General features: G+C 46.2%; 1 protein-coding gene and 1 long non-coding RNA gene across 4 annotated transcripts; one reads left to right on the top strand and one right to left on the bottom strand.

Annotated features, from left to right (window-relative positions):
• Nucleotides 1-6,595: 6,595 nt before the first annotated feature.
• On the bottom strand, nucleotides 6,596-34,445 carry LOC149344796 (complement inhibitor S-I1-like). Its single transcript, XM_089547308.1, has 6 exons — nucleotides 34,401-34,445; nucleotides 31,901-31,975; nucleotides 30,990-31,102; nucleotides 23,835-24,094; nucleotides 17,392-17,534; nucleotides 6,596-6,793 (listed from the first exon to the last, which is right to left on the bottom strand). Exons 1-6 carry the CDS (start codon nucleotides 34,443-34,445, stop codon nucleotides 6,596-6,598), a joined length of 834 nt encoding a protein of 277 aa, XP_089403434.1.
• On the top strand, nucleotides 14,704-15,817 carry LOC149344797 (uncharacterized). 3 transcript variants are annotated; one of them, XR_016282795.1, is made up of 3 exons: nucleotides 14,704-14,744; nucleotides 14,983-15,207; nucleotides 15,359-15,817. It is a non-coding gene; the product is annotated as an uncharacterized LOC149344797 (long non-coding RNA). The 3 variants fall into 3 exon arrangements; XR_016282794.1 differs by lacking the exon at nucleotides 14,704-14,744 and having other exon boundaries at nucleotides 14,885-15,207; nucleotides 15,359-15,577; nucleotides 15,685-15,817; XR_016282793.1 differs by lacking the exon at nucleotides 14,704-14,744 and having other exon boundaries at nucleotides 14,885-15,207.
• Nucleotides 34,446-72,089: the final 37,644 nt, after the last annotated feature.

The following is a 72,089-nucleotide window of genomic DNA, read 5'->3' on the forward strand; positions in this document are numbered from 1 at the left end:
GTGACCTCGACTGACCTCTCGGATTGCACACCATTCGGAGGCAACCTGCGGGTTGTTATCCGATAAATTGTACGGGAAGAGCTGCGCCGCCTGCTACCTTCTTCCAACCAGCCTCAAGTAGCGACCCTTGAAGAATTCGCACGCGAAGTACAGCATGCGCTTGGCACCCCGTCATCTTGTACTCCAGCTGAAGCTCCAGCCTTAACCTACGCAGCTGCACTACGCAGTGCTCAGCCCAAACGCGAGAGCCGAAGTCCGCCTCTTCGACGTGAACCAGCTGTTCCCGAACGCCGTCCCCCTGCTCCCGCCCGCCCAGCCTACGAACGACTCCCAAGCCCCAGGAAGTGCGACGCCTGGAGGACTCCGAACAACCACCCGTTGTGCTTCCATTTCGGTGAAGCCGGTCATATACTTCGCCACCGCCCGTACAGACGCATCGGCCTGCGTGTTTTCGCCATCGAAACCAGCGCAGCTGAGGAAAGTAACGACCGCTTGGGACGGCCCACAAATTCGCACCGCAAGTGGCCACCTCATTCCGGCATCAGGACGGTGCACAGCGCAAGTGACTCTCAAGGGACATACCTATCACGCGACCTTCGTAGTGATACGGCAATGTTCCCGCGGAGTGATCTTAGGCATGTATTTCCTTAATGAGCATCAGGCCACGATCGACCTGCGATCCAAGAAGATCACTCTTTCCACGGACGAGGCCATCTCAACGATCAGAACTCCGGAACATCACGTTGCGCTTCGTGTCCTGGAGGAACAAGTGATTGTGCCACCCCGCTCTAGCGTCATCATCACCGTAGGCGCCACGCAAGCGAATAACACTGAAGCCATTATAGAGGGGAACATGCAGTTGCTTCTCGACCGAGGAATCGGCATCGCAAGAGGCATGGCACAATTCCGAATAGGACAGGCCGAAGTACTGCTGAGTAACTTCAGCGAAGAATACCGGCACGTTAACAGAGGAAAGACGATTGCATTCCTCGACGAAATATCTGACGTACGAGACTTCTTCGCGCTCTCCGATCCATCCGTAGAAGATTCGCCTGACCAACAGAACTCGCCCATTTTCGACATAAACCCAGCCCTGCTCCGGAACAGACAAGACCAGCATCGCATTATAAGCGACCAGCACACCCGACCTCTACAACCGACCAGCACGACCGAGTTTTTAGGTACGTAGACAATTTTCTTATTGTTTTGAAAAAACTAAACAACATTTCTTACACCGGCGCAGTTGGCAGCATCCTGGAGAGCTTTCAGCAGAACGGGAGGGGATTGAGTTTTACGCACGAACTCCCTTTACAAGGATCGTTGCAGTTTTTGGATCTCAATTTTACTCTTGGGGTTGATCATGTGTGTAGGGAATACGCTCCGCGGGCACTGAAAGAGCTTTTACCTTTTGATTCCGCTCACTCCAAAAGAACTGTCAAGTGGTCTATTGCTGGCCTATGCCTGGGGTCTGCTCTCTCGAAGTCGTGCCCGCATGCTGTGCAGTCTAGCTTTAATAAGCAAGCACACCGGCTACTTAGGCCGGGTTCCCCTGCGCGGTCATTGTTTCTGTGGCCGAGGCCCTATTTCGGAAAACCAAGCAGGTGATGTTCGCCAAATCGAAAGTACTGGAAAGGGACGCGTTTAAAGCAGTAGTTGTTCCGTATATTCACAAGGTTGCCCATCATGTGAATAAAGTGGCAAGCCGACACGGCGTTCCTGTGGTGTTCTCCACAGCGAAGAAACTCGCCCAACATTGCTCACGCATTTCGTGCGCGGGAAAGAATAGTGGCTGCAGGAAGAAGCACTCAAATAAGTATGTCGACTGCTGTTCCGGTGTCGTTTACGAGATACCTTTGACCTGCGGGAGGGCTTACATAGGCCAGACCGGGCGGAGTGTCAATGACCAGGCGGGGGAACATTTGCGGGCGTTTAGGGGTGGAGGGACACATTTGGCAGACCATTGTGCGAACTGCAGAGCGTGCGAGCCTTGGCTGAAGGGGATAAAGATACTTGGCAGAGGCGGTGATAAGATGGCACGTGAACTATTAGAAGCCTTTCACATCAGGAAGAGGGGGCATGACTTTGTGAGTGACACGTCGGTTAATCTTTTGCAGGCAGAGTACAGGTATCTTGAGCACGTATTGTTAATTGATGATGTGTTTCTTTACTGCGGATGTTTCGTTTTATGTAAATATTTTTGCTCTCTTACCTGCGAATAAATCAGATGAAGTTAGCGCCTGTCCTGTGTGTTTCCTCTTCTTGTGTGCTTGTTTTTGTGCGCTTAAATTCGTTTAAAAATAAGCTGTGCACCATCTAGCCCAAACAGAAGTTTTTGCAACCATTGCCTTCGTGTTCGCGAGCTTGGAAAAAAACATCTCAAATGGAAGAAGTGCGGTGCGCGAGGAAAACAGGCATCGTCGAAAGCGAAGCTGCGGACCATGGTTGTGGATCAACAGCAGCGATTTGAGAATTTTGAAAGTGTTGCTGGCCATGCTGGTCACGTGGTATGCACAGCCTGCCTGCCCAGTCGGCTCCATCTTTTGCGCCGCTACCACGTGGATGCAGCGTTATACAGCGGAGAGTGCAACTGATGCAATCCGTACCACGAGCGCTGCGCTACTTTCATCGCTGGATGAGCCCACGTACGACAGAAGAAGCTCGAAAACATGCGGGACCAGGCGTTTGCAGATCTCTGCCAACGCTTAGTTGTTCTGTAGCTGGCCAGATGTTTCCTCGGATAACTAGGTTCCTGCCACCGGCCGACCTCTCCACCTTTCCCTCATTAAAATTCCTTTCTCTCTCTCTCTAGGTTCCTGCAGACCACGAGATCGTAGAAGCGTGTGCTCTGACGAAGACGTTGAACACCAAGTACGAGCACTCCCGAGCACTCCCGTCGACCTGCCACCAGCTGCTGTGAACACTTCAACCAAGATTAGTTATACCCCGTCCCTAAATTTCCCAGCTGGCAGCAAGGATCGCGACGAGGATTAAAGGGATACAGAACCGAACTTCTGGAGCTACTCTTTTACATGTAAACAAGAGCTTGATTAATGCGTTAAGGTATTTAGAGAAAAAAGGCGGATAGCATGATTTTTCGCGATTTATTTCCGTATCGCTATACCTGGCAGCCGACTGTGGAAGCTGTGACTAGACGTCATAACACCCGTGCTCCCACTGTTCCCGCAGGAGCACGATTGCCATCCCTACTCGCGGGTTTTGCCAGTTCTGCGTCGGCAGGGTCGGAGGATGGGAGCCTTACCGCTTGGTCTACCCAAACTGCAGTGCGACAACGCGCTTCGAGTGACGCGACCGGTTGCCTGTCGGACGAGGGTGTCATGACGTCACGCTCTTTGCTTGGCGCGCGCTCATAAGCCATCGAAAATAAAACCATCCGCTGAAAAATATCCGCCAGATTTCAGTGTAATCACATTCCGAGAATAGCGTTTTTGTTTAATTTTATGATCTCGCTTCAGTTTACTTTTAAATGACCGCCCTAGATAGCCTGGAGAGAGCCGCTGCAGGGTCTGCTTTGCACAAGTAGGCGCGCATAACGCAGTTTTATAAGAAATAAACACTACTTTTAACGGCCTTAGTATTTTTGGCAGTTACACAGCGAGATCACTTACTACGAACATCAGATATAACGAACGGCATCCGTGTGTCCGTCAGGACCGTTATCAGTGGGATCGACTGCAATTTAAATCAGTCGCAAAAATCTTTTTCAGGCTTCAAACGTGGAGCTTACGCTTTAGGCCGTACCTTCGCTCCAAGAAGGCGTTTGTGCGGTGGTCAGTGAACTGCTACCTGTGCGAGCAACTAGAAATCATTGAGCAATAAAATGACTCTTTTTTGTCGTGATGCTGTGTTTTATGGGGCATACTTCAGCAGTCTCTTAAAAATACATTGCGGTCATGCACTTCACTATAACATTTCTGTCGGCGGTGAAAAACTACGGAATTCCAGGCGAGCTCTTTGTGTTCATAGGAACGCTTAGTGTGCGGAATACCTTACGAAAAAACGCCAAGAGCAAGCCTCTCGTCTCAGACACAAAGAACCGGAAGTATGGCAGCGAGAAGTAGATATAAGCTGTCATACAGAGAATTCAAGTTCCAGCAGTTCGAGAACACTGTGATGAAGCTGCCCGTTAGCAACTGCCACCAATTTTTTATGAGCAGAAGAATTCAGCGAATCGGCGTAACGGAATAATTTCATCGCAGTCGCATCGCATTGCAGTAGCATCTTTCTAGGCGTAATTACTATGACGTGCCAGCCAGCGCTGTGAAATCAGTATTTAATTTTTTCCTTATATCTCCACCGCTGCCAAGAGCCCGCGCTTCTCTTGCTTTGTTCCGTCGTGTGCAAAAAAAAAGAACGTTCGTGTTCTAAAAAGGAAGTTGCACCAATTTATTCATCTTTTACTTGGTAATAATAGTAGTAATACCTCGTGTTTAACGTGTCGAGTAGGCTCGGGGGCTATATGATGGGCAATGCAGTGGAGGACTCCAGATTAACGTAGAGCAGCTAGCGTTTTGGAGCGAGAGCTCCACTACGCCATGTTTCGGCATGTTTCGCCAAGGTTGTCGGGCGTTGCACTTCGACCTTCATCTGGAGGAGCGCCGGAGGTGTGGCTGTGAGGTAAGACCGCGTGGCTCGCTGCAGCTGCACCCGTGACTCGCAGCAGGTGCACAACGCTGTTTCGTCGTTGGGCTAATGTTTCGTATATTTGTGGTAAATGACACAAAGAAAGGGCAGGTATCCGGGAAAGGAGGGTGCCCACCAACACATTCCAGAATTAGCCAGCCGAGCGGTGGCTTAAAGTCAGGAACCAGAACCTTTCAAGTGAGCCACTCATATCATACCACGAACTCACTACACATTACAAAGAATTAAGAAGAACACTCCCACCACCCCATAAAACACTGAACAGACAACAACAGGTCATGCGGAGACTACTACAGAGGGGGACGCTCCCCAACCCAAACTACATATTTAAATTCATGGATAAGGATATCAATCCCACCTGCCCCTTTTGTGGTGAGAAAGATAAATTCGCCGACCTGATCTGGATGTGCCAATTTCGTAAGCCTCTCCCAGAACTCTTGCCTGATCCCTCCAAAGAGCATGGGATAAGCTAAGGTCTAGCGATGACCCGGACATTCAGTCCAAGGTCGTCGAATGTGCCGGCGTCACCAAAGGTCACCACGGTCTGCGGCATGCTAGCTAACTTACCTTAATCCCCTACGCTTATCTGAAACAAAGTTCTGTCACCCTCAGCCTACGGCCGCTGAATACTTTGGAAAAGAATTTATTTTTTCACGCCGTTCCAGTTTCGGTTTCACCAACCGAACGATTGCTGTGACTTGTGGTTAAACTTTAGGTCATGTGAGACTAGGGAAAACTGCGATTTATGCGCTGATACGTTGTTTTCACTCACTAATGCACTTACACCAGCCTGCTTCAAATTATGGAATTAGAAACGATGCATTAGTAGTTATATTGGCATTTTTTTCGTTCCTAGCGTAACCTAAATTCAACTACACGCCACAACCATCGTTCTGTTAAAGAAACCGCAATAGCGTGAAGGAGAAATTCAAATATAAATTATTCATTATTTGTAGGCGAATACCACTGTGTGCTCCATTTATGCAAATGTCGAAATCATCGTTTGAAAGAACTAAACACGCAAGCAAAAATTTGGTGTTTGTAGTCCTTACGCACCCTAGCTAATCCCCCGCCATGCGTATGCGGCATTAAGCCTGGGGACATCATCATCATCCTTAATTGAGTTAGACCAGTGCTAACAATTTGATTAAAGCGGTACGCAAACATGTAAAAGGGGAGGAGCAATAACTCAAGATTTCATAGCGTACACTGCTTTAGAATAGGCGGTAGTACATTGCAGAAGCGTCAGTTAGGTTTCTCCCCAGGCTCCAGACTTCATTCGATTTTATTGTCGCACATACTGGGTGCCATTTGCGCACTTTCCAGCTTAGACAGCTCCGGGTGGGTAAACCTACGCGCTAGACCATCTCATTTTGTCTGAAAAAAAAAAGAATGCCGGGCTGCAAAAATGCTGAGGCTGAACCGAGTCCCGAGCCGGTTCGGAATGGTTCCTTTGAATCGTTCCGGTTGGGGTTCTCTTCCAAGGTGGCGAAAAAAATATGGGTTTGGTTCGGTTCCGGGTGAAAAGTCGTGTTCGGTTCCGGTTTCCGGTTTGGTTCCGGTTCGACACCCTGACATATCGAGATCCGCCACCACCGATCCGGCGCTCTGATTGGCGCCGTACAGGGGTGGCTTCGGTGGAGGAGCGAAGAAAACAATTAAGTTATCGGGAGGTGGCGGGAGATGGCGCGAGGAGCGCGCGCAACTAGAGCAGCGCGCTGTCCCGGCTGCGGAGCATGTTACGAGGGACAAGGGCGACGGCTACGCCGCGAAGCGCAGGAACGGGCGCTAAAGAGCTGGGCTTTAAAAAAAGGCCGAGGAATGAATTTCAGACGCTCCCAGTCTGCGCCCTCATACCACGTGCAGAAGCCATGTGGAAAGCGATATTTTCTTAACTTCAAGGAAGACACGAGGCACAGAGTGTTTTATTCGCTTATCGCTGTGTTGCGTTCTGCTTCTCCTTCTCGTCTCCAGACGACTTCTCGATGACGCTCTTTATCCACTGTGCGTAGTAGGCAGTGCTTGCAAAGACAAACGGCGAGGTCGGAAAATCTCTCAGGCGGAACCAGGAGAAGACGCCCACCACGTACCAGTCATCCGTGGTCAGCAGAAGCGGCGCGCCAAAGTCATCCTGTGCGAAAGATATGACGGAAAAGGTTGAAACGCCCCAGCTCCGCTCCTCCACATAAGCTTTGTGACACATCAAATAAAATGAAGCCCGAAATCAGTTGGAATGCATGTATCGGTAGTAGGCGCCATTCGCTAAGGCGTTGTTTTGGGAGCCGCTTTCGCGCAGGCTCCAGTACAAATGCCCTGCCTGAAGAAGGCGCCTTCACCCTGATCTGCCGTTAGCCTCGCACAGCAAGATAAGGGTGCTGGAGGGCAGCGTGCACATGGTACGAGTAATGCACGAAGTCTGGACAAAGCGTTCTGTGCTCCGATGCATCATGTCCACGTTGGCAGATTTTTAAGTCAAGCAAATTAAACGAATAACCTGAATAAACAACGAAGCTGCAGCGGCACTCCAGCTGCAGCACTACTAGTTCTTTTTTTCTCTCCTGTCTTCTGGCAAAAGCCTGCTCGATGCTGCTAGAGCAAAAAAGCAGCCACGCCAGGCAGTTTCCACCTTCCAGGAACATCCCGAAGCCCATGAGCGCCCACAACAGCGCGGTCTATGGAACAGCTCGTGTGTAGTGCAGTTCTGCGTAGCCTGTAATACCAATCTGATACCTACATGCGGTGAATTCTGTGCTGTAATTGGCGTCGCAGTATGTCGGAAGAGAAATTTCCGTTGTTGGCTCCTGCTCAAGGATAGTAATAATTGTACTGTTTATTTTCGCCACTGTATATAAATGAGTGAAAGCAGGTGGCTGGAGAAAAAAACTGCTCTCTCAGCAGCTTGAGAACGCTACAGCCACTTTCACATCAGCAGCAACGACAATGGCAAGAAACATGTGTCGAAAAAAAGCTTTTTTTTTTACAACAGGAACTTTATCAAACCTGCATGTTGTTTAACACGGTGAGGGAAAGCGACAAAGGTATAAATGAAATACAATATACGGAAGGAATACTGCGAAAGACGAAAACCATTATTAAATGAAAGCCCTATAACTGTCGCGTAAAAAGGGTTGGAGATGTGTCAATGTGGCATTGAAACATCTATGTGCTGGAGGTCTAGTTTATTTGAAATGGATGATAATGAATGTTTAATCCTTTCTACCCTACAGCTAGTACGTGAAAAAGGAACAAACCACAGTGGATGGTAGCGAGAAGTGCAGGTTTTCGTATTGTTTTAAGATTTCTTAAATTTAAAATTGTTTCCGATCTTCTTTGCACTGTTTTCCTGTAAGCGCACAACAGTTTGTAAGCATAAATATTATCAGCTATTATGATCATGCCTTTTCGGAAAAGTCGTGTGTGTGTCCTAACCTGGAAGTATTCTCTATTTTACGGACGGTTTTCATTTGTAGTAATACAAGTCTTTTAAGGTTGCTCAGAGAAGTGTTCGATCACAATTGTGGCGAATTAAACAGAGCGTTGTATAAAAGTTTCTTCATATTAACCGGAAGTATACCGTGACTATGATTTAATATACCTACAACCCTAAGTTTTAATGACACTTTTTAAATATGCTCGTTCCCTGACAGTGTAGTCCAGGTGCTTTTATAGCAGGTGCTTTTTTGTAGTCCAGCGCACTTTTTGCGTTCAAGAACGCGCCATTCACGGTCATTGTCAAGTTGACCTGAGCCTGTTTGCAGTCATGGCGATAGCCGGGGATGATGACGTGCAGTGTGGACCACGCTCAAGCCAAAATTTAAAAGCTTGGTGGTGGGGCAATGTGAAACCTCTATAAAAACTTCGCCACCTGTTCTGGAAAGCCGTATCCTGTTTCAACATATTCCAAACAACCGCACAAAATTTTTCAATAACAGCTGGTCTGCAGGTGGCCGTTGGAGCCCAAATCTTTCTTGCTTTTGGTCATAGAGGATATAAAATGGTATATGTGCACTTATTACATAGTGCAACATCATATGCGGACGCACTGCGTTGAAGGCATGCAAAAGTTTTTTTCTCACTTTTCACATGTAGAAAAGAGTATGTTGTGCATGTTGCGTGCGTGTCGCATGCGGTGAAGTACAGCGATACCACACCGCTGGTAAAAGAGCACATATTTATAGCCGTCGCCTGTAACTCTGCTTTCTTGTGAGTCGAAGCGCATACGCAAGAGCTCTGTCACATCACGGAGGGGCTTCTTGATCAGCGCCGCGATCACATGCATATTTACATGGTTTGGGATGAAATTTTAGACGTCCATATTCAAAGACACAAGCGCGTTACTAAAATAGTACAAACTAGAATGTCTTTGACACTGTCTCAAGGTTTTCAATATAAGCATGCACGCAAACTGCAATGAAGAAGTTAACTGATGAATTTTAGCTGATTTTTCAGGCTACGATGACAAGTTTTCTCTGTGTGTCTGCCTGCGCGTAGAACCCATTTGCGAAAATTGCTTTTGTGTACTGCTCTTAGCATTTGTTTCTAGGTTCGTAAAGCCCAATTCTGGACACCCTGTAATTCTTCTAAATACGCATTCTGCGCTTATTCTCGGTAAGTACCGCTTCATGTCTCTTCGTCAGTACTGAATCACTCATCTGGAAGTGCTTGGGAACCTTCCGAAGAGAATAACGAACCTATACAGCTCGGGACGCTTGAGTTCATTGAAGATGCGGAGAATGTTAGCTTAGGCAGCTATTCCCTGAGCGCTTCTTCCACTCAGATTACTGGCCATGGTCTCTTTTCTAGGAAACGAAGTCGTTCCGGTGAGACATCAGTATACTATCTGGCTATGCGTAGTTCTAAGAAGCACGCAGATCTCACGGAATTTCAAGTTAGCCCCATATGAAGACGTAGATAATCAATATTTTAATTTTTTTGTGATCTAGCCTGAGCATCCTTCGACTTCAAGATGTCGAGTGGAGCAAAGCCTGTTACAGTGAATGTAAGTCGTATGAAATATCTATGGTAGGTTCGTGGCCTATTGAGCAGAACAGCCTTGGTGGAGAAGAGACCTCATAGGTAGGCGACTTGAGCAAATGGATGAGTGAAGTGACGGAAATAGAGCACAACCCATCGAACTCTCAAGTGACAGTCGTTGAGTTGGGCTGAGCGTGCTGTCGACGATAGGAAGGGAGGCTAACACCAAAACATATCCTGCTCTTGGAGTCTCTATAATTGCTTAAATGGCGAAATACTAAAATCGAAACACTTTTAGTCATACTTGGATCAAGTCCGCGCCCTATTCTTTTGTGATGCCTCATCAGCAACGCTGGGTGCGTTTGAAAAAGTTCACCCCCTTAAGACTGGCTCACACTGCATGCTCCCATAGGGCGTAACGACAGCGCACTCAATCCACAAAACGTATACCTTTAGTCGCGCCGAAACTTATATTCCTTTGCGTTTCAACAAGCGCTTAGGTTAAGAAGAAATTGCAGAAGCACCGGCATCGAAGAAGATCTAGTGTAGGCACACCATCAACTAGGGCACAAGCTTTGTGCTTTAGGAGGGGGAGGTATCTCGTTACAGGGCAGACATCGAAAGCCTTCACCACCATCGGTCGCGCTTACTATTCCGGCTTTAGTGTTAAGGAGCTGCTACATAATGATGGAGACCAAACCGTGTGGAGAGCACATAAAGAAGTCACGCTCCCATCTCTACCGGAGACCGGCTCTGAAATCTTTCGTGCCAGTGTTGGTTTGTTGGAGTGATTAGGATGCTCTGCTGGTACGGGCAGTTTGCTAAGCCGGCCACTCATTTAGACAATGGGAAAATTGCTACATTATTCTGCCTCTTGCTCAAACGGGCGCCGGTCGCTCGCAGTAACGAAGCCGTTGCTCATAGTTCGACCAAATGGTGTTGCCGCTCTGGATCGCCGGGCAGCTCTGCCCCGCGTAAAGTCTGCTGCGTTAACCCGAATAGGTCGTGGCTCATTAGCTCGCAAACGTGGCTGCGTCTGCTTCTGAGCCATGTGGTTTCGGATTGATGAATTTTAGTCATAATCGTAGTCAGCATTGTACCCAAAGACCTGTAAAGCCCACTCAGCTGACAAGCGGGACGACTGCAGTTAGATAACCTTTGCTCTGGGATACAAGTAACGGCGCAGTGTCCGAATCACCAGCAACTGCGGCACTGCAAATAACGGGGAGCATGAAGGAGGTATCATGAAGCATCCGGATGAGATGGGAAAAAAAATTCGTAAATGAAGCACTCACGAATTGATTCCATATGCAATGCGAATTTGCAAATCTGCTGGGAGCTAAAGCAACAGAAGCTTGGACAAATGGCCAAGCTCGTATTTAATTAATTTTTGCAGCGGTAGCATTTGGGGGACTGAACAAAACTGTTACAAATTTATCTTTTTTTCTTCACTTATTTGAGCGGTGCACTAAAGGCCATAAGTCATAACTCGGCCTGTACATTTCCGGATTTCTTTATTTGAGGGGGGGGGGGGGGAGATTTTGTGTATTCACTAAAACAGCTTGCGGTGTCTTCAGCTTTGTCGCTTGGAAACCTGTGTACTACAGACTCATTTTTGGGGTAGACGTAGTGTTTAGGCCAGTTTTAAATCGAGTGTTCGAGGTAGATTTTGGTTTGGTTTTTATGGTGTTTTATGAGAGACGCCGTAGTGAAGGGCTCCGGAAGTTTTGACCACCTGGAGTTCTTTAACGTTTACTGACATCGCACAGTACACGGGCCTCTAGAATTTCGCCCCCATGAAAATTGAACCACCGCGGCCGGGATCGAAACCGCGTCTTTCGTGTCAGCAGCCGAGCGCCTTAACCACTTCGCCACCGCGGCGGCAGTGTTCGAGATGGAAAAATCACGTTACACCGGCTTTACATGAAAAATCGGGGTCATAGTAAAGTAAAATGAAACTAACACAGATTTATTTCATGATTCAAAATAATGGACAATCATTATGTTGAACCTCCTGCAGTCTGCTGGCACAAATTGTATGGCTATCTGTATATGAAATTAGTTATTAGCAACGATAACACTGTAATTTTCAATAGTTTTTTTTTCTGATTCTTCAGGAGGCACTAACGACTTCGCGAGCGTGGAGTAAGCGATGGTGTTTTGTTGAACTGCGGTTCTTTTCTCATTGAATCTCATTTGCTCTATGCCACAGCACTTTTTGCGGCGTAGCGTAGTCGGACACACACGAGCAGCCATGTAGCAGGGCTGGGCAGGATGCTTGAAAAAGTATCTGCGATACCAATACCCGAAACCGCAAAAAATTGTATTTCCGATACCGATACGAGATATTGAACAAACACTGATTTTCTATGCAGATACTCTATCTTCTACCGCCAGTTCTTCCATACATCACTGAAATCGCCAGTATTAAACAGCTGGTAATACTATTCAGTAAGATTAAAATTTCTCCGCGCTTTGTGAAATTTTTGTGTATTTGATGTTGCACACTGTATCTAAAAGGTTTAAACAAATACGCCAGCACCGATTTCTTTAATTTCTAATTTCTTTCAGCTCTACTGTCAGCGTAGCAGGTTTCATAAAAACTTCGACATTGGGACGAAGTCGTGGTGACGTTCAGACGATTTCTTCCTGACGCAGCCTAGCGAAAATATTTTTTTATAGCTAATGTTCTTCATGTGAGCCAACCTTTGATCATTGACTTTATGTGCATAAGCTTGAATCTGTTTCTAATGCTTTTTATTTTTTACTGCATTATTTACCAGTTGCCTCTGCAGTTGCCCTGTGCTTGGAAAAGCTAAAGAGCGGTTTACCCAGCATTATGTGTAACAGACCCACTAAGTTGAAAAGTAATTGTTAAAGGTTATAAGGGAAAAAAACAAAGGAAGTGTACCGAACAACGACGGCCGCGCCTGATACCGCCTAGGCCGATCGCTGCCGGAGCGCCGACGACGACGAAGCGTCGCTGTAAGACGAAGTGCCGCCGCGCTGCACGAGATCGCTTGGGTTGGACTGGCCGTCTACTGCGCGGCCCGCCGTTCTGCTCGCCGTCTTGTGTCTGTCGCCCGCTGTAAACACCACGCCTTGACCATTTGTGCAGAAACCCCCTTTCAGAAGTAATTCCTCAAATTTTGTACTAGGCTAAACATATCTTCTTAATCTCTTTATATAGATGTTTTTTTTTTACTTAACTGCAGTAAGTGTTGGTATTTCCTCAAACAACCGGCCCAAAAAAGCCCCGTGATGCACCCGTGCGTTAAGCAATGCACAAAGAAAATACCTTTCGGTAGGAGCACATGAGCACGTTGTCATGTTGTATTATTTTAAGGTACTTTTATCGGTGTATAAGAGTGCATAGACACCCTATTGAAAAATCCGGTATCACGGCAAACCGGATTTTACCGGAACATATCGGTTTCATACCGGTCCGGTATCACTCTCATACTGGCGAGACCCGTCCGGTTTGATGGCTATACCGGTTCATACCGGTCCGGTATCGATCCCAAACCGGACAGACCGCTCCGGTACGGAGCTCATACCGGAAAGTCCATTCCCGGTTCGAAGCTCAAACTGGACAGACCAGTCCGGTACGGAGCTCAAACCGGACAGACTAGTCCGGTACGGAGCTCAAACCGGACATACCAGCCTGTATTCAGAGCGATATGTGCCGCGGTTTTGGTGCTTGGTCTGCAGATTGACTGTTGTACGCCAGCAGATATTTTTTAGGGGAAAGGTGGGGGCAGCGCGCGCATAAGTGCGATAATCAACACATACACGGCTTTGTTGAAAGGGCTAGGAAAAGAAAAGGGCTAAGCGTGAGCTTCGCAGTGGCAAAACATGCAGTTTGTGCATGATTTGGTGATTTGAGGGCAACCGCCATATTGGCTTCCCGTGCAGCACCCTGACAAAGTCAAGGCGGCTGTGTGCGGGCACACGGCTAGTATATATCCGCCAGCAGCCTTCGTAAGTCCTGCGCAGATTACTCTGGATTTCACAGTGCAGAACTTCACGACTGGCTGATAAACATGGCGAGCCTCCGGTGACTGCGCCAGAGGCTCCAAAAGGTTTGTTACTGTCGCGTTCATTGCAGCAGCTGTTCGCTAGCGGCAGTCTGTAGCGACGCATCGATGAAGAAAGAAAATTCTTGGTTTTCGTGCAGGAATTCTTTGCACTTCTTCTTCGTCAAGTGATTGCCCATTGATAACGCAACTTGTCCAAGTGCCATCCTGAGCGGCCCCACCCTTCACTTTATCAGGAAGGCATACTAATCACAAATCGCCCAGAACATTTCTATCGACGAACAAGATATCAACGGAGCCGGCAGCTTGCGGTGTTCCCTTAAGGGCGACGCTTCGTGCTAGCTAGAAGATACAGCGCTCGAGAGAACAAAATAAAAACAAAAACCACCTGTAGAAACCTTACACGAGTAACCCGTCTTTACGCAAATTTTTTAAAGCTTTTTTTTTTCTCTCATCACGGCCTTCTCTGCTTTTCCTGGGTCCGTCACAACAAAAAAACCTGCGCATTCCTGGTCTTTCTATCGGGCTTTGTTCCTTCCCCTTGGGCTCCTCTGTGTCTGTCAACCCACGACCGAACATTTTAAGCCGCCCTCCCGACCACGCTTCCCGCGACTTCCATGAAGTGGCGAGGAGGTTCCGATTCTACTTGTTCACTGTCCCCGGCCGCTTCGCGGTGACTTTTTGCAAAAGTGCCCCCCCCCCCCCTCCCCCCGCCTTTCCTGCGTTTGTTTGGAACAGGTTTTTACTTCTCTCCTGCGGCTGGGTTGAGTGTCAAGCGATGAAGGTAGCTGGGAAAACACGCTGGCACTCGCTCGTTGGCGTTGAATTTGTGTTATACAATTTTTTGCGACTTTCTTCGTGTTGCCTTGATCAATCCATGATCAAAGATGACATCGCCTTTCATGCGTACGTCCAGTGCAAATATGGTGGAACCCTATCATCCTTGTCTCAGTGATGAATGACTTCGCTCCGAAAGACGTGAGTGGTGAACATTTGACCGGTGGAGGCCGGTGGTGAACATTCGACCGGTGGAAGGCGGATTTTATGACGGCGACGTCGTGCTGCTAGGACGTAAGTACGCATTTTAAATCACTCTGTTCTTTAAGTACTGCCTCCGTCTCGGTTATCTGCTCGGCGTCAACAGAAACGTTCTAACTGTTCAGTGTCTTTTTAACTAAAACTTTGTAGACAGAACAGCGTAGAGGGACGAAATAGCGCAAAATTTTCTTTCAGTTACATACCGAAATTGCTTGTCCTTCATGATAGCACGACTAAAATTAGTTTTATAGTTTGTATTATTTCTTTACAGAGGCACATGGTGTATACGTGCGAGAGCAATCATTGATAAGCGTCCTGAGGGGGAGCGGCTCAAGACCTTGAACAAACATCACGCATCGCATCAATGCTGCGGTATGTGCCGTAAATAATGGAGGATGACCACGCAAGCATCGCAATCGTCTGAGCAACCTGTTTACACACCAACAATGTTACGACGCAGATTTGCAATACATTATTGATTCAAATATGGAAGGCGGTAGGTGCATTCACGATACTGAGCATTGCCAATGCTCAGGGCCTGGCGTCTTGAGACGCCTGGCTTGTCTGTGGCTTGTCTGGGCCCACGGGGGCCCGCAATTCAGAGCCCCGTTTGTGCTACTGGGGTATGGATTTGTTATTGCATACAGGTCCACCTCGGGAATGGAATTTTTATTCCTTCGGCAACGTGCGCAGCAGTTATGGTGGCACCCAAAGATTCGCGTTTCTGTAAAGACGCAGCCTTTGGACGACTCCACAACTCCTGGAAAGGGGCGTTACAGGGCAAGCTTGCCATCGGAACCTGAAGTCAGAAGCCTCCACAGTGGGCAGAAAGCCAATGACCCCTGAAAAGCTACAAGCCATTGGCCGTAAGTTGCATGTCACAGTGCTCAATGCATTATGTTGTGTGTCAGTGCGCAATTAAATGATAAGCTGGGGGCATTATGTACTACCAATCATATTTTCTTTTCTGCAGGTGCTTTTGACTACTTCATTGGCCAGCACCCTGTAGAGACCCCAGCGCCGGTAGATCGTCGCAAAGAGTTAAATTATTACCTTAGTGAGCTGGTTCAAGACATGCGGAAAAAATAAACATCTTTTGGAGTTTTTGATGCATTATAATACTCACCAAGCTACCAATACTTTGGTAAAAGGTGGGAGCAAATAACACAATGGCACATCGACTGCAATGCGAGTTGCTGATAATCGCAGATTACCAGTTTCTGAGGCTCTGTATATTTCAGCATTTGGCATGTACACTTATGGCCCCAGTTTTTGGGCAGATTTAGTCCAAGTGGGATATATTTGAAGCATTTTATTCTGCCTTTGTCCTGTGATACAGGGCCCTCCTGTATAATACGGGCCTAGCCTGTTTAATACAGGACTGTCCTGTATTCCGGTATGAATTTTAAACCGGAACCGCATACCGGGTTATTGTACAGGATTTGCGATACCGGAGTATCCTGTACAAAACAGGAGAGTCCTGTATTATACAGGACTGTCCTGTTTTATACAGGATATTCCAGTAATCCGGTATCGCAAATCCTGTACAATAACCCGGTATGCGGTTCCGGTTTAAAATTCATACCGGATTTTTCAGTAGGGCACGTCGACTTGAAGATCCTCGGTGTATATTTGAGAAACTGAAGTTTGACTTCCAGCTCTTGAGTGCTACGGCTTGCTCTAGCTTTGCTCCTCGAAACGGAAAGAATGAGTCAGCTGATGCATTTCACTCTGCTGGCGCTGTTAACACCCTTGACCTGCGTGTGGAATAGTAGGTAGCCTTTAAAGGGCCTACAGTGTAAAAACCAAATCTTCTGTAAGCTCCTGAGCATGGAGTTGAGCCTTTCATTCATGTTGCGCAATCCCCGCAACTCTAAACTTGTTTCTACTATAACGGCCAGCCTGCCTCCTCGTTCCTTCCGTTACCTAATGTGCAGAAGCGCAACAAATATATCATCGATCCGCCTAACAAAGAACGTTGAAAGAAACACGACTGTCTGGGCGAACGGCAGTGACATCTTCTATTTCTAGTCCTCCATTTTTTTAATATTACCTGTCTGAGCTAGCACCGCTAGCCAAAGTCTGACTCACAAGTGCCTCAGAATCTCTGCCACTCTTCTCTTTTGGAACATCGAGTGCGGTTAAAATACATCATACACTAAAAACTTTTTTCGACACCAATAGTCGAATACTTTCGTTTTTGCCAAGCGCTATCTAATACCGATGCTCAAAATGTATCGAAAGTTACTATCGAATGTGTTTTCGATACTACCTACGCCTTGCAAGTGGTTGGTGCCGCGAAGAAGCTCCCCCCTCCCCTTTTCCCCAACTTCATCCGCACCCCTTATGAGCTAACGTTAGCTTTCATGGCGCACGAGCAGATACGGCTACAATGCGTGATTACAAGTTTAAGATGCCTGTTTTTAACGTAAAGGGGTTAATGTTCTCAACATTTACCTACCACTTCGTTTAAAACATTCCTTTAACTTAAGACCCTAAACACACATGACAAATCAACCAGTCCATTTTCTCCTAAAGCAACCTTGAGAGAATAGGGATTTGTCCATTTTAAAATTGGATGCAACGTGTTGTTCTCATTAAATCAAGTTTTGTGCATGGTAATAGGGTGTGCGCTAAGCAAGGCTGCGTTCTCTGCCAGCAGTTACGTGCGGCGTCTCACCAGGTGCGGTTGGCCGTCCTTGGCGGTTGCGCAGATCTGTCCCTTCAGATCGGCGCTAGGATACGCTTCTTTACAGCGCTGCGCAGTCCGCAAACGGAGGGTGACCCGCTGAAGGTGGTCGCTGTGGTTCAGCCGAGCCTCCTCTGCATGCACAGAGAGAAAGGGAAATACATGTGCTGCAGTGCTTTGACCCAGATATGCATTATGCGCAACGCTTGAGTTTAACGAAGAAAACACCGCTGGAGGTCTCAGTCCTCTGATAGGTCTTAGTCCTCTGATACGACAATTTCAGAGCGACACTTCAGACGAGAAAGAACACTTTTCTTTAATTGCGAAAGCACTAATCCTGAACTTAAGAGCCTAGCCAAATCGTCTAGAATATGTTCGAGAAGGTAATCTAGCGTGGGCACTCCGTCTCGAGGCACTGCCCGGTCATCGTCATCTTCTGCGTAGTACAAACCGTGCATTCGCCCTGATTCGAATGTACTAAACATTTTCTGTAGGCTTTTGACTTCTTTTATTCTTTCTGTATGAGGAGATATAAATAAAGTTCTAACATATCCCAACCAGTCTAGCAATTCGTTTCACTGAATTCTGTTTGCAGTTTTTCGGGCTCTATCCGAATAGCTGGATAGTGTGTCGCGTTTACTTAAATATTCCGTACAAATAATATTTAACCTGCTGAGAGTGAAACATTCTGACGTAGCCTATCACTAAAACCATCAGTTATGCGAGGGAACAGAGGAGAAACACTTCCCACTAAGGCGAATTCACCACTTTGCTGCTGCATTCATAAGGAAGACTGCGAAAAGACGCGGAAAAAGAAGAGCCTGTCTTCAAGATTACAAGCGAATCCTCCGCCGTGGGTATGTGCCAATAAGCCTGAGGATGTCATCATCATCATCATTATGGCGGCTACAGACATGCCCAGGTCTGTTCTTCTGAGTCCTAAACTATTGTGGAAGTGCTGCGAGCCTAGCCTGAAGGCAGGTTTGAGGAAACCTGGCTGTTTTTTCTGTTTTATAATTCACGGCCAGGTCCTGGGACATGACTGCCATAAAAACACCAATGTGATTTGTTTTTCCAATAGAAATCAGAAACCTACACGCATCGCGAAGAGGGATCTGCTGATATATTGATTGATAACGTGCACTCTAACGACATACGAAAAAATTGCATTAAAAAAAACTTTCCATTGAATAAATGTGCTTGTCCAGAACTTCTGGGCATAAATCGGGGAGAAAATCCTGGGACCAGCTTATAGACAAGAGATTCAAGAGACTAAAATGATAGGGAGACCATGGCGCAATCTGAATGGTTTGTGACTGTGGTCGTCAAGGATTACGGTCTTGGTATGTTTTGCAGCAGATGTTATCAACCACGCAAATACCATTGACTGACACAGATGAAGGCGGTTAGCTGAAAGATATGGCCACGCGTGAACGCTTGCACGGCAGCTCACTGAGCTAACCATCTTAAACATACGTCTTCAAAGTTTGCTGATAACATTGCCGGAGGGCAAAGAGCACTGCCAGTGATAAATATCAAACTCTCGAAGTTTTTCGCCGAGCCTAATGCACGCTATTTGCAAAGGCGTAACTAAATTTCTCGTGGTATCGTTATCCGTCCGTCCAAGAAACCTCCAGTTGGAGGCAGAACACATCCTAGCGCCTACTTATATGAAAGTCGTCGTTTGCAGAGGCCTCTTACATGGGAAAACGCCGTCGCCGCCTTGCGCGCCTTAATCGAAAGCCTCCATGTCCGCCTGCCTCCGCAACGGGTGCTGCTCTTTGCTGCTTTAGTATTTATTTAGTATTCCTTTAGTAATTCTGTTCAAGTTCACTAACAAGGACACTTACGCAGCGGGCAGCATGACGTGCAGCCAACACATAGGACCTGCTCTAGGCAGCATGCAATTTATAAAATGATTCGTTCAGGCTGACTTTTTCTTTCACACCGATGTCTGCAGAAAGCGCACTGTCTTTCCACCTCAAGACACAATGTTTGTGACACATTAGTTGTGGTAAACACCGTTATTCTAAGCGCAAGAATAGCATGTGGGAACCGAAAGCGATTTACGAAGCGACAGGGTGTGCTTGGGCCGTAAGGACAATGTCAGCTGAGTAATGGGCGCGAATGAAAAGGCGTCATTTGGAGACAATAACCTAAGTGTACCTGGCAACGTTCGGCGTTGTGGAAATGACGAAGCCAGTGAGCGGTACCCCAACCTGTATAAAATATCTATGAGAAGGGGCGACATGCTTGAGAGTATTAAAGAATCAAGGACTATCTTTTGTATCTTCTGTGCTTCACTGAAGTCATTGGCGCTTTTCTGGGCGCTGCTGGTATATTTCAATTCGATACACTTAGTTCACTTTCGCTCTTGATTCGTGGAAACAAAGTAGTTCTCAGCGAATTTCGAACGTACCGCCAAGAATAGCGAGTTTCAAGGACCCCCTCGCTTATAAGTTTCGCCAATATGCCCACATATGGCGTTTTGGTTTGGTTTGGTTTGGTTTGGTTTATGGGTTTAACGTCCTAAAGCGACTAAGGCTATGAGAGACGCCGTAGCGGAGGGCTCTGGAAATTTCGACCACCTGGGGCTCTTTAACCTGCAGGCGACCGACTTCTAGCAGCCTGAACTCCAGTATACTAAAGTCAGATGATTAAAGTTTGAGTTCCAGAACGTACCGAAGAATACATGCAATGCACCGGATGGGCTCAAGATCAGTGGGTATTATGAACTATAATTCAATCCTTAATCGTGCAAATACATAAAGTTTCTCCTGTAATGAGAACATAATCGAGGTGCACCGGACCCATATAAGTCTGCAATGACTAAAAACACACAAAAAAAACGAAAGTCAAAATTGTTTCCACGTGGCTACTCTACCCAGCGGAAACGGGGTACAACGGATTGGGTGGTAGCAGCCAGATTAGTTGCCCCATCCTGCTCACTAAAAGTAAAAGCTGACGTGTCCGTTTCAGGCTCTACGTAAAGGAAACAATATTGCATTATAGAAGCCTAGTCAGAAACTCCATGTTCAGGGTGCTTGCACCAGTTTTAGTGCGAAAGCACTAATCTGGAGGGTCAGAGCCTAGCAAAACTATCTCTTGGCGATAGTATGTCTGAAAAGCGCGAGCGCTCCGTTCCGGGGTACTACGGGCTCATCGTCGTCTGCTAGGTAGCACAAATCCGTGCTACTTAGTAAACATTCTCTCTCATTTCTTCCAAATGCCAATTTCGTGTGCCGACTGAGCATATACTTCGGCTCAGTAAGATAATTTCAATTTCTTGCCTCAAATCAACCAATGTCTCACTTCCTTAATAGTGCCACAGGTTGCGGCGCACGAGTCCAAGCGACCGCTCCGCTTGAAGACGACAGCGGGGAGCGAAATCTCAGAGAATCGCCACCTTCTGGACTTGTTTTGTCGTGGTTCCTGCATCTCTGGGTGAGTTCTGCAGGGTGGGCCCGTGAGCCCGTAACATTCTTGACAGCAGCGGTGGGATGGCGCCGAGGACAGCGGCCCACCGCCGGCTGTTGTGGCACACGGTGCGGCGGACACCGCCGATTATCTCCGCCATTCCGACGGCCTGCCGATTCTCCGACTGCAGAGGCTGTTCTCCAGCGCTTCTCCCGGCGACTAAACCTGGTAGAGGCTTGGCTTGATGCGCTCCAGCGTGGGGAACATCGTCCACTGCCGGCCTACTCGAACCGCGGTGGTCTGGGGGCTTGAATGAACCCCGTGGACTCCACACCCGCACTCGTTAGGCCGAGTCCGACCATAGGGTGCATGGCGGAGCTGCGTGCCATCCGGTTTGGCCGCTGGGTTGCCTGAGTTACCAATCTTCGATGGCACTGCCCCTTGGTAGGCCTACCAGTTCCAGCTGGACACCATCGCAGTGGCGAATGGGTGAAGTGAGAGCACGAAGGCCGTCGTGCTCATGGCCAAGCTGCATGGCCAAGCAGTGGAGCTGTTCCCAAACGTGCCCCGCGTGGATGTTGGCCGGTACGACGCCATAGCGGGCCTCCTCGCCGGCCATTACAGGTCGCTCTGATACCAGCGCCTGCGTGGTCGCCGGCAGGAGCCCGGGGAAAGTTACCCGGACCTTGCCGCAGCAGTCCAGCAGTTTGCGTAGGAGTCACTGCCGGGTGCGCCACAGACCACCGTGGCCCTGGTCGGCACGTAAGCCTGTGCGGACGCCATCCGAGATCCTGAGGCTCAGCGCCAGGTCCTCCTCGGGCGACCTAAGTTGGCCTGCGACGCTGTGAGCCTCGCCGTCGAAGCGGACATGACCCAGCGGGCCACACGAGGGGCCCCATCGTCTGCAGAGCGCACCGTTGGGGCGCAGATCCCTCCGACTCCTCTTTGGGCACTGCATAACTTCAAGGGCAAACAGCCTGAAAGCGCACGTGTGTGGAAGTCATCAGACCCTGGCAGCATGTTCCTAGGTGTCCTTTGTTTTCTCTGCGAACAAAGAGGCCATCACCTTTGAGAGCGCCCTAACACCTCTGCCTCAGCACTAGTACAAGAGCGCCTCGGGGTCGGTTCCCAAGGCGTGCCAGCACCAGTTCCTGCGCTTGTTCCCTCGTCACATCGGTCCCTCTCGTCGCTTTCATGTCGCCGTGCTGCGCATTACGACTTTGTAGAGGTTGCTCTACTCGGCCAGCACCTGAATTCGCTAGTTGACACGGAGGCTGCTGTCGACGCATTAGACAAGTAGCTCGTGGTCAGCGCGCCCCACTGCTTTCCCCCGAATCCTGAAATCCAGCTTTTAGTTGTCAACATCGCCTCGGTCAGTTAACACACTGACGTGTCACCGTGAATGCATGTGCTTTCGGCACGACTTTGTTAATCGAGTTAGCGGACGCCAACAGCCCAGCTTGGCCGGTGGTCCTCGGGTGCGGCTGGTGCCAGCAAGCGGAGGTCGTTTATTCGGCCTCGAGCTACACGATGAAGATTTTGGATTTGAAAACAGTTTTCAGATGATGAGGTGCGCTGATATTGGCGTGCACGTATATATGCTACAGTCTTAAGGTTCTCATGCTGCGTACAACCCGGAGTCGCCGAGGCGTCCCGTCGTTGAGCGTGAGCGAAAAATCAACGAAACATCACTGGAGAATCAACCTAAGAGGCACGTGGGCCACCTAGGTCACGTAGCCTTGTGGCACATCGCAACATGCCTGCCAGATTGTGAGCAAACTGCTCACCGTGGCAGGTGGCAGTAGAATTAGTTATTTCTCGAGAGGTTGCCTGGCAAGACCAACCTAAGTCGCACAAGCCCTACTGGAGCCAGGGCCTGCCATGACAGGTCAGTGGTGCATCGCTTAACCGCTGCACCACTGCGCCAAGAGTGCTATGAGGGAAACCAGGAATCCCTTATTGCTAAGTAGAGAATGACTAATTCTGCACGTATGGGCACTAGTTAAAATGGTTCTGTGAGGAAAAAAAATGGCGCAGTAATTGTCTCACATCTCGGTGGCCACCGAACCATGCCTCAGGTAAGTGAGGAAGGTGGGAGTGAAAGAAGAAACTCATAAAGCTAGAGAGTCATACCCTTAAGGTGGACCTTAAGTGTCTTCGATTATTTCTATGCCAGTTGAAGGATCGAAGCGGAAATCTTAGGGCAGTTAGGTTCACGCATGTGGTGTATTTGAAAAGGCTGCGAAATGAATAAGTGCAGTTGCTCAATTGGTTTCAATGCGTCGCGGTTCGATGTTGCGCTGTCTGTCTGCAGTAAGCTGCATGAGCATTATCCGTTCGTCAGGGACTATCAGAAGAGAGAAAATTTTAATGGATGAAAAAGCCTGGCCTTCTGCTCTTAAGATGTCGCAATACTTCTCTGCCAGCATAGTAGGTTCTTCTTTTTGAATACGTCTCCCTATTAAGCAGTTTTACTACGCACGTGTGCTGTTCATACTATTCGCCGTATTCCGTTGACGACAGGCGACGAACCGCTTATGGGTGACCACTGCGGGAAACATGACGTTGAGAGAAAATTCGATGGCCGTCAAAACCTAGATGAGGCCATGCAGGAACACTTTCTGCGTAAATATTCTGGTACCTGAGTAATGCTAGGCATGGAGCCGGAACTGCGCTCACTTAAAACCAACTGGTTATTTTGATCGACAGCCTCCTTTAGTGTATTTTTTCCCTACAGTTTCAGGAACATGTTAGTTTATAGTTTATGGGGTTTAACGTCCCAAACAGACTAAGGCTACGAGGGACGCCGTAGTGAAGGGCACCGGAAATTTCGACCACCTGGGGTTCTTTAACGTGCACTGACACCGCAAAGCACACTGGTATCTAGGATTTTGCCTCCTTCGAAATTCGAGCGCCGCGGCCGGTTCGAACCCGTGTTTTTCGCGTCGGAACGTGTTAATGAATGGGAGCATTGCAACAGGGAGAAGACGGAGTCCAAACCTGTGCAGAGCACTCACGCTCTTCGTCAGTGTTGCCCCATCCTGCCGTCTCGACCACACGTCCTGTGATGTTTCCGAGGTCCTGCGGCAGGGACACCGCGTCCAGCCTGGCAGGGAACTCCTGCTCGATCTCGAGCACCGCCACGTCGTTCACCAGGCGCCTGCCTCGGCCGAATGAGCGGCAGCCGGGGTGCCGCACGGCGCGGATCACTTTCGTCGGCTTTTGCTCGTTCCATATTGCCGACCCGTAGTACACGGTGTACACTGGACGCAACTTCCTGCGTCTCGGAAGAAGGCCAAGAAAAAAAAAGAATACGGCAATGAAATGGAGGCACTGTGGCCTTCAACACGTGACCACTTTCGTCACGACAAATCAAAGCTAAAATGATCATGGAAGACAGTTGGGCTAGTTGGTGTGAATTCGTTAGTGACTGCGACATTGCAACTAGCGTGGAAAGCACAAGGACAGCGACAAAAGGAACCGACGGGACAGCACGCTAGACTTCAACTGACGTTTTAATGCACAAATAACAGATTTTTACACTTCTATTCAGCGCATGCTCAGGAGACTGTACCCCCGCCCCCTTCTCTTTATCACGAAGCAGGTTGTCATAACAAAGAGTAAACATTTAAACCAAATTGACGCCCAAGTTTTTTGACCAATACATTATCTCTTTTTTCGTGAGGGCTACTGAGGGTGTGCTCACGCACTTGTCCCCTGCCTTATCAATGCAAAAAGCTTCAAATATCTCCCTATCACCCTGCCTATGAAGCCGCCTCAGCACTCTCGTGTCGCTAAAGAGTGGAATGCATTTTTCTTCATTACCGCCTGTTGTTTTTACTATGCATTTGCGGCAATGTGCGGCCAAATGGCCCCCCGCCATCAGAGCTGCGACTGTAGTCCGGTGTTTTCGTAGCCTTTCGTTCAGGCACTGGCCTGTTTGGCCAATATAACATTTACCACAGCTCAGTGGGATAAGATACACTGCACCGATGGTGCAGTTCACAAACCGCGTGGCGTGTTTTGTTGCGCAGGTTCTTGCCTGGTAAGCATTGTTGACCATTCGGCACATCCTAGACAGCTTTTGTGGGGCTGTCAAAACGACAGGGATGCCGCACTTTCCCGCGGCCTTTTTGAGGCGATGGGACATGTTGTGCATGTAGGGCACAGGCACCGGACGTCCCCCCAGGCTGTCATTGCAGCAGCCTGCTGTCTTGCGTCCCTGTCGGAGCTCTTTAATAAGGCTCTCAGCGACAGACGCGAGTATGCTGTCAGGGAAGCCAGCTAGCGTGACAACTAGCGTGCTGTCCCGTCGGTTCCTTTTGTCGCTGTCCTTGTGCTTTCCACGCTAGTTGCAATGTCGCAGTCACTAACGTAATCAAAGCTAAAGGAGTACATGCCTTCATAAAATATCGCCAGACAAGGTCACGGCTTTTCTACGATGAGCCTTATTACTTTGAACACATCAATTGGCCGCATAACGTGTAGTTCTTTAAAATAAACACAGATGCGTTCATCGCTCGCACAAGATGTGAGCTAAAGAGAAATTCCGCTTGTTTTACTTTAGGCCACTCCTTCAAAGAAACTTCTCATATTCGTTGTAACCAAAAGCGTTTTGCACGTTGCAGAGAGCTGCACGGCGTGACCGCGCAAACGAGGAAGCTCTAACCTGCTGCTTAGATGGAAAGCTCTGGAGTGCTGGTCTTACACTGTGTCACACTGGTATCCGATATGATGACCGTGCGAAACGTTCCCTCGCAAATCTTTGGCAGCTACGAATACTATTCAAAGGGCTGCAGGCTCGATTGGCTTTCGTTGCAAAAACTGTCAGACACCTACGAACCAGTTCGACGCCTTTGGCAACCACATCCTACTATGGCTCATTGCAGCTGCTCCTTCGTAGCGTTTTCCTACGAGGACCGCAGATACCCAGGTCTCAAACTGTCACTGGAGAAATAGCTGCCTTTTCTATCCACTAAAATCCTTTATCTCCCATTGTTGGGAATGCCAGTCAAAGATCTTTTTAAACCGCAGGCCAAGTTCAACCCGAAACAAAACACGAAACCAGCAGCAGAAAGCAACGCTGAGTAAAAGGGGAATTCACATCCAACTTGAGCCAATAAAAAAGTGCTAGGAGGGCATAAAAGGAGGCAGTCTGAGCACTGAGTGGGAGCTTTATGCCACCTCATTGCAAATGCTGTGAAATTGGTGGCGGTTAAGCGCACAGCTGTTACCGAAACTGGGCGCAATCTGTCGCAGACCAACCATGTTAAAACGAACGTATTGACGCGAAACTAAAGCTCAAAAACTTGCGTGCGCCTACATTGAAGCCGTATACACGGGTAGTGATGCTTTTCCCCCCTAAAGTCACAGTGTGTAGCGACTACAACACGGGAATCCAAGCGGGTTACTGTGAAAACGAAGTATCCCAGTAGCGCCATGAATATTCTCTTGCCAACTGAGCGCAGCGGCTTTGTTATCAAGGGCGCGCACACGGAGGATGTTGTCGTTGATGTCTCTTCTAGGCTGTTTCTAGTAATAACAGTAATCTTAATCTTGATAACAATAATCGTAATAATAATAATCCTAACAATCTTATTGCCGGCCACGCTTCCCCTGCCCTTCACGGACACGTACCACAAGGTCCTTCCGCAGTCGTCGCGTGCAATCATTGGTACGTCCTCTCTGCCCTTCGAAGTTCATCCAGGCACATTTTCGGAAGGGCTGTCCCAGGCTAACGTAGTAGTGCTGGCAAAGCTTCTATCGTAACATGTGAAGACCAATCCAAGTTCGCCTCTCTCGCCCACTTTCCCTTACGCATCTTAGTCCTGTACTGCTGGCACTTGCAGCACGCTCGCGACAACGTGATATGCGCACACAAAGTGCAGACAACCCCGACGCGGTCAGCACAAACCTGCCCTCTACCAACTAACCGACAGCGCTGTAAGATCTTCGTTCCGAGCTGCATTCCAAGTCGCCCCGGAGAGCGGTTGATAGAGCGGTTTTCTGGCGCCTCGGAGCACTTGGCCACCACTGGAAGTTGTTACCAGCGTTTATAACCAGAATTTCTGTACATTAACGACATTCCTTCTAGAATGAGCCGCCGCTGTGGTGGTAGGCTTCTGTTACATAGGGCTGATTGGTCCCTGTTTACGTGGTCAGTGACACTACTGTGCCTGCTTTTTAATCCTGTAATGCCTAGGCGTTGAAAACATCATATAAAAGTTATGAACTTGGAAGATTTCATCACTAGTGACCCCTTCATTGCTAGAATGTAAAAAAACATAGATTCATTAAAAAAACGATCACGAACGAAAAGTTTATTTCGGCTAATTTTTATAATTTAAAATGTCTAACAATGAAAAAAAATGCGGCAAATAAACAGGCGAAAGTAAAATCGAAAGTAAAATTGAAAGCAATCCATGACGTGTTAATAAAACACTACGGCCGCAAACATTTTACACTTCTCTGCCCGTTAGGAATAACGTTAAGCAGGCCTCTTTAATATCTGGCAGCTGGCACCTCGCCTTTCCTTATTTATATTGGCTGGAAAAGGCCATGTCTGCAATTGTGATTACTTTTTATGCAGTTCTGCGGAACGCAAATAAAAATCCTTCACATTTATGCACTCTGAATCATATGCCACACGCGGAGTATTAGGAGTTTGAAGAGACTAACGGGAAGGAACCGGGACGGCCACTGGTTTCCAAGAAATCGGTGAAAGATATTGCGTGGAGAGAATTTAGCGTTCACAGAACTACCGGCATATACGCACGCTGGAAGGTTTTGTAGGTTTCTGGATTGATAAACAGTAGAAGGTGGTCGATTGTGGTTTATATTGAGTGTCTTGTTTACCTTTAGCTCTAACGATTCTATATTAACTCGCCATTCTTTTCCTCGTCTGATCCACCTGGAGCTTGTGTGCTTTTGCGCGTTCTTCATTTTTTTTTACTTTGGTTCACATGCTTACCGTCTTTCAATGCCTTCTATCTACCAGCACTTATCAGCAAACACTAAGAAGCACTGAAAAGGAATAGATCAACTGATAGCCATGGATGCCAATGTCATCCATTTGAGTCCTTATGCAATTCAGCGCTGTGTAAAGGATGGAAAAGATCATTTCCTGCAATCTTGTTAGCTATTCATGCATTTCTCTTAGCAAAAATGTAAATTAAATATTCACAGTTGTTCCTAATGCCACAAGAAGCGCAATTGCAAGTTTTGATACTGTAATAATTGCTCTTTTCTACGGTTGAAACGTTTCATTATGAATGTTTTTAAAGTGTTACTACTTCCAGTACGCAAAATTCAGCGACCAGTTTATATGCGCGCCATATCCTAGACGCGTACAATATGAAACCGCTGGTTTTTTCTTTCCTGATAACATATCCATATATGTTTTTTTCCTGCAGTTTTGAAGTTTAGAAACTGAATCAAGAGATACGGAAGGATGCGATACTGGCAGGATGCAATTAAAAACTTTAGCCAATGCTTCTTTTTAAGCCAAGCAGCAATGAACGAATTGGAATGTAGCATTAAAGCATAACTAGCAAAAAACTAAAAAGAAGCGAAAATAGTTAGTTATATTGATTTTAATGGCGCAAAGCAACTGAGGAAGCGAAAATAATAAAGCTAAAAACTACCCCTGCAGTTTAAAGTAACGCCCATGTCACGGCAGTGTAGTAGGTTTTCAGTCACGGAGAGTAGTGTATCAAGGCTGAGCGGAATCTCCAAAAGGAAGGTCCAAAACTTCAGTCGTCGAACGTGTTCCTCAGGTCTTCAAGGCTGCGAAGGCAGACTAACGAAAAAGCTTACCACGCAAATCTTTGATTTCGTACCGATTTCTTGTCTACAGCACAATGAACATTTCGTGAGCACCACATCCGTAAGGCTGTTTTCTCTAGCCGCAGTTTTTCAATAGAGCACCACATTATAGAAGAAGCCGTTTTACTTACTGCTGTTTACAGCATGTCTTCAGCAGACATCATAAAAAAACATACAGCGGTTATGCATCAATTTCTGTACCCGAATCTTGGCTGAATATTCTTGGAAAAACCTTCATGGAGCAAATGTTATGGCCTGGACATTTTCTGCAAGCGTAAGATTTTTGAGGCTCAAGCAGAAATGAGCTAGATATGTGGCCGAAACTTTCACTCGCTTGAAAACGGAAGTTTAGATACCTTTGCAAAACTTCGTACATGCCTCCCAACTTAAGGCACACATGGTTTCATATCGCTTTAGAGGTTAGAGGATGTTCAGAGCGTGTTTAGATATAGTTTGGGATGAACTGATAACATAAATGCAAAGAAAGAACTGCGCAAACGAGATACGGACGGCGCAGAGGCAACGGCACATACAAACGAGGACTAACACCTTTATTGCGGGAAGGAACACGAGGTGTTTATAAAGCGATCTCAGCATCTTATGGAAAACACCAGCGCCTGAACACGTGCACAAGTAAGAAAACCAACAACTGCAACACTACCGGGTTGTAAACGATATTCCTAACCTGCACTGGCCCACTAAGAAAACATAGAAAGCAATAAACATCGCACAGCGAAAGCACACAGTCGAGTGCCACTCGAATTGGATTCTGGAAAGTAGAACCAACAGAGAGGAACGAAAGTCTAATCGGTCTTCATGCACAAGTGCGAAAACCCATAAAGACTAGGGCTGCCCCCAAAACAACAAAATAAATCAAAAGTATCCGCGCCATTCTACGTCACTAAAAAGCAAAGCAGTGAAAAAGGCACGAGGTCTGAACAGCACATACTACTGTAAAAACTCAGAAAAACTACCTCATGAAACTACAAAAACAGTGACCATAGGCACCAAACAAACTAAAACTAAACAGAAAATATACAATAGCTGTGGTACTCCAAAACTAAAAAAAAAGCATGAAAAACCAGAACTGTTGCACAAGCCCACATTGCCTAACGACCCTTTCCTAAAAGTGAGACGAAGCTTACCAAAGCAACACCAAAACGAATGGAAGAACGCCTCTAAGGGAGACCTCCGACACTACAGAACCTACATGTGGCCTTGGAAAAAAAGAAAATTGTTTGGATGACAAGGAAATGGACTGTTTGCTAACTACAGAATTGCAATGACGAGGCGCTCCCATTTGTCTTTACACCTTGCCAAAAACTGTGTCTTCTCAAATCATTGTAGGCAATCCTGTCTATTCATGATTTTGCTGTCCGTGCAATGCTCAGCCATGAACCCCCCTGCATTTTTAGATATTTTCAACCTGTGCTCTCTTGCGCTTTCATTAAAACATCTGCCGGGTTGGCCTATGTAAACATTGCCGCAACTAAGAGGTGTAGGATACGCCACTCCAGGTACACAACCCGTAAAGTTCCTTTCATAATTGACTGCGCATGGGGCTTTAGCATTCTTCATCATCAGGTACACCTTCGAAAGTTCGCATGAAGCGGAGAAAACCACACTGACGCCGCACTTCGCGTTTCTCTTGACGCTGTGGGATAGCTTGCGATGTGAGCAATCACGTGGTTCTTCTTACGTTAGTCGTATTTAACTTTGCTGCGAGTTTTTATTTTTTTCAGCAGGTTTTCGCACACACTCGACATGACATACGGAGGGCACCCAGCTGTTCGCAACAGCTGAAGCCGGAATTGACAGCTTGTTGGTTTCTGAGTATTCTTTGCGTGGACCAGTCTAGTTTACGAATATCGTTTACAACGCGGAAGTTTTGGAGTTGTGTGTTTTCCTTCCTCGGCACGTTCTCACGCGCTGGCGTTCTTTATAAGATGCTGAGATCGCTGCATATACGCGACGTGTTCCTTCCTGTAATAAAATTATTAGTTTGAGTTTGTGCGCGTCGTTGCTTCTGCGCCGTCGGTATCTCGTTTACGCAGTTCTTTCTTTGCATCTATATTGGACCAGCTGGCACGGCAAGTTATAGTGATGACATAATCTGCTCCCATAGAGTAAAGAGCACCCATAGAGTAAAGACGCGCAAGGTGTACTTCAAATGAGCGTGTGCCGAAAAACTAGAAGTTGGATGTGGCGGTGTCGATTATGCTAAGGACACAAAAAAATTGTGAACTGAAATACAAAATAGCCGATCGCCTGAAGCAGGAACATGAAAAGTATGAGCTTCTAGCGATATTGAGGATGTTTCTGAATTTTTGTTCGCAACAGAGACGTACAGAGGCCAAATGCAGCGGCCGGCTGTCAGCACGTGTTTCCGAGACACCACGGAGCCGACACAGGTGCGGCCAGGCTCCTTTGGGTGCATGGGCTTCTTTCGATCCCTTCGCAACTGCGAAGAAAGTTTCAGCTGGGGAAGACTGTCAGAGGCCCTGTCTGTAAGAAACATGGACAACGTGAAGGCCATGTCTGCCTGGTGCTCATACAGGCGATCAAAGGACATTTTCCGGGCTAAAAAGTAATAATTAATGGGATATTTCTCAATAGGCGCATAATAGTGCTAAACTCACTTATAAGGAATATCGACACCAGATATTTTCACTAGAGCGAAAACACGTCGTGCTATGAGCCGTCAGTGGTTCTAAGAAGTACTGAAGCATTTAGCCAAGAAAACATGCCCCAGCTTTTAACTCTACCATTCACTTCTTGCACTTGAGATTCATTCCGACAGCAAAAACATCTCAAGAAGCAAAGACTAGGACCAGGCATAAAATAACAGCGTACTCTACAATGATCAAACTGGGGCAGGTTTAAGGGCAGTCTTCTTGTCGTAGTTAATTTTTCTTTTATTCAGCTAGTTTGATAATTAAGAAGGTAAATTATTTCATTGCGAAATTATTTGTTTTATTTAGCATATTGATAGAAAGCGAGTTGACGAAATCTCGTCCAATGGAGGAACTATCGGTTGACAAGACTTTATGGGATTCGGATAGCTCTCTTTCGATTAGCCCTCACATGAAAAAAACATGAAAAAAAGTGTCCCTCACTACCAATTTCAGTTGGCTTACTTCATTCCCTTAATTTGTTTTTATTCTGGCGTTTAGAATCGAATCCGCGTTTTTTTTTTCTTTTTTGTTACCTGTACACTGCTATAGCTTGATTTTCGGACGACTATTGGACGGCTACTTACGTGCGTGTCCGGGCAAACGTCGTCGTAGTTTTCATTGTACGATGTATCGTTTGAAAATGTTATGGATATCCGAACCTGAAATCCCATCAAAGTGCATTGTTATTTGTGAAGCACTTTGGAGACCTGTTTGCGCCAAGAGTGTAACAGTGTGGAGATTTGTGTCAAGAGAAGAAAACAAAAAAAAAACACAAGGCAAAAACAAATAAAAGAAGTGAAAAGAAAATAACTAGTAAACAAACCTGATGCATACCCACACATAATTGGCAAAAAAAGAGAGCGGAAATGCTCGAAGTTAGGCGGCGCTTTAGGCAACTTCCTTGAGTGTGAAATCTGGTTCAGTTAAGGTATATTCAGTTCTACTTACATCTATCTGAGAGACGTCATGTAAGAAAAATAATGCAGTATTTTCCACATCTTGTCCGCGACGTTTTGACGTCACGGTTGTGTTTCACTGAAGTAACAAGGAGAATTTTTTCTGTAAAAATGGCGTCATTTTCCTGTGGCAGAACCCCTTAATCTGACACATATGCGACGTTATTATTAGCCACATTCGTTCCAAACTCGCTCGTGCAATTGGCGTCATGTCGCGTTATTGTTTTTTTGGCTAAAGGCATTAAATTGCAACTTTATAATTCATTGTTATTTTCCACGCAGAATAATTCATTCCTCGTTTGGGGCGCTCCTACGGAAACTAACGTCAACGTTCTGTTTGGATTACAGAAAAAAACCGAGACGTATCATTTCCTAATGCTAAATTTCACGTACAAACAAAACCAACTTTTGATAAATTATAACTTCTACCTGTCACCGCCTTGTACAGTTCTATACTTCAAGCTACCGCAGCGGCATCTCGAGAAACGACATTTATTTAAAAGACGCCGCCTCTTTAACATGACGATTAAATGTATACAACAGGTGTAGCACTGACCACTCAGGAGCATCTCTCACCCGAACAAATTACGGACGACAAATGCTAAAATACTCTTTAACAACCATTCTTAACTCGGAATGTAACAATGTGAGAAATGGGGCTAGTTGGTATTCCATTCCTGTAGGAGAAACGCTACAAATGCTTCAAATGTGGAATTTACTTCCTTAGTTTGAAAGCCGATGTAAAGTTTGTCCATTTTTCAAGTAATCCAGTTTATTACCCATTTTTTCTCATGAATTTTCTTAATGTTCTGTGTTCTTTCCTAAATATGTGATCATCATTGCTGTTTGTGCCAAGTGCTTGTCAGTAAAGTGTAGGTCTCGTCAAGCCTCCAGAAGGCTTTTTGTCTTTTCGGATATGTACCAAGTGAAGTTGAAATAAATTTGGTTCCGAGTCTGAAGTTTTATGAGTCAGATGTCACGCGGATTGCCACCAGATTCTTAGTGGCCGCGCTTGTCGCCTTTACTCCGACATGCATGGCTTAACATGAGCACATTTTATGCATGCCCTTTCGCAAGGCACTAGAACGCCAGTTGCGGCAGGAGACAAAAACTAGTATCTTCGGCGACTACGGATGTTCATGATGTCCAGATGAATTTCCCTTCGCGGAAAACTTTTTGAGTCGCTCATGATGAGCGCCTTCGAACATCTTAAATGCGAGTTACGGCATTTAGTGTCATCAGTATCATCCTTTAAGTTTTATTTTTGCCTCCTTCCAACCAAGAGCTCCTCGACATCTGATACCTACCTCACTAAACAGACTGGCCCTTAAGGCCTTCAATAACAAATAATATTTGTGCCTCGCACTGCGTAGCCTAGTCAGTTCAAGACGCTATGACGCACATGCGTTAACGTGGTCTCCAAGTGGGTAGCGAGCACGATAAAAACAAGTCGCGACCCGACCGGCCACAGCTAACGCAACCTCTCCTTAAAATTCCGGGCACGCATTCTCTCTCATAAGGTGGGATGCATAGGAGTAGAGTAACTTTTCTACAATTGCCCGCAGTCGGCGTATGGGCAGCAGAGTTAATCTGCCTAAGAAGAAAAATCCTAAATTGTAGGCGTCTGATATACAGGGTGTTCCAGCTAAAATTAACCGAGATTTAAAAAAAGACGCTGCGTTCTGTACGAGCGAAACTAACGGATTGTTATTGAAATTCGGGTGGCCTAGTCTGCAATAGGTTTTCGCACTTCATTGTTAATTAGACAATATGAATTAGCTACGTTCGGAAACGTAGCTAATATTAGAAAAAATATTGACTTCAAGCAAAGTGTAAATTGAAAAATTGTAGACCATGATGAAAAACAGTTACCCAAATTTTTGCACCAAAGTGTTATTCATATAACTCTATTTTTCGGTGTGAAAAGACTCCCGCGAAATACAATACACTTGTCGAATCTACGTTCAGAAAAGGCCTTCGTGCAGCATCTTTCTTTTCCGTTTAAAAACTTCATAAATCCTCTTTAGGAGTACAGACCACTAAAACAGAGTTGAAATTCGGTGATTGTTGCCCTAGAAGCCTGGCGTCAGCATGCTGTTGAAGTTTGATGTACGTATGAAGGACTCACAATAAACGGGTACATGGTGCTCGAAACAGCGTCTCCTAAAACCATCCGCGCTTCTATATCTTCGGGCGAAACTAAAGGGAAGAAAAGAAGCGTCGGCAGTTTATATAGCACATTGCACACTGGGCCCAGTACCACAAGACATGCGAAGAACACGTCACAGCACTACCTGCAAAGCCAGTTGGCTTGACTACCCCATTACCAGCAGCACATAACTAGATATCTTCACTCAGTTGGTGGAAAATTTTCTTAACTCGTAAACAAACTTCAATTCTGAGCCTTTGTTGTTAGCTTCCTCTTTATTGCCTTGCCATTTTCTTAGCAGTGCTTGTGTGTTTCTAATCTGACATATATCCCACGTACTGAATATGTTATCTAGTCGGCAACTGTACATTCCGACGATCTTATTGCTGTATCCCATTACTTTTATGTACTGAACCTTAATTAAGTGTGGCACTGCAGTCACTTTATATTGCCCTTTCATGTTTTTTCTTGTTCACTCTTTGTGTCGATAACTCATTGACGTTTTTGTAGTTTATAATTTGATGTGCCTTATTCCAAAGGCAGTTCCTGTTAAAATCCCTAGTGGATTGACAGTATCTCTAAATAATAAATAAATAAGACTGTCACATGCTGTCACGTGTTAAGGTAAATCATTCACTGTCACCACCAAGCTACATTGGCGTCCAATCATTCACTTTGCTTCCATCGTCATCGATAAAAACCTAGCTTTTTACGATAGATGCATAAAGGGGACCTCTCTGGAGCATTTTTTCGCGTGGTTGATTAACAGACAATGGTTAAATTTGTGTAGTAGAGCGGTAAGCTCGGATAGCTGGTGGATGTGCGTCTTGAAAATGGGCTTACTGCGCTCGTCCCGTCGACATCTGCTTCGGTTGTGTTCCCTACCGCACTAACACTACTTTCAAGGCACTTCTTTTCTAAATTGCAATGTACAGTGATGCCATACTTGCTCGTTTGTCCATACAGATGCTGACGTATTAAACTGCTAATCCTTTCACAATTGCTTGTATCGAAATTGTGCAATTTTAGGCGTAGTTTTAATCTGCTTGAAAGTGCGGCCATTGGCGCCAGTGACGCTGCGTATATGCTGTCTCTCTTTCACGTAAAGGTTGTTTATGGCTATCTGCAGCTCCAACTTTGAAGTAGGCTCCGTAGCTTCGTTTCCTTTTGCATAGTCCTTAAATCGTCTGTAGGAGCACCAGTTTGCAGAGGGTGGATGTTCTTAGGGGGTGCCAGCGCGCCAATCTGATGAAACTGCCATTCCTCAACGGCCCAATGACGTCGCAAACTCATTAGAGAGACAAAAGGTATTGGCACCCACAAATAGATTTTCGTTCTCATTAAAGGCCTCTTGAGCCATCCTTGCCAATTATATATGCGGTCGTTAGCATATCTGCCATTATGAAGTTAATTTTCATGTTCCGCTGTTTCTGTCAAAAGAGTCCCACCTAAAGCTTGAAGCGAAACAATGGGAGCGTCTTATTTGGCAATCCTTCACTGCACTAACGGACCGGGATATAATGGGGCAGGGTAAAGAGAAGCACAACACGTGCAGACAATGGACGCGTGAAGGGTGAGACGCCGTCAAGACGTTTATTAAACAACCACGAGGCCGACATTGTGTGGACCGGTGTGATTGTCAGCCATCATGGCCAACTATATCTGGGGCTCTCATTCGATCATTTTGCTCACTGTCAACGGGCGCGTATCATAGTAGTCTGTTACGCCGAAAATACATGTATTTTGTGGACTATAAAGGCCGGGTAAAGTACACTTTCGACTGTCCGCCCGAGACCACCGGCCTAGCAAGCAAGGGTATCGCCATGCCGGTATTGAGTAAATAACGGTTTTTAATGGTGGCCCCTATTCATATTCCTCACAGCAAAGCTGCTTCATGGCGCAGTCACTAGCATCATTATTCCAGCTATGTCCTCTGAATGACATAGGTATCTTCTATATCCCTACAATTAACTCTTACCTGTGCCCGCTGCGGATGTCTTATCCCCTTAAACGTCGAAATCTACACCGCTCACATGACTTTTTGCAACCTCCTACCACGCTTGACCTCTTGGAATCCATTCCATTACCTTTATTGACCATCATTTATTTTACCTTCGCGTTGCATGCCTGGCGCTCATTTCTTCTTCCCCATTTCAAATAAGATATCAACAACACGCGTTTTTTCCCTGACCCATTCAGCTCTTATCTCATTAACGTTAGACCTCTCATTTTCGTTTGCAAAGCACAGTGTGTGCCCTCCAAACCCTGAAAGTGCCTCCTCCAGAGCACCTCCGTTGGGGGGGGGGGGGGGGGGGGGGGGGTTGGACCTTCGGTGAACTGCCTGTAAAAATGCACCTCACACCTACAAGCCCTTTCCCGCCACCGGCCTCTACCCTCGATAACCTTCACAAGTCTACCACATACAGCCTCCAGAAGCTCCACCCACCAAAAAAGCATAAGAGCTCGGCCGCCCTAAAAACACCTACCTCCACTTTCCAACCAACTCGCCTCACCAGCGGCAACACTCATTTCCTCTTTCGAAAAGCCTCAATGCGCTAAAGCAATAGCTTCACTCCACCTACTCCACCCTCCAGAAACCTACACCCACCAGAAGTCCATGAGAGGAGCCCGCCATTTACCCACGCATTCACCTTCCCTTTCCACCCATTTTCAACCTATGGAAGGCCTCTACCAATCCCACCCTTCAGAGGCTTGCAACAACCAGAAGCTCGCAGCTGCGGAGCCAAAGAGTGGCCGCTAAATCAAATTTAAAGGCGCAATAGGAAGGGGACCAATGTAAAGCGAAAGCAAGAACTCTTGTTATCGAAGCTTTGCAGCATCAGTTGCATGACTTTTCTCAATTTATTTTTCTCATTTTTATATTATTCCAATAGCGTTAGAGTTGTCTTCCCCGTAAAACCCCGCCGACGTCCAACACCGAATTTGCTGATAGGTCAAGATCCCCTGGCCCTGTGACGTCATCACAACCTTCCCGCCGTGCCAGGTGCCAACCGGCCCACCAGATTGAGAGGTCATTTCACCTTTCGTCGTTATCACAACGTTCCCACTGTGACAGTTGGAGAATAAATTCATTAGTGGTCAAGAGAGGACCGCGACCTTGTGACCCCATCGGCTGATTACACTGTTTGATCGAACTGTACCGGCTGAGTCCTAACGAGTGTCTGAAGAGAAACCCTCAAAACAAATTAAAAAAAAATGACTCAGAAACAGTACCAACAACAAAAATTCAGGGGGACTTTAGCTCCCTAAAGTGCTGCAAGGCGAAAGCGTTTCCTGGCCACTGTTTGTTTTTATTTACTTTTTATTTTTCATATTTTGTTTTTTATTTATTTATTTTTTGCCCTTTTTCTTAATTTTTATTGTTTTTTATTTTTATTTTCACATCTTATTTTTATTTAGTTTTTATTTTTGTTTCTTTCCTTATTTTTATTTTTTATTTTCCTTTTCTTGACTTTACTCCTTTGATTTTATTTATGAAGCCCATGCATTCACTAGATGCGCCTTTATTCATGCTGGAACCTTGAGCCTTTTAAGCAGTGACGCCGAAAGGCGGACGAATCTGCCGACGCGTCTGTCGCACTCCTGCTGACGCGTCTGTCGACACGGCTGCCGACGCTTTTGTCGACACTCCTGCTGACGCGTCTGTCGACACGGCTGCCGACGCGTCTGTCGACACTTCTGCCGACGCGTTTGTCGACACTCCTGCCGACGCGTTTGCTAACGACAGTATGAGGCATTAAAGGCTTTCGCCTTAAAGGTGGAGAACTCTAATGCTACCACCAGCCGCTCTTAAGGTGCGTTAAGTGTCCTCCAAGTTTTATTTATCATTCTATTACCCTATTCATCTTATTTCAGGTACTCCTTAGAGTACATATTCAGAGCCACCTTATTTCATGTCAAATTATAATATTTAGCCGGGGTAGATTGCGGTTAAATCATGTAATTAATTCTGTTTTATCACAATATCTTGATAATGCAGATGAAATAAGAAACACAGAATTTCTTCCATTCCTTGGCCACTTGTTAACCCGGAGGTGAATTTATTGTTAAGCGAGCGGCCGTCACTTTAACGAGGACTACAAGTGGCTCCGTTGCGAGGACAGCCAGTAGGCAGCTTTTGAGGGAAAGCAAGCTGGTTTCATCTACCGGTTAACCTCCCCGTGTTTCCTCCTCCTCCGCCTCCTGACGCTCTCCTTATTTTTCGTGTACGCGCGTTTTTTGGCAATGCTCTATGCAAATGACAGCGCCTGATCCAACGGTCCATAGTTTTCGTTTTAATTTTAGTGAAATTTCGCAAACACCCGAATTTCTTTGTTAGCCTTTTCGGTGGGGTCGAATGGCAACAGATATTGCGATTCCTACCGCGGCCTCGTGACTTGTGCCCACTACACTGAACGGAAAAAAAATTAGTTCCATTTTAAGACGAAAATCATTCTCACGCAGCGATGAACTGCTGCGTCGCAGTGAGATTAAAGATACGTGCAGGATTCACAAATAAAAGCACTTCTCAACTATATTCGGTCTGCTCACGTTGTCATTAAGGACTCACTTGGTCGCCGCCTCGGGAATACCGCAGGAAGAGAACCTGCACCAAAAGGCCAGTAAAGCGTAATTCATCGCGTGCTCAGTATCAAAGTGGCATTTAAAAATAATTCCTCGTATTACGAGCTAATGTCTTACACTCATAATCCAGTAAAACCCGGAAGCTTTCTTGCGCGATGTACAGATGTAATCGCGCGTACACTCCCTTTCCTAGGTGAAAAAGGAATACCTAAGAGAGAGAGAAAGTCGTCGTTTGGCGCGAGATTACACGAAAACTTCTGCTTGACGGCTGCCTTTTATGTAAAGATATAACAAACGACGTATTTGAACAACGAATCTATTTGTATCAGTGAGCGCAATACTAAAACAGAACATTGTTTGGGTCTCCACCGATAAAGGTGCCATCGTACACTTGGACCACAAATTGTAATTAGAGTTAAAGCGCGATTAGCATCGATCGATCAATCAATCAATCAATTTTTATTTGCTTTGAAAAAGAGGAGTGCGGGACTTGACGAGCTACCGACCCCTAACAAGTTGTCAAACAGCAAGATGGCGGCCATTCATACACGGTACATAGAGAAGTAGTAGATAGAATGGACCATGTAATGAAAGAGGAAAAACACGTAAAAAACAAACAAACAATAACGGCATTATAATTAAATGTATAAACAGCAGCGGTCAGTAAGAACTGGAACAAAAATGGAAGCGTTGTACAAAAAAAAGAAGTACGCAAAAACGTTTGATGATACAGTTTTGGTTATAGGTAGGATAAAAATCTTTTCGCTTTGATAGGTTTAGCAGAGAACGTAGTGTGTAAAATAAAGATTATTCATCATAGGACATTCTAGAGACAGGCACGAACCACATTTCTTTGTGTCTGGTTTGACGAACGCTTTTGTTCACAAGAAGTTTTGCAAGGAGAGCTGTATGATCCATACCACATTTAACGAAAGCTTTATAATATACCATCAACCTGCAAATATACAAAAAAAATCAGGACGAAAGTCATACATTGAGAATAGAGGTTTTGCGGAGAAAGTATAGTGAATATCATCGATGTAACGCACTGCTCTTTTCTCCAGAAAATATAGCCGGTGCAAATTGCCCACACCAGTTGTGCCCCACACTATGCTGCAGTACTGCATCAGAGATAACTCTAAAGCATTTCAAAGCATAAGCTTTACCTTGACTGGGAGAACGCGCGGCATACGAGCAATAGCACCAATGGCAGATGACAGCTTGTATTGGGAGTGATCAACATGTTCATTCCAGGTAAAATGCTTTGAAAAATATACTCGAAGACTATTAACAGGATCCACTATCTCTAATTGTTGGGAGCCAAGAAACAGATTCATTCCCTCTGTCAACTCTTCACCTCTAGGCGTGTACAAAATTACTTTTGTTTTAATGGGGTTTATTTTTAATCAATTCGTCACAGCCCATACCTTTATAAATTAGCCAGTGTCTTGTTAGCCTTGGTTTCAATATTTGTGCATAAGGTGCCTGTAATAAACGCTGTCGTGTCGTCAGCGTACGAAATAATTGAAGTGCTCTCTGTGCAGTGTAAAATGTCATTTATGTAGATAAAAAATAAATGTGTCCTAAACTGGTACCCTGCGACACACAACAATAAGCGGCTTCCTTGCGGAAGTGCCGTTGTTGGCATCTACGAACAGCATCCTGTAAGGAAGATTAGATTTAAAGAGCGAATGGCCGGTTCCATGAAAAGGGGACTGTTCTAATTGGTTATGAAGGACAGAACGATAAACCAGATCAAAAGCGTTGCAGAAATCTATGTAATACATAATGCCATGTGTTTACGACGGAATGCATCTATAATGTTTTCTTATTGAGTGAGGAGGGCAATTTCGATAAAATGTTTTCTAAAACCATGTTGAAAGTCATGGAGCAGGTTGTGACGATCAAGGAATTATAGCAATCTTCTGAGTATTATTCTCTGAGTACCTTCAGAAAATACTGCAATAATTGAAATAGGCGTATAATTAGTTAGTATTGTCTTATCACCCCTCCTAAAGGCCATCGGTCGACCTAGGGAACGCTGGCGACGTCAAGAGTGCCATATGTCCGCGAAGACCCCTACTACCTTGTCACTCTCAGAATCAGAGCAAACTGGAGTCTCAGCAAAACTGCTGGCCACCCCGGTCACATATGTGCTCAGTAGAACTTGACCTACATTATATTATACAGGCCGCATCTGTTATCTGACGCCACATATTACATCAAGACCTGTTGAGATTATCAACGACGAAAAGCAGCTCGAAGAACACAAACACCGTTTAAAAGGAAACAATCACGTAGCCAAGCGATAACAGAGGGCTGGAATTGGCTTTTCCAACAATTTCCCATGTCTGCGTCTGGTATTACGGCAGTCGAGGCGTCAGGCAATCTCGCAGGCTACAATACGGCGATACCTCTATTCGAAGCGGATGCCGCTGAAGTTAACAACTTTCAGAACACATGTGGTTGCGTCATGGTACCCCCGAGGTTTAGGTTACGACCTCTGCGTGCAAAGTATTGGCGTTGCTGCGCATTGCTTCCTTGGCCTCTTTGTGTGAACCCTGAATGGTCAGTTTGCTTGGGCCGTGTTGTTTCGTGCTCTGCGACTGTTTTTTTTTTTGTTTCGGAGAGAAGACGGCGACACGTCGAAGCTCGGATTCACAGGAAGCGGCGGTAGTCTCAAACCAAGTGCGCCTGATTACGGTGGTATACCGCAGGTTTACTATACTCACCAACATCTTTCCTTTGGTACAGGTGTGGACAGAAGTAAACGAAGCGCGCCTCGAAAAAGAAATAATGCCAGCGCCGCTTAGCCTCGCCGGACGAGAGCTCAAAATTGCCACGCGCATCTATAGGCCTCCAACCGGCGAGGCTCTCTCATTGCTCTGCTTGCCTCGCCTTCGGCTGACGTCTATGTTGTGCTGATGATGATCATGATCGGATGGTCGCGCCCTGTGCAGCAAGCGGGCATTCAGGAATGCACAGACCGCAGCCTTGATGAAGCAGAGCCCGCGGAGACGGCTATGCCACTAAGCCACCTGGCCTGAGACAACCGGAAGCACATTTACGCCGCAATTAACCCGCCTGTCTCGAACTTTTCTTGCTGCTGGGACCAGTCTGGGACTCAGATATTCACATACTGACATCTCATAACACACGAGCCTCTAGAATTTCGCCTCCATCGAAATTCTAATTTCGGGTCAGCAGACGAGCGCCAGAACCACTGAGCCACCGCGGTGGGGGATTAATCAGAGAATGAGCCACGCCAGACACCAACCAGTGATCAACTCCTCTGCCCGAGCTCTATTACTTTACTGCTACCGGTTACGTTTAAACTTCGATTCATTTTGTAATATACGCGTTGCAACCCAGCAGCAGCATCCAGCACCTTTGGGAGCAGTCACTATCGTTGCGACAAGAGATTTCGGTGCAAAAAGTGCCGGGAGCGGTGATTTCCTCTTATTTCAAGCTGCTGGTTTCACTGCAGGAGTAATGTGGTGCAGGACAGACACACAGAGCGCATGCTTTACCGCTACATCAGTGCCTCGCAGGAGCAAGGAAAAAATCGACGGTAACTATATTAAACAAAACCGAAACTGCGGTGGTAGATTAAGTGTTTTGAGCACGTTTAGTCGATAACGAAACGCAGATGAGTCCCAGAGCAACAAAAGCGCAAAGCATGCTGGCTATTTGCGGAGGAAACGCCTGCAGAGAAAGCTGCCTCACGTGAAGCGGCATAATGTTAGCGTCGCCCTCGCGGGCACTGCGGCGTCAAGTCAGCAGTCTGCGCACTCCGAAATGCCCTTTCGCTACAAAGGGCGGTACCATCCATCTATAATCACCATTAGCACGACACTGACGCCGGCTCAATGCTAGGCAAGCGGAACTTTGGGAGGGTTGCGCTGGTTGAGGGTGTCCACATGCGCGTGGCGGTTTCGAGCTTTCGTCTGATTCAGCTAGGCGGCGCTGACACGCAGCTATTCCCTGTGCGGCGCGCTCCGATTACTTCTGACCGCTCCTGTACACTTCTAGCCATGGCAGTCTGAGCCTCTTCGCAAAGGACCGAAGAAGTTGAAGTGCATAGCAGTCAAGACGCTTCTTTCGCTTCGCGCAGACAAGCAGAAGCGGAAATCCCGAAAAAGGAGAGAGGTAAATCTCATGCCCCTTCGTTAGCGTAGCTTGTTTAAAGCAGTAATTGCAATTTGCTTGACAGGCAAACACTCTTGCAGGGCAAGCCTGCCGAGGTAACTCAGTGGGCCCAGTTTAAGTGATATGGCTTTGCCGCTTGCCGGTCAGCTCTCGCGTTTAACAATATTGGCCCTGGATTTTTTGTTGTGGTTGAAGATTTTTTCTTTGTGTTTTTACAATGTCTGGGGCCTCATGACCAAGAAGTAAAAGCTTAAAGCTCGTGGTGCAAGTAACAACTAATTTACAGTTATGGTGTCAAAACCGGACGTCAGGGCTCAGTGGGTGCAAACTGCGAAAGGGACCACTTTGGTTGCCGCAAACAAAAAAAAAAAAGGTGAAGGAAAAGTTTCTTAATTTTCAGTGTTTTGAACTCTACAGGAGCTGTTTTAACTTTGTAAGGGTGAGATGGATCTTGCAGTTGCCGCAAAAGGCGCTGCTCTCTTCTGTTTACCTTGCGTTTTGTATAATTTTTCCACGCTCGTATCGCTGACATGCGTGCGTTCCAGCTGATAGTAGGTTACGTCAGCAACACACATGTTCAATATTTGCACAGCCTTCCTCGAAAGCGACTGTTGACAAGATGAAGAGAGCGAGAGACTTTAATGAATAAAGGAGAGCAAAATATTAAGGTTTTCCCCAAATCTGTTACGCCCTCTTCTAACGAGCTTCCTGAAGCGCTTCAGTAACGCTGAGCGTAGAAACCAGCACGTCCAAGTTCTTAGCTTGCGCGCGGCACAATGCGTCTGGCTGGCACCTGTTCTCAACCAGCTGCCTACTGTAAAAGAATTTATAAACCGGAAGATAATCTATCGTGCCTGCAATTTTGACCAAATGATGTTTTGTACAGGCGACGAGAAACTTTCTCTCAACCATAGGGTTATGCGGCGTGGATTTCTATCGGCCGGCGAGAAATCGCAGCCTGTTTATGAGCACACCGAATACGAGTTTTCAAGAAAAAGCAGACAAACTCGCTGCATTGATCCGAGCGTCGAGGGTGCGCCACACGTGCTGCATGAGCGGCGGTACGCGAGTTCCAGTCTGAATGTCCCAGTACCTTCTTGCAGCTCACTGCCCAAACTCCCAGTAGAGGAAAAATTGTAGAAAGAAAGAAATAAAATACTGAGGTCAGCCGTCCACTGATTCCTTCGCTCAGGTGGCTGGTCGCCCACATCCATATTGTCATTTGCAGGCTCGATCCCAACATCAACTTTCCACGATAGCCGAAATTTCCGTTTTTCTGTTCATCGAAAAGATAATTTTATTCCAGCAATACTTTGATTTGAGCTAGTTGCTTGTAGCATGACATGTTTACGCAAAAGGCGTACTGACGCTAAAAAACGGAGACAAAACACACAACAATACAGGACTATTTCGTCTATTTTCCGCTAGCAATATTCATGTAAGCACTGCACCAAACTCATCAGTACAGTGAATCAGCAAAAAGGCTTGCAGGACTTCCTCTAGAAGGATTACCTATCTTTATTCAATGACCACCTCTGGGAACCGTTGAACTCTGATGCTGTGAAAATCGCACACGTGAAAAAAGTGCTGCAGCGCAGTCCCTACCCATACAATAATACTTGTGACGTGAATATGAGCTTAAATGGGTGTTTTACAAAGCATATAAATATCTGAGCAGGAAAAAAGGGATGATTCGTGAGATATATATCTACAAATTAGGTACACTTCGGCTTCTTCACCGCATACCTACCATGCTGTTGGTTCTTCTTCCTGAGGCCGCAAAGCACAATGGAAATGCATGAACAGCAATGCTGATACATAGAGGGATCCCGAAAGAGCTATATTATTAAAAATTAACGGTGTTTTCGTCGTTAGTGAGGCGCGAGCTGAATATTTGTGTTGTGCGCTCAACGGACGCCACCAGGACAGAAACGGTTAAGGCTGGTTCAGCTGAAACGCAGGCTGTGCCGAATCGGCGCAGTTGCTGTATCATTATCTTCAGCCGTAATCAAGGAGTCAAGTTTTTTATATTTAAAGACGCCTAAAGGCTCTCAAATAAAGTTGAGACAACATATATGCAATACATGAAGGGAGGCCATAAGTGCATCATCTCGCTGCACACATAAAATCAGGACCATGTATTGAACGATTCATGATTTTCGAAACTGGCAAAAGTAGAGAAGCATGATGGTTCCAAGACACGACTGCCGAGAAAGGAGAAAACTGGTACAGAAACTTATTCAAATGAAAATTATCTATGCGCTTACTATGCTATGCTATGCTACGTGCAGCTGTTGTACAGTGACAATTGATTTAACTGTGCTATCGTGCACTACATGAATCACCATTTGTAACGAGTGTCGTTTTATGTCTCGTTTACGTATGTCAGGGGATAGGATGCTCAGGCTTGCATACAGTTCCCGTTTAGCTAAGGATTATGGCCATTGATAGCGATATGAGTTATCCATTTGCTCTTTTGGGAGTGTTGTTCCCTGCTCTACTAGTTAAATGATTAGCCTTCTGTCATTTGTAATGCTTCTGCTAGGCTTGCGCCTGTTTTGCCAGACTGCCTTCGCCTCGTGTAGCATGTCGTTTAGGAAATGCACTAAATATTGGAAACACAGTCTTCAAGGTGCATGTCAGTTTTGGGCTGTTTAATATGCCAAGTAAAAGCTAAACACCTTTCCTGCTCTTTTCTGATATTTCACTAATGCTTGCTGCTAAGCGGTCTGTATAGTTAATTTGTTGAGTATTCATTCAGCTATCTTTGTTTGTATTTTTACTCCACCAGAGTATTCACAGCGATAATCTCACCTCCAAGCACTGTGCCCGTAGCAGCTGGTTCGGTGCAGTGCCTGCTTGAAAATGTAAGATGCCACACCTTTTCAGATTACGCATGGCTTCTGGTTCTCTCTGAGGGCCTATTTGGTGTTCCTGTGGAATATACGTACTCATGAATCCTCCTTTACTCTCAGTTACGTACATAAGGGCGCTTCGATGATGAGCACCTATGCTGGCGTAACTCTGCCTGAATCTGCTTCGTGTCAAACTCATCTCGAACCAGACAACTTTCGTCGTTTACTAAAAAGAGCCCCATGCTGGGAATGAACTGCGCCATAAATAATGACGGAACTGTGGTCAAAAGTACAGGGAGGGTCGCAATGATTTGACTCACCACAAGCCGATCCCATAAAATGCTAGAAGAATGCCTGAACCGACATGAAATTAACTGAGCCGGCATCACTATAGTTGGTTCGAAAATGGCTATCGCATGTTCATCAGCTAGAAGTTTTCCGACTTCCAGAAATGATACACACTAAGGAATAAGCAATCTTCTCAGTCCTCACACCGGTTCTTTGCCCAGTCAAAGGCGTTTATAAGCCACACGCCATAAAAACGATCGTTAATGAGACCACTTTTTGGATGACAGTTGTATAAAATTTGTTTGGCTTTGTGCGTGCTTAAAATAATGGCCGTGGTTGTGCTTTGACGTGCGAGTTTTCAGTCTATGCTTGGCTGAGGTGGTGCTTTACTGCTGATTTCTGCTTTAATACTGATGTACTCATAAAACTTGTTTTGATTCCGGTGCTTCAGGAAGTGGAAAGCCTACGGCGCGAGGTAAAACGCGTGCAGAAAAAAAACAATAAATCCTTGTGCAAGAAAAGGCGAGAACCAAAAAGGGCATCTAAAAGCTATTCTGTGAAGGTCAAGCAAGAAAAACACTGGCTGCCCGTCGTCTGTTGAAACAGTCAAGAAGGCTCTAATACCGCATTTCACGTGTGGCTCTACAGGCTACAACCTCCTGATTTCTGAAGGTCAGCCGCTGCCAGCTGAACGCACTTTACGTGAACATATGGAAAGCATCAAAGTAGAACCCATGATTCTTTATGAAGTGTTTGAGATAATGAAGTGCAAGGTAGCCGCATTTAAGAAGCATGAAAGAATATGTGTTGTTGTGATAGATGCAATGCAAGAGTATGACAAGCTTGAGTACGACCCAAGATATAAAGTGTGTGTGGCTTTACCACTATAGGATAAAAAGCAGTTCATCCTCTTTTAGCTCCCCACTGCTTAGCGTTCATACAATGGAAGCAAGTAGTGGGCTACCATTTAAATGGATTATCTTTCGAAGGCAATGAATGCGCAGCTGTTGTGCAGGAGATTGTAATGAACTGTAGTGCTATTAGATTGGATGTTGTGGCCATCGGTGCACGGAATTACTAGTGGCATCGGTGCAGGGAACCGAGCTTTATGAAGAGTGCTTGGTGTGCTGGCAGAAAGGAATGGGTGTTGTCATATTCGACACTGCACCCAGATCAGCCGTCCAAGAAGATAATCGTGCTTTGAGATGCTCTGCAAATTCTAAAGACAATCAGGAATCACCTATGTAGACTACAGTTCATAAGGCTGCTAGACATTATTGTTGGGGAATTTAAGTTACCAACTAATATTGTTCACATGTGGCCTGTGATAGAATTTTTAAAACATGATAAGGAGAAACATTACAAACTGGCATCACATCTAAATGAAATGCATATTTCCCCAGACCATTTTGATAAAATAAAGGTAGCCGTAGCAGCAGATTTGATGAGGCACAAGACTGCGTGTGCGATTGAGCAGGTTTTTGATGATGGCTTGCTAAGCACGAAAGCCCGAACCACAGCCTGGTTGTAGAAACAAGCAAACAGATAATTTTACTTGATTTGTAGTCGGCACATTGGAACGGCATTCAGCCGGAGCAACGATGAAAAATTTGAGAAGGCTGTAAGCTTTATGCACTTCTTCATAAACCTCTTTCGGGACATTAAAATAGCTGGTGATGCATGGAAACCTGTGAAAACCGGTGTTCTGCTGAGCACCACTAGCATTTTGTCACTCCAAAAAGACCTCATTTAACAGGACTACAAATTTGTTCTCATAGCTCACTTCAAAAAAGGGAGCCTCGAGAACCTCTTCTCAATGATTCGCGCAATGAATCTAATTCCTACACCCTATCTGTGCAAGATGGTCCTTCGTGTCGTCTGTGTTTCTCAGTAATTGAAGCCTGCAAAAAAAAAGGAAGCTACGACATTGTCGACGGGCCCTTTTTTTGGCTGATTATCAGTCTAAGTTTTAAGACAGTGCCACAAAAGTCATTGAAGGTGCAGATGAGGTTGACGACATTTTACCCGAGATGAGCAGCACTGAAAATTCAAGGGGCACTTTGACTGTCTAAAGTGCGTAGAGGCGAAAGCGTTTTCCGCACCACTTTCAGTGCTTCTGTGGCACTGGTGGCGTCACATGTAATTGAGTATTAATTACTAAGTGATGACAAATCACTGATTAATGGTTAATTACTGATGAATGCCTGAATACTAATTAACTGCTAATTAAGCTTAAGCTTAAGCTTCGCCTTTAGGAGTAGAACGCGACAGTGTGTTGTAGCTCTGCCAGGGAGTCCACGGAACGCCACCACCCGTTCGGCGCGATGCCTTGCCGTTTCAACGCAACGGTTTTTGAGGAAAGGAAATGGCGCAGTAAATCTCTGTCATCTCGGTGGAAACCTGCACCGCACCGTAGAGGAACGGAGGAAGTGGGAGTGAAAGAAGAAAGACGAAGATGGCCCGTAATGAAGAAAATGAAAATTGTATTTGAGGAAAGAAAATTACGCAGTAACTGTCTCACATATCTCGGTGGGCACCCGTCAAAATTCAGGGGGGGGGGGGGGTGCACTTTTTTGACCTAAAGTGTGGTCACTGATGTGTGGAAGATGTTAAGCTTCGCCTCTAAGAGTGGAAGGCGAGAGCGTCCTGTAACGCTGCTAGGGAGTCCATAGAACGCCATCGCCCATTCGGTTCTACGCCTCGCTCGTCGGTAAATTGGTTTTTGAGGAAAAGAAATATATTTCTCTCTCATATCTCGGTGGACACCTAAACCTCGCCGGAAGGGAAGGGAGGAGGATGGCAGTGAGCGAAGACACCGTATTCACTAGACGTGCCTTTGTTCATTCCAAACCGTCGAGCTGGAATGGCGGAGTGGATAGCATGCTCGTCTCGCACTCCGAAGACCGGGGTTCGATTCCCGAGCTCGACCAATTTCTTACTAGGTTTTATTTATTTATATGGCCTGACTAGAGAAGTTAATTAGGCTAATTGGGTAATTAAGCAATTAACTAAGCTCAGTACCACTTACTTGGAGCATCACTATATGGTCCCTTCAATTGGTTGCATGGTTACTAGCCAAAGTACGATTAGCCCCGTTTGGAATTGACGCACTGTGACGTCACGACCGTTTCGACCAACTGAAAAAATTCAGGGTGCACTTTGACTGTCTAAAGTTCGTAGAGGCGAAAGCGTTTTCCGCACCACTTTCAGTGCTTCTGTGGCACTGGTGGCGTCACATGTAATTGAGTACTAATTACTAAGTGATGACAAATCACTAATTAATGGTTAATTACTGATTAATGCCTGAATACTAATTAACTGCTAATTAAGCTTAAGCTTCGCCTTTAGGAGTGGAACGCGACAGCGTGTTGTAGCGCTGCCAGGGAGTCCACGGAACGCCACCACCCGTTCGGCGCGATGCCTTGCCGTTTCAACGCAACGGTTTTTGAGGAAAGGAAATGGCGCAGTAAATCTCTGTCATCTCGGTGGACACCTGAACCGCACCGTAGAGGAACGGAGGAAGTGGGAGTGAAAGAAGAAAGACGAAGATGGCCCGTAATGAAGAAAATGAAAATTGTATTTGAGGAAAGAAAATTACACAGTAACTGTCTCACATATCTCGGTGGACACCCGTCAAAATTCAGGGGGGGAGGGGGGTGCACTTTTTTGACCTAAAGTGTGGTCACTGATGTGTGGTTAAGATGTTAAGCTTCGCCTCTGAGAGTGGAACGCGAGAGCGTCTTGCAACGCTGCCAGGGAGTCCATAGAACGCCATCGCCCATTCGGTTCTACGCCTCGCTCGTCGGTAAATTGGTTTTTGAGGAAAGGAAATGTATTTCTCTCTCATATCTCGGTGGACACCTAAACCTCGCCGGAAGGGAAGGGAGGAGGATGGCAGTGAGCGAAGACACCGTATTCACTAGACGTGCCTTTGTTCATTCCAAACCATCGAGCTGGCATGGCGGAGTGGATAGCATGCTCGTCTCGCACTCCGAAGACCGGGGTTCGATTCCCGAGCTCGACCAATTTCTTACTAGGTTTTATTTATTTATATGGCCTGACTATAGAAGTTAATTAGGCTAATTGGGTAATTAAGCAATTAACTAAGCTCCGTCCCACTTACTTGGAGCATCACTATATGGTCCCTTCAATTGGTTGCATGGTTACTAGCCAAAGTACAATTGGCCCCGTTTGAAATTGGCGCACTGTGACGTCACGACCGTTTCGACCAACTGAAAAGCGTGACATTCTCTGTCGACAACTGCTGCTTACAACGATGAGACATTAAAGGCTTTCGCCTTAAAAGCGTGACATTCTCTGTCGACAATTGCTGCTTACAACGATGAGACATTAAAGGCTTTCGCCTTAAAAGTGAATTTGTGTACATGGCAGGCTACCTTGCTTCTGTACTGAAAACAACACGGCAAGCAATCACAGTGAGCAGTCTATAGTAGATCCACAAAATGATTCTAAGTGCGTATAGTTCATATAAGTCTTATAAAGATGGTTTTCTTGCTATTCCAAGCCAGACCATTGTGTTCCTGTTGCAGATGTGCGAAATAATATTGTAAAGCATGCACTTACTTTGCACAAGCGTATAAACAATGCAAAGTGGTTGCAACACATAATGATGAGCTCTGCAAATGGCGTACATTTTCCACAGTATCGCAGCATTAAGGGTGACATAGTACAAGGTTTCATTGTTTTTCGTGTCCGCATCCATTTAAAGGATTTCAGCAAAAAATAACGTGAAACGCAAAAGGCAGCTTTGGAAGCCATGGAATTGGCAAGTGTGTCAACAACCCTTAAGGGAGCACAAGAGGGCCCTTCTGGCTTCGTCCTTCAGATGTGAAGTGCTATGGTAGGCAAAAAACAGCAGATGACAGCAATACGTCATAGCCCACCAGCTGCTGCGTTATTTTTAAAGGTGTACTAAAAGTGTGAGCTGATTTGGCCTTCACTTTAATAAAGTGGCACCCACGACAAGGATGGAATATACGCCATCAAGATTTTTCGGATATGACATCAAGATTTTTCGGTGATATGGTGGTTTAGAGGCACACAGACTATTTATTCAACTGTCTGAAGATTCCCAGTATACTTTAGGAGATAATTTTGATTTTTGTTGAAACTGCAGTAGTTGTCCTTGAGCTATATAAATTAGTGTTATTAAAGACAAAATATGAGTCATGTGGTGCTTTCATTAATGGGAGTGTATGGCTGTCTTTGAGGAGGCAGTTGGAAGGAGTACAGTCCTGCTACCTTGTTCATGCACAGGGGCTGTGTGTCAGTGTTTTATATCAATTTTCTTGAGTACACCTCAAGTTTGAACTTGTTCCGTTGTTTAATACTTTGTATTTCTTTTTGTGTATGCAATGGTTTGCATAACACGTGAATTACGGCCCTAGATGTTGCTTTTAGTGTGTGTGGCGCAATGCTGGTTTCAGCTGGGCTGTGTGCTTCTAAAAATCATGTTATAGTTTGCCATGTAGTAATGGTTTCTATAGTCTTTGATATCACGATATGTGCGGACTGTTTTTTTTTTGGCACCGACTCTGATGAGCATTTAGTGAAGCTGGAGAAGTAGTCGTCATTTCGCGTTTGTTTTCACTGACCCAGGTAAAGCCAGTTCAGTTCATTTCAGATCGGGACTTGCCTTGCTCACTCTGCACATTGTGTATTTACATTTTCCCTACTCTGAATCATGAATCAGAAAATTATTCTTTGTTTTATCATGATGCACGTCACTTTTTTACATTTCAGTCTTTTTTTATGCTGTGTTCTTATACTTGTTTACATTATTCATCAGCTATGAATTTAGCGACTGCGTTTTCTCATTTCTTGTAGTAAAGCACTGTTTTGCCTTACTCTTTCGATCATTAATAATACTCCCATTTTCTGTTTATGCTGAAAATTAGGAAAGAAACCTAAGTTGCATAAAATTGCTATGAGACATTATTTTGCAAAATCAATGCAAATGGGATAGCAGGGATGACAATCAAAGCTACTAACTGAAAGCACTGCTGCTAGAAATGCTCTCAATATGTCTCGGCTGAAATGCTCCCAGTAGAGAGAATAGACCCGTTGTGAGTATTTCAGTTAATGCACAGGCTTCTTAGCTGCGAATTGTGTGTGAAAGTCTGTTGCTTTTGTTCGTTTTTCCCTGGGTTGTTTTTCTACAAGTCACATAGATCCTTATGAGGCCCTGCATACATAACGGACATCTGTGTTTCGCACAATTGTCAAACACACCACTTCAGCATCAGTGACGATGTGGTGAGAAGAGAGATTAGAATATGTGCACGCACACTTGTTGGCATCACAACCATGAGTCAAGGCCCGTGCCGTGGATAGTGAGGGCGTGTTTAGGACGGGAGTGGCCAGAACGCGTGACTCTATTAGGTGCTGAGAGATCAATCTTAACGGCATTTTGAAGTAATAAGAATAGAAACTCTAGATGATGTACCTTTGCTTCATTCAAAGCACATCAAGACATGCGCGATGGGGTAATTCAGTGGCAGAATCCGTGCAGCGATAACAGCCTCGCGCTGCACTCTTCCTAAGACTGCCACATCATTTTTCACGTACGGGAACCATGCTTTATTGGCGTATGCAAGAACAAGGCGAATAAAGGTGACCTATGTCAGTTGCTTTGTGGTGACAGGAGAATGGAGCAGTGAGCGTTTCAGAAAGAATAGTTTGTTGCAGATAAGATCACACGTGAATGACAGGCACCTCTAGTACCGATACTACTGAACTTCCGCCGTTTAATGCCTCGGAGGCGGTATTCAAAACAGAAAGCCACCCTTTTCTTGGTAATTTCCATGGAAAGATTTTGTCTGTATTGAAAACCATCTACCATTTTAAACGCCATTGTGCGACAAGATTTAGGTAGTTGTTCAGAGTTACTTAGCCATTATTTAATCCTGTTGCTCGCAGGCTCCTTTTACATAAAAGCACTGTGGGTGGGGCAGTACACATGAATTTCGAAATCATAAGAGCAAGAACAACGATTGAGAAGTAATGTCATGCAATCGTTAGCAAGAAATACTTAGCAGAATACAGGTTAAAATAAAAAAGAGAGTTATACAAGTTTCAAAATGTAGCAAGAAGGAAACGAAATATGATATATCAATGAAGTTAACAAAACCACAATTTTTTTCATATTACACAGCAGCAAAAGTGTTTTCTGGAAAAACACATGATACAAAGATATTAGATGACTATGCCGGTTATGATATCGCGAAACGTGACAGAATATCTGGTGTTTGTAACACCTTTAGGAAGGCTGTTCCAATGGCTTATGGCTCGTGGTAGAGGAGACATGTTAACCAGTTTAGTACGACTAAAAACAAGCGTAAAGCTGTAAGGATTGTGGCGACGATGTGATGTACAACATAGCCGGGATAAAAGCAGATTATGTCTCTAAAGACTGCAAACCATTTTATGAAATAACCAAACAAGTGAAATTGTATTACGTTATTCTAAATACTCAAATGACATATAGTTGTAGTTTTATATTTCGTTATAGTAATAGTTATACATTCTAGTGTTATAATACAGTAATCTTACAGCTTTTTATTTTTAGATTACTTTTATAGAATAAATTTTTTATTTCATTATAATTTGGCGGTCTCCGAATAGGCAAACACTAACACATATCCTTTGCGATGTGGTTGATGGAGAGCATAAATAAAAGTGGAGCAAGCACCCTACATCGGAAAGACACGAAAGTAATGTCAGCAAGCTGAATGAGCTAGTAACGATTTGCGAGATCATCGCTAATCCAATGAAGAAGTGGCCCATTTTCAAATGAAATCGTTAGTTTTTACAGAAAATTGGTGTTGGACACGTCGTCAAAGGCTTTTAAAAAATCTGAAAGAATGGAATCAATTTCGTGATTCGTACTTCATACATAGCGCGAAGTCGTTAAAGGATTTAATCAGCTGCGTAACTGCAGGTAACCCGTGTCGAAACCGTGTTGATTCGAATTGTGTAGGCTGTGTTTTCCACAAACTTAGTAATGCATTTTAAAAGAGCGTGTGCTAGTAATTTACAAGTGCTTGAAGCACACAATACAGAGACTTGTCCCGGACCGACCGCTCCCTGCAGGCTGTTGGATTGTACAGTTAGGATTGCGAGCTCAAGCAAGTGACTATTCGATTTTCGGAACTGGGCAAAGAGCGCAAAGAGACATGCCGCGCTAGGCGCGAGGGCTGGCTTTCCGAAGCGCCTTGTCCAGAGCGTGGTTGAACGGCACATGATGAGCGATGAAGCGCAGCTCTTCACTTTGCGGTAAATAGCTTTAAAACCAATCTTGCGTGTCTGAGCGACAATCTTGGGCAGCATGCATAGCTGTTTCAGCTCTTTATCTCTTTTCGTGTGTTTCTATGACGCAGCGTGTCATTTCTAGGCTTGCTTCATTCACCAGGTGCACAAGAGTAAGGCATCCGAAAAGAGATGGACTGAGTCGAAAGTCTAATTAAAGCTTGACAGATAGGCTGCCTCGCATATAATGGATGAGTAGAAATTTATCAGCACAGATGTAGTTGCTCCGAGTCGTGAGAAAAAAGAACGCTCAATTCGCTATTAGCACCTCGAAAATGAGGTACTCTGCAGAAGCGCAAACTGGCTCTTCCGGTACGCAACTAAATAGCGAGTCAGGTTTCCTCCCACGGAAGTCGCCTCAGACAGCCTTGCTTGGCAGAAAATTTTACAAAGCATGCACACATCTGAAAGTGACCCCAAGGTGCTTTAACAAAACTGTCTGCCTTGCATGCCTCCTTCAACATAGCTAATGAAACCTCAGCACAATGCTGTTCCTTCGCTGACTGACGGCACAAACGTCACATTCTCGCTGGTGAAAAGAACCGGATTGCTTGTTTCCTTGAAATATATCTTCTGTGCAGTAACTGTCGAATGGTCCCCAGTTCCTCAAAATGTTTGAAAGTGTCCATCACAAGAAAGAAACAGCTTCGGAATTTTCTTATTCCATTTTTGGCACACCCTTCAAAACAGTCCATAATCACAAATGCCTCGGCGTAACTGTTCCTTCGAATCTGCCCTGCAATACTAACATAAAAACAAAATTACATTGTCACAAGGTTGTCAGCTTAAATAAACCAATTTTTCAGGAGGGACACAGGGCAGAAAACCATTTCAGATCTGAAATGGTTTTAGATAGATTTCTGTAATCGCCTACCTTTGGATTTCTTTTGGTGTTTTCTGGTACCCACGTGCTTGTGATTCGCACAGTGGCGCTTGGGTAAGCGAATGTATATTAACGGTCTACGTCGAATAAAGCCTGTTGATAATAAGCGCTCGTGCCTGTCTACTTCTATGTCCGTGTCTTTTATTGCCCGTGTCCGTGTCTTTTCCTCCTGAAAAGTTATGAACCAACACGCCCAAATACAAGTACTTCTAAATAAACCAAGTTGTCAGCTTACATAGCTTACATAACTTTAATTCTACCCATATCACAGTACGCTCAGTAGTTTAGGACTTGCGGTGGTAATCGACTGAAGACGCCCTAAAAAACATGCACAGGAGATTACCGTGCTTCATTCACAACGTCTGGACAAGGCTGGTGGGCTCCGTGGCATTGCCACGATGAGGCCATCTAATCCGATGATCTTCGTCATGCATGTGTTTGCTTCCTCGTCACCGAAAATCTTTTCTTAGCCCGGCTGCCGACCCCTTTTAATGCCATTGTTCCTAGCGAGCCGTTTCGTTCGGAGCATCACGGCGGCCCCTTCTCTCAACTGGCTGGAGTTTCGAAGTATTTACCAGCGCTGCCAATGAAGCAGCTGATCATCGGTCTAGCCTGGCCCGCCGCACTGACATCGACGCCAACTGGCGCGCCTACTATAAAGCTCTGTCACCTGCGCACGGCATCCTGTGGGCTCGGTGGGATTCCCATGATAAGGTCATCTAACCCGATGATCTTCGCCATGCAGGTCACTCAACAACGCGACGACTAGGGCTAGTTGGCATTACATAGCTGTAGTAAAAATGCGCTGAGTATTACAATCACAACATGAGATACTAGTCGTGCCTCGTGCTGTGATTGCAATGCACAGCGCATTTGTACTACAGCTAGGTCAATCAACCCTACTGCCTTTTTACCAAAAGATTGAGCAACTATTGTCTTGTAGAGTTGTCGAGCCCACGGTGGAGCCTTTCTATTGCTGTAGAGTGTGCTAATGTTATTCGTTCTCTGGTATTCTTTGTCGGAGTCGTTGAATCAAAAACAGGCCCCAACATAGTCCTAGAAGAACTGCAAAAGCTTACTGCCGGTCTGTCGCAGTTGATCAGTGAGGTGAAGCTGAGTCTCAGAAACCAGCTGACATCTACTGAAAAACTATTGCATACCTAACTAAGAGGCTGTCTGAGCTTAAAACACACTATCAAGACATAGCTCTACGCAGTGACCTCGACACATTAAGCGCTATTACCACTGAAATAACCAGTCAGATCCCTGAATTGTCGCCCGCATAGACGATGCCGACAATCTTTCACGACGAAACAACTTAATTTTCTACCACATCACAGACGACAATCCATCAGAAACATACGCCAATTCGAAGAAACAATCCTCCGCCACTGCTCTGAGACCCTCAAGTCCTCAATCGATCCAAAAGAAATAATGCGTGCTCACCGTGTTGGACGGTATTCGATTGAGGATCTTCACCAGATAATATTTAATTCGCCTCTTTTAAAACCAATGAGTTAAATCTTCTGAAAGCACTATACTAAAGGGCACCTATTATTGCATTGGGGAGGACTTTTCTCGCCGGGCTCATGCTGTGCAAAAACAGCTCGTTACATTCGCTCGGAGCAAATCAACAGCATTTTCAGTGCTCTGCAAAACATTGCATATTAAATTGAAGAGTTATAAATTCGATGAATCCTCACAGATGGCCGCCGCAGTTGCTCACATGTTATGGTGCTCGCCTACTGACCCGAAAAACGCGGGTTCGATCCCGACCGTGGCGGTCGAATTTCGACGGAGGCGAAATTTTAGAGGCCTCTGTCAGTGCACGTTAAAGAACCGTAGGTGGTCGAAATATCCGGAGCTCTTAACTACGGCGTCTCTCATAGCCTTAGTCGCTTTGGGACGTTAAACCCCACAAAACCAAACCAATCTCATAGCCTCAGTCGCTTTGGGACGTTAAACTACATTAACCAAGCTAATCCTCACAGATGGTGCAAGACATCGCATAGCAATCGGCTCGTCATCGTGAAACTGTGCGTCCACGCAATAGGCCCCAAGATAAGTTTCCAGATCTTTCTTTTTCCATAATCTTCAGAAATATGCACAGTGTTATTCGCAAGCGCGAGCATGTTTCTAATCTTGTTTCCTCATCGCAAGCACCAAACGTATGCAAACTGAAACCTGGGTAACCAATGACGTCACTGATGCTGTCTTTCTGGCCGACTTACCAAATATTGACATGTTTCGAAAGGGTAGCAAATACTCCCGAAGCCAGTACGGCTCACGCGAAGCTCGGCTCTGACCCGGCTCTGACCCGCTTTTCGCTTCAAAAACGAGGCACGAAAAATAAATGCCATCAATATCCATGAGAGTGAGGCGAACCCGCGGCATCCAGGACATAGCTTCAAAGGCCGCTGCGCGAGCCCACTAGGCTATCACCGCAGTTTTTTAAGCATGAAATGCTTTTAGCTCCCGTTGTCGGCATTGTGGTGACGTCACGCCTAGACCGAGAGCCATCATCCGGGCACTGAATTCCACTCATCCGAGCTCTGAAACGATGACATCCGGGCACCTTACGAGACCTAACGAGATTTAACGAGACTCTCTAAGCCCTCCTACGGGACCGGCATACAAGCGCCGGTTGCTCTCCAAACGAGTCACAAAAAATAACTGCTGCCAGTGTCTTCTCAATGTTTATCAAGATATCAGTCGAGCTGTGCATTTGATAATGCACGGAATTATAATTTCCGATTTCTAATAACGCGTGGAAAAAGCACATACATGCCACAATACACTTCGTTGTCATACGTGATCTGTTAGGGGCTTTGAGAGAAGGCCACTTAGAGAAAGAGGGCGAGAAGGGCTTTCGGCGGAAAACTATCGCTCCCTCCACAAGGATGGCGCTGCGGTCCCACACTCAGGGATGTAAAAGACCGGCCGCGTGGCCTTCAAGCCCTTTCCCCCTCTGGCAGGCAGATGTATACACGCTCGCGGAGTATTCGAACGCGCTGCATATACATTCTTGTCAGGCCTGCGTCTCGTCGTGTCCGCGTACGCTTCTGCATCGTCCTCGATTTCAATGCCGCCACCGTCACAGCTGCTTAAGCCGAGCAATGGAGCCTGTGTTAGGCCCGTAAACATTTCATGCTTACTCTACTCTCGGTTACGGGAGAGGCGCAATTTTTTTTTCTTTATTGGATGGAAATATTGCTGAAAAGGAAAACCTAAGCTTAGACAAATGAACACAAGGTTCCGTAATACGAGTACACCATGTCCCCGCAAGTCCTCCACTTCCATGAAATCGCCGCAGCCGAACATGTCTCGTGTTAAACTCACCGCACTCTCGCGCTGTGCATTGCAAAGCGTAGTCTTCGTCAACTTCAGTCTGCTCCGCCCGGCTTCACTGCCGCTCATCGTTGTCTCCTACGTAGCATAAATACTGCTTTGGCATTCATTTCAGTGTAGCAAACTTTCTCTGCACTTAATTTTTTTCCACTTTGGGCTGCCTTCTTTTTACAGGATGAAATGCTCAGGACTTGAACCCTCGCGGTTCTGTTGCGCACGGGAAAAACTTCTGACTGCTTAGTCGCATTGTCTTGGCTTCGGTTCTGCTGTCAGGTAATCAATGCATGAAATAAATTCTAATTACCTTGCACATTTCTCAATGGCTTACGAGGCCCTGAATTACTCTAACCATCTACAACGTAACATCTAATTTAAAATGCGCATGTAAGGAGATGACCGCATTCGGTATAAGAAAATCATTTGTTCCGATTATCGTCATCCTATTAGTTTATACTTCACCATGTTCTGTGAATGCTGCCAGAAGTTGTCGATAAATATCACTCTGATAAAACTGTTGTCACGTCATTTGCCAAGATGACACGCCCCACTATATTTAGGCAGAATTGTTAAAAAACTTCTTTGCATAGGACCATTAAATATGCAAGATGTTTTACATAAAAGTTTCTGCTATTTTTAAAAATCCTATTCTTTCGTTAGAAGGACCCTTTTTTTGACATTGCACTGTCCGTGGTGTACAGCATAAGAATACAGCCAAGATGTGATAACTGGCACCCTGGGTAGTTAATTTTGAATCCTCAACTTTAAACTACAAAAGCTAGGCTCCGTATAGAGAGTCGTGTAGCCTATTCTAAGAAATGTTGATGTCAGCTTTGAAATTTTCGGACACCCGATTACTGTCAGCGCTATAATTCAGCAAACTAGGGCTACTTGTGGTAATTCAAAAATAACGCGCATGCGGACAGCGAACAGGGACGTCCATCAAATAGCATCACTCCGTGGAGCACTTGCCAGGGGAATATCGAGCGGATATCAAAAAGGCCTTTGATAACGTTGCTCATTGCGAAGTTCTCACCATCTTGGCAGACCCTCGAGCCGGTGTGCGCATATTCGACTGCATCACACATTCTTACAGACAGGACCATCCGAGTCATGGGCCCCGATGCCTTATCCCCTCACTGCAAGCACACCACAGAGATCCCTTCTTTTTCCTGTGTTCAACCTGAAAATGAAGGAACTGCCCCGAAAACTCTCAACTTTCCTGCCTGCGCCAGGGTATATATGCGAACGGTATTTGCCACTTCTCTAGACCTGGAAACGCCGGGGAACTAGAGTCTACTGTGCAGCACAGCCTCGACGTCGTTCAGGACTAAGTAACATCAGTTTTAGCGGTTCCACCGAAAAGTTGGAATACGTCCTTTTTCTAATGCTCCGCCTAAAAAAAAAATTGCGCCTCTCCCGTAACCGAGAGTAAAGTAAGCATGAAATGTTTACGGGCCTAACACAGGCTCCATTGCTCGGCTTAAGCAGCTGTGACGGTGGCGGCATTGAAATCGAGGACGATGCAGAAGCATACGCGGACACGACGAGACGCAGGCCTGACAAGAATGTATATGCAGCGCGTTCGAATACTCCGCGAGCGTGTATACATCTGCCTGCCAGAGGGGGAAAGGGCTTGAAGGCCAAGCGGCCGGTCTTTTACATGAGTGAGTGTGGGACCGCAGCGCCATCCTTCTCGCCCTCTTTCCCTTCTCGCCCTCTTTCTTTAAGCGGCCTTCTCTCAAAGCCCCTAATAGATCACGTATGACAACGAAGTGTATTGTGGCATGTATGTGCTTTTTCCACGCGTTATTAGAAATCGGACATTATAATTCCGTGCATTATCAAATGCACAGCTCGACTGATATCTTGATAAACATTGAGAAAACACTGGCAGCAGTTATTTTTTGTGACTTGTTTGGAGAGCAACCGGCGCTTGTATGCCGGTCCCGTAGGAGGGCTTAGAGTCTCGTTAAATCTCGTTAAGGCTCGTACGGTGCCCGGATGTTCTCGTTTCAGAGCCCGGATGAGTGGAATTCAGTGCCCGGATGAGTGGATTTCAGTGCCCGGATGATGGCTCTCGGTCTCGGCGTGACGTCACCACAATGCCGACAATGGGAGCTAAAAGCATTTCATGCTTAAAAAAACACTTCTTCCTCCACGACCTCATTAAACTATCACTCGCACAAATCCCCATCCCCCGACGAAGACGCATAAACATCTTTGGCTTCACTTTTCAACAAGATGACAAGTGCAACATGTTGCTTGTCCAGCTCCTGCAACAAATTAACTGAATTCGCCACATGCTCCCGCGTATCACTACTTAAAAGCATGGACTCCGAAAACAGGAACTCCACCGAGTCACTGAAGCACTCGTTTATTCGAGGGGAGAGTAACGTACGTCGACCCGTATCAACGATTTTCAGCTTCTCAAGCAAGCAAACTGGAAGCTTCTCTGCGTCGCTCCACTCGATCAGTGATGGGAGCTTTCAACTACGCTGCCAATGCTCTTGTCGCAAACGCCGCCCTTTTCAACATTCTAGAGGAACGCGCGCGGCACACACCGAGCCCAGATTCACCGTCCTTCCACCTCCGAGCAAGGCAGGAACCTCCTCAACCTTTTTAGACATTAGGTAGCCCACCTGCCCTCGCTTCAACCACTGCTCCCCTGTGGAAAAGCTTCCCGCGTCTTGCCGCTAAGCCCACGTCACGCCGCGTCACCATCGAGAAATTCTGGGCGGCATGAATCACTGGCCAGGCATTTTACCCGCACTGAGTCACGACACTTATTTACCGACGACCATATTCTCCAGCTACTGCAGTCATCGGCCCTCCAGGCGCCTCAACACATCTGCACACAGTAGTGGCCTCCTCATCCGATGCAGACTCTGGCCATAGCAGGGGCGATCATCCTTCACTACTACTTCTCGTCCGCCATCACCATACATTCAGACTCTCAGGCTCCTCTACCCGCATTCGAGTCTCAAACACTCCCACCTCATACCCTCGATACTTTGCTACAATACCTGAACGCTTAACCTACCCTCCATGTCCGTCTTGAATGGATTCCTGGTCACCAAGGCATACTGGAGAATGAGCTTGCTCATGCTCTGACCCGTGAAAGAATTCCACCTGGCCCTGCGACTGCCTGGCTAGGCCTTTATAATCCCAAGTCAGACAGCGCTACGCAGTGACAGGAGCGTCGCGAACGCCTTCGCAATTTGTGGCACCAACGACGAACCCTCCCCTCCCCTTCCTATATTTTTCTGCCGTGCCGACAGGCACAAACTTCCTTCTCTGTGAACTGCATTCCCGCTACATCTCCTACAAACCTGGCAAACCCGCCTGTCTCGTGTGTGGGGAGCAACCCTTAAACATGCATTCAGATTGGTTGCACCCCCGCGCTTCTAACTTCCCCTGCCATACCTCCCTCACGCCTCGTGCCTATTTCCCATCGCCTTACGTGAGCCCGCTGGACCGCTCTGCCAAGCTCTCTGCATCCCGTCCTCTGGCCGCTTCTTGTCGTCAATATCCGGCACATCCAAGGAACATGTGGTCCCACTTCGCCTCAACAGCTACATAGCACCAACAAAAGGGCGACTAAGGCTCGGACATAAGCTGTAAAAAAAAAAATAAGTTTACCTCAACGTGGCGCACACACGCACACAGACGAAAAAGAATTGGCAACACAAGCGAGTTTGGGAAAGAAAAGTCGTGCGGGGGCGAGTATGAAGGGCGGGGGGATTAAGCGAGCGGTCTTTGCGCCGCGCTCACCAAGATGGTCGAAATGGGGAAAAAAAGGATGTGGTGCGAGGTGAAGACCTTCGTGTCAACGGATGGAGGGAGACTTGAAAAACATGCGACCGGCGAGGAACGACCGAGGCATGTCAAGCCGGGACCCACAATGTCAGCACTGGCTTTTCAAAGGGGTGGCTCGAGGACTATACGCCCAGGCTTTTGTCGATGCCGTGGGGAATTGTGTCGAATTTATAAATAAGTATGACTGGCGTTTCTTTCGTTGCTGCACGTTGTTGAACTCAGGCGTAGAAATGTTAACTTAAATGAGTCAAATGGGTGTTCTTACTCATTAATGTGTTTTGTCAAGTGGATGCTGGGTAGGAATATATCAGCGTGGAGGTTAATAAAGCGACTTCGTAGACGGCTACGGCCTGCTCTATGTATTCTTCATACTGCACATACTGCAATCTAGCAGTAATAAGGGAGTAATTAATCATTGGCATCCACCCGAGCGCAGCCATATGGCTACAAAGGAAAGCTATACAACTTTCTCAGAAACTTCGTAGTTAAAGAAAAATTCGTCCTGTCATTTGACCAACACTGTTCCCACTTCGAGTTATTGATCAATTCACTCTCGCCCTACCATAAGCTTGCCGTCCCGGTTAGCTCAATTGGTAGAGCGACTGCTCCGGTGAAGCGGTGGTCCCGGGTTCGAACCCCGGACCACGACGAATTTTTCTTTAACTACGAAGTTTCTGAGAAAGCTGTATAGCTTTCCTTTGTAGCCGTATGGCTGCGCTCGGGTGGATGCCAATGAGTAATTACTCCCTTATTAAAAATCTACTCCACCTTGGGGAATTCCCCTAAAAATTTGACCAATATAGCAGTAATATAACGTGTCAGGGATGAAAATCAAAGTTGCAGTTGATTTTTCATTTCAATCCTGAGGCTCTGCTTGTTGGACAGCTTGATGTTTGTATATGTGTGCAGACCTGGCATGGGCTTTTTCTACAGGGTCAGCACCCCAACCCCAGGTGGTTATTTGTCTTTAGTCTACTAGAATGTTTGGCATATTTTTCTGTCGTCTCTAGACTACGGGAGGGACAGAAATGTAAATTTCGGCGAGGCCCTCGCTTTGTTCGACAATGTTGAACCGTTTTTTTAAGGATTTTCTATAAACTAGGGCGTTACTTCTTTATGCATACATCTAATTTCTGTGAAGATATATTCTTCCCCTTTATTGACGTCCTCCCAGCATTTCCTCTCAGTACAGCTTACAAGCCCTTTGAATGCCGTCGTCGACAATAGCGGGGGATATGGTTGCTTAGTGAGGACTTCTCGCGTGCGGTCGGAGTCACTATCAGAGTTACGGTCCTGGAAATTGTTTCTATTAAATCAAAGTGCCTGAGAATATGGGATGCTTGTTTTAGAGTGACAAGGATGATTGCATTCAAAGCTGTATTATTCAAGTATAATGTACAAGAAACGAGTGTTAGAGAGTTGTCTCTATGTATCTTTCACTTTCCATGAAAGCTATACCGCCTCCCTAATACGCTGGCTTTATGACTGCGCCTGTCCGCCTGCTGAGCGTCTTCAATGCATCAAGTTCTTTGTTGACAGGTGCTCCCGCCTGACTTTTGTCTTTTGTAGGCGTGAATTATGTCGTTCTGGACGGCATTATCATACACGCCCAAATGTTTGCCTTTTCCCACATTAGAAGTCCAGTGATGGTTTGTGACGCAAAATTCTTTGCTATCTGCAGTAATTTGTAGCCTATCAGAAAAGTAATCCCTCAGTAGCAACAACCCTGCGAAGTTTTCCACATCATATAGTACCGAGAATTACTTGTATTTATCAGTGGTATGGCACAATGTAAGGCCTCGAGAGAGAAGAGATTTCTCCTGTGTCGTTAGGACCCTGGTTCGCAGACTCATTAATTCATAATGTTATCCCAGGGACCGACATCGCAGCCTGAGCATGCAGCGCTGGCAAACGAGGACTTGAGCTTGAGCGAGCTTGAGCATGCAGCGCTGGCAGCGCCCTGGGTGTGTCGTCTCTCCTTTGTCCCTCGTCTGCCAGCGCTGCATGCTCAGGATGTCAAACCAACTTGCCCAGCAACATACCCAGCTTGCAACCGTAGGATTATTAATTGTACCTGCTGCCGTTCTACATAGTTTTTCGCGTGTTGATAGACTTGTTGTGGTTCGTGTTGTTGTGTTAAATTGCGTTAACACGTTTTGGCGGGCTGGTTGGTTAAGCATCTTGAACGAACAGCGCGAACGAAGACGAGCACAAAAGACAACGAAACGGAAGACACAGAGCAGACTAACAACTGAGGGTTTATTGCTGATCATACAAGTATAAAACATAGATGTCGGCAGAGAGGAAAATTTTTGAGGCCTACAACATATTGAAGCAGGGAATGCATGTAACAGCACTCCCTCGCTAACACTACTGCAAAAAAAGAGCTGTCACTCCTGGGGGCTGATAATCTCTGCTGATTTCTAGCGTGCTTCTGTTGCTGTTGTCACATTTATGGTTTTCTTGCACTTTGTATATCTTTCCCTCTCTGCCGACATCTATGCTTTATACTTGTATGATCAGCAATAAACCCTCAGTGGTTAGTCAGCGCTGTGTCGGCCGTTTCCTTGTCTTTTGTGCTCGTCTTCGTTCGCGCTGTTTATTCAAGGCGTTAAATTGGTTGGTTTACGGGATTTAACGTCCCAAAGCAACTAAGGCTATGAGAGACGCCGTAGTGGAGGGCTCCGGAAATTTCGACCACCTGGGGTTCTTTAACGTGCACTGACATCGCACAGTACACGGGCCTCTAGAATTTCTCCTCCAAAGAAATTCTAGCCGCCGCGGCCGGGATCGAACCCGCGTCTTTCGGGTCAGCAGCCGAGCACCATAACCACTGAGCCACCGCGGCGGCAGGCGTTAAATTGGTTGTTGAGCTTGTAACTGCAGGATTGCTATTAGTAGAGTGTAATATGTGTGCGTGAGCGTGTGTGTTTGTGTGTGCGCGTACACTGGCAGGTTGGCCAGAACCCGGGTGTGCCGGCAAAAACAAAGCAGGCTTGACACAAAACAGCTAAATGAGTCGAATGACCATCTGAAGTGATTAAAGGTGCATCAGAACCTCTACGTAATGCCATAATGATAGGGCAGCAGAAAAAATTTGGTCTATCAGAGTCCTCGTTTTGATTTCACGTCGTGATATACACTGTGTTTCACGTAATTTCAATCAAGATTAAGAAGAAAAGCGGCGTACTGGACCCGGGCGCTACTAAAGCCGCAGTTTTTCCCATCGTGTGACCCTCCTCAGAGTACTTTTAATTCCGCGAAATTGCGCAATTAGCTAAGATTAAGTACGCAACTTTTATTACTAACATAAAGGTCACCAGCGCTTCTTTAAGTTGTAGAGGCGGTTAAGGAACATCCGAAATCTCGTTATTTGTATCAATGTATTTCCTACGTGGTTCTTTTTTCTGGTATTCAAACGAAGCCCACCAATTATATAAAAACAACTACGTGTTTAGCTCTTGCGCTACAGTATTGTAGCGCTGGCAAACGGGTTGTGACTGAACCAAGCGTGTGCGCTCACCTTCTCGATGTAAGCAGTCGGCGCCGCTCTCAGCATAGTCCTGAATATGCGTCAACACAGCCTTCCAGCACATGGAAAGCGCGCGGGCCGTAATCTACGATATGCTATAGGCAGGCCAACGACGACCGGCGATTCCGACAGCGCTTTCATGCTACCATCAAACACAAAAGGCAAAACAAAGAAGGGAAAGAAACGCAGTCAAATGATTGAAGGTAGCTTCGTTTTCTTTATTTGTATCATTGTGAAGTCCGTCGAACTGAGCAGTGGCCGCTCACTTGGCCACGGTGAGCGCCGACACTTAGTTTGTTCAAAACACGGTTGGGAGCGCTGGAACAGGAAAGCGCATGAGTGCAGTCACGTTTTTTTCCATGCCTCGCGAGCTTCCTTTATATGCCGGAAAAAAGGACCACGTATTAGAAACTTTAACAAAAAGCTGGATCGATTCATTGTTAACCTCCTGTACACCTTAACGGACCGCGCGAGACCCTGAAGTGATTATTATAAATGCAGAATAATTTATAGCTAATTAACTAACTAAGCGTAATTTGAAACGTTCTGAGGAGCACCACACAACGGAAAATAATGTATTTGGTGTCACTCAGCTCAGGTCTTCGTCCTTTTTTAGACCTCTGGTTAAAGCCAGGCGAAACACCTTGTATATCTATCAACCTTGATCGAAGAACGTAGGACCAGTCGATTATGACTCTATTAAGCTAGCCGGAAAAAACGACATTGAAAAACACATTCACTAGCGCTGCAGCCCTTTCTAGAAAAATACGCACTAACTGCCAAACTGAGCCCTAGTACAAAGGAACACGCAATTCGCTCGAATAGTTATATCGACCCCGCTTTGTAGTCGAACGCTCGCAATTACATTTCAAGTGTGACATCCTTCTTTACAGCGCATAGCAATGGACGCCATTCCAAACAGTGATCTTCATTCAAATGAATGGCTGCCGCGTGTCCACAAGTTGATGCCTTACAGCTACTGCGCCTGTGTTCTTTTTGTATCATATCTCGCGACGAGGTATGGCCAAAAATAGAACATTTTTCTGCGCCAGTTGGCGGTATTGTCGTTGCGAACGTAAATCATTTTGTATTTTCTCGGGCAAAATAAAACGGCAAGAAATGGTCTGGATCTCGCTAAGGCCCTTTCGCCTGTCAAGGAGCGCTTTCACCCACAGCGCTGTCACAAATGGGCTCGTAACGCCTTTTTCTGCGTCGGCGCAAGCGTCGTCCGAACACCCGCTTCTCCTTAAGCTGCATACGCTAGTAAGTGTTTTTGGAGTACATATCGCATATCGCGGTTTCCAGACAGTTCTGTTTTTGTGGTTTGTGCATGGGCATCACCTGGGCACCCCATTCGTGCCTCCTGCCATCTATTGTGCGACTCCACTTGTCCACGGCGCCCCAAGGAATTCGGGCTCCCCTTTCTGCGTGGTCTTAACGGCCTTCCTCGTGCCTTGGTTGAATAGAAGAATTAGTTGAGGACAATGCCTGCGCGCCTGTTTTCCGCCTTCTAAACGGACGTACCAGCTGCCACACGGTAGTTGATGCCCATTGCTCGGGCGGGCTGACGGTTCTACCTCGCGTTAAGGAGCTTTCACTAGATATTTGTGAGTTTCAATACTAGCTTACTGACAGCACAGACCGACAGTCGTTTCCGCAACATTCACTCTTGCACAATATTCAAACCATTAGTTATATTACATAGGGGAAATCTCTTGGAATAAAATTGCGCACCAAAGAAGTATACAAGAAAAAGGTTTTTCATAACTCAGGCGCTCTGCCTGCAAATGAAAAGAACAACGTTTGCACTCTGCTGCACATTACAAGCGAATTCTGCTGCGTAGCTTTGCGAATTCCCTGTGTTGCTTATCTTTAGCCCCATCATCAATAGGACAAAAGGCTCTCCCATTTTATTCAAATTAACTTTGTTCTGTGCCAGCTGCGGCCACTTTGTATCCGGAAACTTTTTAATCGCATCCCGTAGCATGACTCTCTGCCGCCACTTCTACGCTTGCCTTCTTTTGTTATCCAGTCCGTTACCTTATTAAACGACCATCGGTTATCTTGCCTTCCATTACATGCTCTGCCCAAGCAGTACCTTCTTTATTTCTACTAGGACATCATTACTCAGCAAGCACTGGTTCCTTAACCCGCTCTGCTATCTTTCTGTCGCTTAGATTTGCACTTGTCGTTTTCCTTTACCTATTGCGTGCATTGTCCTGAATGTAAGTTGAACCCGTTTCGTTAGCCTCCCCGGTTCTGCCGAATAGTCAGGTATCTGGTTTGGTTTATGGTTTATGGGGTTTAACGTCCCAAAGCGACTAAGGCTATGAGAGACGCCGTAGTGGAGGGCTCCGGAAATTTCGACCCCTGGGGTTCTTTAACGTGCACTGACATCGCACAGTACACGGGCCACTGGAATTTCTCCTCCAAAGAAATTCAGCCGCCGCGGCCGGGATCGAACCCGCGTCTTTCGGGCCAGCAGCCGAGAGCCATAACCACTCAGCCACCGCGGCGGGGCCCAGTCAGGTATCTGTAAGATACAGCTGTTATGTGCTTCCTTATTGAGGGATATTGAGATATTGAGAGGCCTTTGCCCTGCAGTGGGTGCAGTCAGGCTGATTATCATGATGATGATTGTTAAATGGCTATTCGCCAAATTAGAGTGCGTACCAAGAGCACCCCACCCCATTGTAATTCTCCTAGTTATTTTAATATCGTGTTCTAGTGCACTTTATAGTACTATATTTTGCACCATGCGCTAGCTGTACCAGCTCCACGCATCAGCTGTCGACGACTTATCGCTGCTAATTTCTTATTTCCAGCTTGCTGTCTAACTCGAATCCTAGCTACGCTTTTCATGCATGAGAGCAGATTTTGTGGCAATTTCTGCCTAGTTATTTCTAGTCGACCTTGCCAATCCTGCCCTTTAGGCGGTGACACCTCTCAGTGATGTAAGCGGTGCATGTTCCGCAAAGAACTCTTCTTAATGAAACGGGCTCCGTGTTTACCAGGATTAGTGAGATCAGACTGGCGCCGGATGTTTAACTGATCAGAGTGCACGCCGCGGTACTTGTGAAGCTGGGCTGTTTTACGTACGACTTTATACTCCGTGGTCTTTTAACGCGAATCCATTACTAGTCCCATTAAAGAATGGCCGGCGGCGTGTGTGTACTCGCAGATGCTAAAGAAAATCCTAGAGATGGCAAGAAAAAAGGGTGACGTCATCAAGTTGCCGTACCACACACACAGCAAGCCGTCGACCACCTCTTCGGACAATCCTATATATGTTTTTCATCTATATATACTCGCCACTCGCCGACCTCCATGTGGCGAAATTTTTCCCGACATTTGTAGCAAAATTGTGACGCACCTCTTTGTCATACAGCGTTCCGGTAGTGTGATACTACTTCTCTGAGCATATGGTTTAGATAGAGGCTAGTTTTCGACAGGGATTCGAACCGATGACATATGCACCTTCAAATGTATACTTTCTCACATTTGCCAAAGCTGTGATGCAATCGTTCGTCGTACAGCGCACCCAGGGGCGCCATGCGCGCGCGTGTGTGTGTGTGTGTGTGTGTGTGTGTGTGTGTGTGTGTGTGTGTGTGTGTGTGTGTGTGTGTGTGTGTGTGTGTGTGTGTGTGTGTGTTCGGATTCTCGGATTCTCTTATGACTTCGGATTCTCTTATGACGCCACAGGACTAAGTGACGTGGAACATGACGTGCACATGACGTAACGCAGACTCCGTGATTTCTAGCGGCCAGCAGTGCGGCCTAGCAGCAGCCGAAAAGAAAGCTACCGCCGGCCGCACGTTGAAGGCTCTATCGGTTATTGCGGCCGTCACTACCGTCGCTTCGTTTACGTTTGCAGCGGCGTTTTGCCAGCGTTACGATGGATCCCGTTCTCGAAGTCGTCAACGAAGTTCTCGCAAATAGACACTTTTAGCATACCGCGTACCTTGTTACCGTTAGCGGAATACCGGGAGCCCGCCTACCGCTGGTGAGCAGGCCCCATGGCAGGCCCTGATTGGTCCCGATGCTGCAGGCGCGCGTGTAGCTGCCGGGTACGTGGCGCCATCTGGCGACGTCAAGAAGATTTGCGCATGGATTGGCTGCGCCTCAGTGATTCGTGGTTTCTCGTGTCCTAGTGTTGCTAGAACCATTGGTTCTAGCAACAACGTTTTGTCCTATGACGTCATCCCGCTTGTACTTGCGAGTTTGGCCTGTGGCGGCGATACCTGTATTTTGGTTCTTGCTCTTTTAAGGCGGAAGCTTTTAATGCCTCATCGTTGTAAGCAGCAGTTGTCGACAGAAATGTCACGCTTTTCAATTGGTCGAAACGGTCGTGACGTCACATTGCGCGAATTTCAAACGGGGCCAATTGTACTTTCGCTAGTAACAATGCAACCAATTGAAAGGATCGTATAGTGATGCTCCAAGTAAGTGGGACTGAGCTTAGTTAATCGCTTAATTGCTTAACTGACCTAGTCAACTTTTGTAGTCAGGCCATATAAATAAATAAAACCTAGTAGAAAAACGATCGAGCTCGGGAATCGAACCCCGGCCTTTGGCGTGCGAGACGAGCATGCTATCCACTCCGCCATGTCAGCTTTTTTTTTCTTTATTACCGACTTGGCCGGAAAAACGAAACACAAAAATACAATGACAGGACAATAAAAGCACTGGTCAGTTTCTAGCTAGTGCACGATGATAAAATGGGTTAAATGATTTTAGTTGGTCGAGGACAGGCAACCACTCAGGTTGTGGAGCTCGCTGTCCGAAAACTTCCTGTGTGTACATGATGCTTTCAATGAAATACTGATGTGCAGGATGCACAACAGCATGTTCATGCCTGACATCCATTCGCGTGCGCCATAGGCTATGCATGGAGAGCAACATTAGCAGGTCGCAAGGCACTTCACCTGTTTCTGCACATGGTAGGAAGCGTATTCCAAAAGGCGTCAAAGGTAACTCTTTTTTCAGGGTGCGTTTCAAGACATCCCGAAGAAAGACAGCGTCATGACAATCGAGAAAGATATGCTCTATAGTTTCCACTTTTTTGCAAATTAGACATTCCACTGACCAAGGTACAAAAAGGCCTTTGCTCTGCAACCATGGCTTCACTGGGAGGGTTCCAGTATGCAATTGAAAAAAGAAAGAACGCACTGAAGGCTTCACCGGCATTCTTTTGACCCTTTTTAGCACATCGCGTTCGCGACCCAAAAGATATGCACTGCGATAAACTCCGCCATGTCAGCTCGATGGTTTGGAACGAACAAAGGCGCGTCTAGTGAATACGGTGTCTTCGCTCGCTCCCAGCCTCCTACCTTCACTTCCAGTGAGGTTTAGGTGTCCAGCGAGATATGAGAGACAGATAGATTCCCTTTCCTGAAAAACCAGTTTACCGACGAGCGAGGCGTAGAACCGAGTGGGGGATGGCGTTCTCTGAACTCCCTGGCAGCGTTGCAAAATGCTGTCGCGTTCCACTCTTAAACATCTTAACCACACATCAGTGACCACACTTTACGTCAAAAAAGTGGCCGCATGAATTTTGACGGCTGTCCACCGAGATATGTGAGACAGTTACTGCGTAATTTCGTTTCCTCAAATAGAATTTCCATTTTCTTCATTACGGGCCCTCTTTGTCTTCTTTCACTCCTACTTCCTTCCTTCCTCTACGGTGCGGTTCAAGTGTCCACCGAGATGACAGAGAATTACTGCGCCATTTCCTTTCGTCAAAAAGCGTTGCGTTCAAAGGGCAAGGCATCGCGCCGAACGGGTGGTGGCGTTCCGTGGACTGCCTGGCAGCGCTACAACACGCTGTCGCGTTCCACTCCTAAAGGCGAAGCTTAAGCGTCATTAATTAGCACTTAATTAGTATT

This window comes from Amblyomma mixtum, chromosome 5, assembly GCF_055824585.1.
Source record: "Amblyomma mixtum isolate Tamu chromosome 5, ASM5582458v1, whole genome shotgun sequence".
In the NCBI taxonomy this organism is placed as follows: domain Eukaryota; kingdom Metazoa; phylum Arthropoda; class Arachnida; order Ixodida; family Ixodidae; genus Amblyomma; species Amblyomma mixtum.

Bases quoted from the DNA above. Each gene is read 5' to 3' on its own strand.
- LOC149344796 (XM_089547308.1), bottom strand. From the start codon at position 34,445: ATGGTTTTAGGAGACGCTGTTTCGAGCACCATGTACCCGTTTATT. The intron at 31,976-34,400 runs GTGAGTCCTTCA...ATGGGATTTCAG, and splicing joins GCACCATGTACCCGTTTATT to GTTCGGATATCCATAACATT. The intron at 6,794-17,391 runs GTGAGACGCCGC...TCTTTCGCACAG, and splicing joins AGGACGGCCAACCGCACCTG to GATGACTTTGGCGCGCCGCT.